Source organism: Patiria miniata, unplaced genomic scaffold (genome assembly GCF_015706575.1).
Source record: "Patiria miniata isolate m_02_andy unplaced genomic scaffold, ASM1570657v1 HiC_scaffold_3, whole genome shotgun sequence".
In the NCBI taxonomy this organism is placed as follows: Eukaryota; Metazoa; Echinodermata; class Asteroidea; order Valvatida; family Asterinidae; genus Patiria; species Patiria miniata.
In genome coordinates this window covers 12899357-12959708 of record NW_024037069.1, presented here as the reverse complement: position 1 = coordinate 12959708, position 60352 = coordinate 12899357, and the positions used below count along the sequence as shown (strand labels likewise).

The window sequence follows — 60352 nt, the reverse complement described above, 5'->3', positions numbered from 1 at the left end:
ATCGATGTCATGCGTACAACGTACCGCTGTTCCAGACACTTCAATCAGTTTTGACCGGCTGCTTCAACTCAGATCTGCACTACATGTGCATGCAAAATGTGCTCCAAAAACACATTTTTACCAATTTTTTTTCGCATGTCCACTCTTTCCTGGGTTCCTCTTGGTTGAAATCACAAGGTGAGGTGAAAATTTGGATGTTTGGCGGCAGGTAAGTGGAGTCCGGTTGGCAGAATTTTTCCCAATTGAAGTCCATGCTAGCTACGCGGATACTGAGTGGGGGTCCATTATTTGAGAACGAAGCAACACAAAAAGAATGGGAGTTGCTGAAAAAATTCTAAGTCCAAACCAACTACCCTGTTGGCGGCTACGTGGTTACGAAGTGGGAGTGCAATGGAGCATGACGCATAGTACATACAAGTAGCGCTGAGAATGTTTATTGAGGTCAACCAACCGTGACCTCGTAGCCGGCTACGAGGTGGATAGATCAAGTGGCGAGGTATTCTGCAATTGTGCCGCCCAAACATCTTTCAGGCTGATTTCGGCTTAACTACTCCACGAATTCAAGTGACATTGATTAAAAAGTTTACCTTGAGTGATGGAGAGACCACGAAATAATCTTCAAAATTTAAGCTCTTTTCATTTTGATTTTACGACGTCAAAAGTGCCGATGTCACTTTTCCTAGTTCCGGATCGGTTCAATCAGTTCCGAATCGATCAAAACTGCTTTTAGCAAAGAAAAAAAATCACACGAAAAATCCTTTTTTTCAGCCAGAACCAACCGAATCAAACATATTTTCTGATCAAGGTTTATTTCATTATCCAAAAAGTTCATGCAAGAGAATTCCAGCAAATTTTAAAAAGAGAAAAAACGTAAATGATTTGGAACTTTTGTCTGCAGCGCAACGGCTCAAACTCACGCACGGACCGAAAATCTTTGACCCAGCACAGAAATACGTCACACAAAAGCGATTAATGCGCGTGTAGTTGGGTCATAAGTGCACGCGCGATCCGGAACTAGGCAAAAGCATACCGTCATTCGTTGGCGAATTTTCAAATATTAGAGACGCTACAACTTATTTTGATTGAACATTCGATGGAAGAGTTTATACGATTGTAGTGAATGAAAAAAATATTTGAAGCCACACGGTACAAGAGATATACCGAGGAGAACATTTATCGTCGATTCGCAACTCCCTTGATTTTCTTCAAACCGTCTAAACATGTCGGAGTGCGAGTCGGAAATCTGGCCAAAATTCCTTTTCTAAAGGTTTTATCGAAAGATCTTTGGGTATCAAGAAGCTTACATTTTCCTTTTCAACATGCACTCCGTCAGATTTTTTTTATGAGAGACTAATCAAAAAGAGGTAAAGTTTTTATTTGAAGCGATCCGGAACTAGGAAAAATCCGGAACTAGGAAAACGACTAAAGAAAATTTTCAGAAAAAATTCCATACTGGCTCACCACTTAATGGTGAGTTTACCTGCTGCCAAACAAATCAATTTTCACCTCACCTTGTAATATCACCCAAGAGGAATCCAGGAAGCTCTGGAAATGCGAAAAAAAATTAGGCAAAATGTGTTTTTAGAGTAGCTTGAGTAACTCCAGCTGACATGCTCCATATTCATTCACATGTAACGCTGGAGGCATAACCTGTTCATTAGAATGTGGTAGCAAGAGACCCTAAAAAAATGGCCTCTCAAAAATTGTCCATTTTCACCTCTAATATCCCACCCCAGAGTTCATTTACATACCTCATACATTCAGCAGTCATTTACGAAGCCTAATGATCGACTTGAAACAGACCACAAAAAAAAGCTGTGAAAAATCTTGACGATTTCGGTGTCTTGTCCGTAAAAAAACGCCAGTTCCAACGGCTGTCGTCCATTTTGTTTTGCTAATTATGTAAATGTATGCATCACGTGATGACATCGAAAAAAATCTGCGCACGCAATGTATGTGGGTACCACACCACTTTCAGGTGCCGCAAGTGAGTTCAATTTTCGTCTGGTGCGTTGTCGCGGAAAGCAAGACAACGAGAATGCTCTCCGCGACAACGCACCAGACGAAAATTGAACTCACTTGCGGCGCCTGAAAGCGGTGTGGTACCCACATACATCGTGCATGCAGATTTGTTTGGATGTCATCACATGATGCATACATTTACATAATTAGCAAAACAAGACGACAGCCGTTTGAACTGGCGGTTTTTTTTACGGACAAGCCACGGAAATCGTCAAGATTTTTCACAGGTTTTTTTTGTGGTCTGTTTCAAGTCGATCATTAGGCTTCGTAAATGACTGCTGAATGTATGAGGTATGTAAATGAACTCTGGGGTGGGATATTAGAGGTGAAAATGAACAATTTTTGAGAGGCCATTTTTTAGGGTCTCTTGCTACCACATTCTAACGAACAGGTTATGCCTCCAGCGTTACATGTGAATGAATATGGAGCATGTCAGCTGGAGTTACTCAAGCTATTTTTAGAGCACATTCTGGATGCACACGGCGTGCAGAAGTAGAAGCAGCCGGTCAAAACTGATTGAAGTGTCTGGAAGACAGCAGTACGTTAGATACGCATGACATCAGCAACCATGACAACGCATGAGCCGGCCAATGATAGTGCAAATGTCATTATGAATATTTATTTTCTCATGAATATTTAGTTTATTTCAATGGATACTTCAAATACGTCCAAAGATTGATCATTGCAACAGCGATCGTGCGCGGCCTAGCGGTTAAAAGTCTCGTGTTTCAAGCAAGAGTCCAAGGTTCGAATCTCGATGAAGTAAGTGACTGATTAATAAATAGGAATAAAGGAAAGGAGAAGACGAGAGTAGAGGAGGGAAAGTGGAGGGAATAGCCATAAAGGATGCAACTTTTGGCGCTTGAAAATTAATGGAAAAAGTGGTGATCCAGTACGGAAATTTTTCCCTGTCCTTTATTGAGATGATACATGTATATGATTATGAAGAAAAAGGTGGCATCAGGTTGCAACATTTTTTTCCACCACGCATGTTCAGGGCGATCTAGTAGTGAAGTAATAAGTGTCAACACAGCGTCAACACACACAGAAGCATCAACACAGAGTCAACACAGCGTCAACACAGCATCAACACCTCCAAAACGCATTTTAATTGACAAAACCAGTGTTCAAACCGTACAGTATGGGCAAAAATAAAATTTTGGCTCAAAATCAATATGTTGAACGTCTAAAAAAAGTCTAAAGTTTACAGTTCTATATGCCTTTGTTGTCAATTTAGAATGTGTTTTGGCAGTGTTGACGGTGTGTTGACGCTTCTACCATGTGTTGATGCTGTGTTGATGCTTATTAGTACGACCCGTGTAGTGCCCCTGTTTTGTTTCGATCAAATTAGAATCAAGAGCTTTTTTTATTACTCAAAAAATGACATTTTCAATTTTCCTATGCAGTTTACAGTTGGTGCCGTGCGATTCAGCGTGCTTGCGCGTTAAGTCACGGTACATCGCGCGGTCATCTTCGTCATCGTCATTTTACCCCTACATGTCCCTCAAAAATTCAAAACCCTGCCCTTTATCTATGACATACCTGTATGTTCTTAATGTCGCCAACTAGTTTGGTACGGTAGGTCAAATAAGTGGATTTTGTTCCCTTAATACTAAGGAACCGCGCCCGGAGATACACGGTCGCCATGTTCAGTGTCGTGCCAGTATAATACTGAAAACAATCTGGGACCAGTTCACCTGTTCAATATCCACTGCTGGCTTTACAAAGTGGCGCATGGCAAAATAATGCGAAGGCTGGTTCAAAATTGTAATGTGAAAACAGCTGGTGTTGAAATATGTGTTCAACTTTTGCAGATTTGTCACACTGCCTTGATGACCGCACTAATACCTGCCTGGTATTACTGGTATAATGGTATGGTCGGCACTGCCCACTGAGGCAACATGCCTGCCGATTTCAGAGCTGCACGGAGAGGCCCATTTTCGTGAACAAAAAAAGGATGCATATTTTTTTGACATTTAACCTCCCGTTTAAAGCTATAGTTCGTCATTTGTAATTAGTGCATTTTGTTCGTTTGAAGCAACAAAAGAGTTCCAAATCTAATGAAGGATACTGAACAACTTACCTGATGAAGTTTCAGCTCAGCTTCAGCTTCATATTCCGAGAAAAACGGCATTAAAGGATCTCAATTTAAAATCAAAAGTTGCTAAATCATGTTTCGAATTGTTTTGAATTGCAGCTTTACGCGATGTCGCGCACTGATCCGACGAATTATAGCAACCGCGCGCGCCTGTGCGTCGTTCCAATGCTTGTGCGCGCTGCGCTGAATAACAAAACGAACATCTAATTTAAATTTTCCTACGGTGCTTCTTAAGAAGCGCCGTTGGAAATGCCTTCTTTCATTGATTTCTTCAAAATGAGAGCTTGCCAGAAAGAATAATTTCACAGGGAATTTAGTCCCCTTACTTTCAACCAGTATGTTTTTCAACAATAATTACGCCAGTTACTTTTTTGGATAGCTGCAAATGATGGACTATAGCTTTAAGCCAAAATCTTGTTTTGGCCCATACATGTACTTTGTGGTTTAGAACGGCATTTGTCAATTTAGAATGTAATTTGGAGGAGTGGACAGTGTGTTGACAGTATTGTGCGGTTGACAACCGAGGCATGCGCAACGAAAAAGGAAATAACCCTATTAGATTAATATCTTAACCCTAACTCCCTAGGCCTTTTTGCTAGGATGTAGCCTCAATCCTGCAAAATCCTCCAATTAGCCTTACGGAAAAATAGCATATAGCCTCAATCACTGCAAATTCCTCCGTTATTTCTTGAATATGGGCCATGGAGAGGTGACCACTGCCTGAGTCCTGCAAAATCCTCCGGCTATGACTGTCGATAGGCTGAGGCAGAGGCAATGACATTGTGGAGCAGTGCAGAGGATTTCAAGTATAATCAAGGACTAAATTTATGCACGGCTTAGCATAAACAACACAAAGTCGGGCCCAAGATCTTGACACAGTGCGTCCTCCGAAATCAGCAACACACTTTTGCCATGTAACCTCAATCCTGCAAATTCCTCCAATTTGCAAAAGGATTTTGGAGGATTTGGGATGGTTAGGGTTAAAACTTTCCAGTTTCTACAAATGTTATTTAAGTTTTTGTTATATCCCAAGTGTGTACATTAGTCCAGTATCGAAAGACAATTCCAGTAAAGAGTCTGTATTCGCTTGGTTCTATTGAGCAGTAAATCCAGCATGTGACCATGTGCGTGAACGCTTTTACCATGAAGTAGCATCTTTAACGATGCCCGCGTTATTCACGCACAACAATTATTTATTTTGTGGAAAGGCTCTTTTAACTTTTCATTTTTATTTCTTGAAAGTATTGTGAAAGATCTCATCTTTACTGCATGTTCATTTAGAGGAAAGCTGTCTGTTCAAAATTGCTGTATTTTGGCCAAATTCACGAACAACAAATTGTTTATCTCAACAGTGTTTTTGTAGCATCATAGTGGGCTGTAATGTTCTTTACTAGGAACTCTCCCCCCCCCCCCATCTCTCTTCCTCCCCCCCCCCCAAAAAAAAAAAACATGTTCAGCCTTGTCTTATGTACAGTGTGCCCCCAACCATTAGGTAGCATTCCTTAAAAAACCTACTTTTGAACTCTTTGTTATTAACAAGCAAAGTTGTTACGGAACATAGTAATAACCAGATTCTCTCACCATCAACAAAACAGGAATCGCTTCTGTCCTGTTCTGACTCGCACGTACATGTATATTTCCTGGTTGTACACTTACAAAATGTACTTGCTATTGTATTTTCCTGAAATACCAGAGCCAAGTTTCCATGCTAGTTTAGAACTGAATCTAGAGATAGTTGAATTGTACACGTACATGCATACATGTAGTATTACAGCGTTCGTTTTTCTTCAAAGATAAGAATTCTGACTTCACATACATGTAGACCTAATGAAACTTTTTACTATCTTTGTAAATTTTGCCTTTTTGCAAACTTTTATTGAAAATTATATGGTAATACATAATTGGCAACCAATACTCATTTTCACATGACAGAGGCAAATGTTTTTACATGTCTAAGTTTTGTTACCACAATAGTATTTTTGTGTGTGATTTTTGACGTGATACTAATAGGAGATGACAAAATATATGTAGTATGTATGTGATGTGATTGTATTTTTTTGCAATTTCTTTCAACCTTTTGGCTACATACATTTAGTGGTTTGTTGGATGTGGAGTTGTGGACAGTCTCTTTGCTTTGCTTGTTTCGTTTTGGAGTTCTTTTTACTGATATTTGATAACAGCTCAATTCCATACAATTATACACATGATTCAACGCTCACTGTACATGTACATGTATGCACAACTATAAATAGACCTTTATTTTATTGAACAGTTTAAAAAAAAAATCAACATGAATTTTATGTACATTGTAATGTTTAAATTAGCATTCAAGCAAACGTCTGTTAGCATATTATGCCGATGTAATCAAAGAAAATTAACAGCTGATTCGACAAAAAAATAATCACAAATGATCAAAAGCTGAAAGTAAAGGTTAAATGGAAAGTACAATGACCTTTCAAGTACCAGGCCGGCTTGCAATTACAATATGACTATGTTATGGATTGATGGTCTACAGTGCTTCAGAATACAATCTATACGCTGTTTGGGTTTACTTAAAGCATAGCATATCGATCCACACCATACATTGTTAATCACAGAAGACCTTGAATTTATAAGTTTTAGTTGTACACAGAGTATGGTAGATTATTCATAGATGCTCATGAATGTTGTGATGAGTTGCGAGATTTGACGGTTTCTGCTGGTCCCAGAGGGCCAGCTTAGTTTCCTTTTTGTACCTCATTGACTGACTGACTGATACTTGTGAGCCGGGCAGTGCTTTCATATAGGATAACTCTACACCCATTTTGTACAGCAGAAGCATGAAAAGACTTGAATAGAAGTTTATGCACTCTGGGACTAGCTTTACAGGCTTGTCATGTCTTTTTTTTTATTCTGATGAATTGGACAATATCAGTTCAATTGTTGCAAAATTGGGCTGTCTAGTTGTATTTTGTTTTGGAACAATCTTTACAATGTAGAACTTATGATTTTGTAATGAAAGACGTATTTCTAATTGTATGCTTGGCAATGAAACACTGTTTTAACCCTATCCTCCCCAACTCCATCAAAATCCATCCCCCCCCATTTTGGTGGAATTTTGGGAGACTTGGTCCTACCTTTCTGGTTTGACCAAATATTGATGGAGTGTTCACTGTATGGACTTGGGCCTGGAGGCCTAAAGCAAAGCATTCGTTGGAAGCAGTGGGATTGATGAATTTTGGCGGACTTGGTCCAGACAGTAAAAGACATTAGGGAGTTGGGGTAAAGATAAAAATTGCAATTCCTCCATGAATATACAAAGTAACAATTTACATGTCTAATTTGTATTAAAATTTGAGGTCATTGGTGCAATCCATGCATGTACATGTACAAGGATCTGAACACTGAGTTCACAATACACGCCATAACTTGCCATGTGTAGGCGGTTGTATTCATTGTAATTACTTGATGTTTGTCCGAAATTCAGTGGCCTGTGTCATTTTAGATCAATGCCATGTCTATAAACAATTATTGTTTACAGTATGGTCAATGCTGTAAACAAATACATGTGTACTTACCAGTACACAGATTTGTTTATATGTACACGTGTAACATTTTTGTACAATATGAATTAATTTTTTTGATGTGGAGGCTAACATGGGGGTATACAAATGTACGTATACTTATTACATGTACACGTACCGATATGCACTTTCCTATCAAAAGTGAAAGAAACGAAACCATGAAATTTATGAAAATTTATAAATCATTCTTAGAATAAACAACCATTACAAAATTTGTTCTAATAAAGAATTTCATTTACACATTGACTGTATTTCATGAGATATATCCATTTCAAAATCTTAAATTCTTTCCTTTTCACACTGAACTTCGTGCACATTTTTGTTTACAAATCCATTCCCCATACTTTCCTATCCTTCTTTTGCCAAATCATCTGACATGAATCCTGTAATCCCTACTTTAGACATGTACGTGTAGCTTTATATTCCTCCATGCTTATCCCAAGTACTGTCCACTGTTTACATTTCTTTGAATTAATTGCTCAGCTAGGAATTTGATCCTTGTCTCAATATTGTGTCTGCCCTTGTAATAATTACACGTACATGTGCACTGAAGGTACGGTACATGTACATTTGTACATGTACACATGTACATACATACATGTACTGTACATCACAGTAATGACATGTACAGTATACTGTATTACAATATGTACACCATGTACGAAGGGAGAAAATGTATGTTGTACACATGCTAAACATTCTTATAAAATTATAGCAGCATGTATACATATAATGTATACAAATCTTATAAAATTATGTTGGTCAAGGGGAAAAAAAACAATATGCAATTTATATTTCCCCAACACAAAAATTCTTTTCAAAATGATTTGCCAATTATTTCTTTCAAAATGTTTTACCAATTATGTTTTCCATTCTCTTATTTATTTGCATACTATGTAAATGTTCAGCAAATTTTAGAAAGCTGAGATTAAGTCAGGTTTTTTTTAAATTTGGAAAAGGAAACTCGAATACAAGTGTGTGTAATAGAGTTAACATACAGCTACATGCTTGTGCTAAATCATCAACCAGTCGATGTGTTCGAATACGCACAGAGAACAGAAATATGTTCCAGTCTGGCGGCTGAATTGTCTTATTTTAATAACCAATGTTGAAATTCAAGCTTTATCTGCCGAGAGGCATTCCACAGATTGGAGACGTTTAGTTGAAGTTTGGGTGTACCCTAATATTAATGTTCCGTCAGGATTTCACTGAAGGATGTGCTTTACAATGTATGTTGGTCGGCCACGCTAGTATATCATACATTATTACCCGCCTCAGTCGCTGCTTGGTCTTAATCGAGCGAGACACGGTATATTATAATACAGGAGTACCCTATGGAATAGGCCGGTGTCTCTCTCTCTTGACAGTATCACAAGGACGGCAAGAATTGAAAGCAGGAAAACGCTCCGAAATCTTCTTTACTTTCTCCTCTTTTTGGGGGAGAAAATGTGGGAAGAAACAGTTTGCTTGATAAGGATTTTGATTTGCGTCAGCTGTGGTTTGAATCATGCCTCATGTTCAGTCCTGTTTCGGCATGGTGCAGATTGAGCCTGGCTCTGTGTATGACTGTCATGACGGCTGTTCCCGTCCACTTTTAGAGCGGTGAGTCAGTTGACGGAATTGTACAGTGTTTGCCTCCCACATGCTATCCATAAGGCGTGAAGTAGGAATATATATTGACCACGCTTTGCATGTTTACTGGGTGATAGTTTGGAGATATACCCCGGTAGCTGGTTTCTGTTCATCATAATCCATGCATCATTTATTACCTCTGCCAAGGAGGTCATGTTTTCATTGGTTAGTTATATTGGTTTGTCTGTTAACAAGATAACTCAAAAAGTTATGGACAGATTTGCATGACATTTTTTTTAAGGGGTGGTCCTTGGTACAAGTACAAATCGATTAGATTTTGGAAGTGAACCGGATCTGGAACCATTTATGCAAGTATTTTTTTGGATGTACTGACAATATAGCGGGGAATTGTTTTGCCTTGGCGGAGGTTTGCACTCTCTGAGTGCTTTCTAGTTTGTAGTTACTGGAATCAATTGAGAAACTTGGAAGATACATAATATTCTATAATTTGCTTCTGAAGTATTTAACTTGTACACGTAATAATAATAATAATAAAAACATGTGCAATTATAGCGTTTTACATAACAAACAAATATCTCAAAGCGCCTCACAGTTATTACCCCTGTTCATCAGGCCATGAGATGCGTTCTCATGGAGCAGCTTCATATCAGTGCCCTCTGTTCTGTTACCTTCTCAGGTTTATCCACATGGATGGGGAAGGGAACTTGTAGTAAAGTGTCTTGCCCAAGAACACAAGCCCCAGAGTCTCCATCTGGAGTTCAAACTAACTGTACATTTTATGTACATTAATTTTTTATTTTTTATTTATTTTTTTTTTTTTTTGGGGGGGGGGGGGGGGGTGATATTACACCTTCAAAAATGGATACATACATGTACCATAGACCTAAATGTCAGTTCTGTTATTCAGATAATGAAATATTTATATTAAGTCATTTTTTTATGTATACTCAATTGATGGGTAAGTGGAATGCATGGTCATGCACATGTGAATTCATGTGTAAATCCATTAACCTACATAAACCTGAAATTGAAATTCTAATTCATTTATGCAATCATTCAAAGTCTGCCACATTCCTGTTAATAAGTTACTTGTTTCTGTTCAGTTTTAACTGTATTATGTACATTCCTCAGGGCCGTAGACACAGACACGTCCCGCCCTAAGCGTTTTTCATAATACATTATAATTGAATTAACGAGATCTCACGGTTAAGCAGTAACATAATATGGGCACACGTAATAAGCTCCGGGCGTTACCTATACCTGTGCTGCGTGTCAGACACTCTCGTTCAGTTAAATTCACCCAGACTACGTCAACATCGACGACATCGGGCCGGTGCATGTACTTAAAATCTGCCGAGGAGATTTTCATTTCAGACACTTCGGTGATTCATCAGCGGCGATATGTGGAATGCGACCAAAATTTGGAAATGACAGAACAAATCTGATGGTGTTTTTCAATAGTTCTAAATTTGGCTTGGCGAATGAAGAAAACTTTGATTTGTTGTTAAGCTTTTGATAATGTTCATGTTCATCAGTTTACCCCTAGGCAGAATTTGTGTGTTACTGTTTGCAATTTGTACCAGTGTCTAATTGAAATTTCAAGTATTATTATTATTAACCCTAACTCCCTAGGCATTTTTGTTAGGATGTAACCTCAATCCTGCAAAATCCTCCAACTGCCTCCATGCAAAAATAGCATACATGTACAACCTCAATCGTACAAAATCCTCATGGTCCTTGGAGGGGTGACCACTGTCTCAATCCTAAAAATCCTCCTGCAATCACTGTCAATATATTGAGGCAGAGCTAGTGACATCCTGGAGCAGTGCGGAGGATTTCAAGTATAATCTAGGCCTAAAGTTATGCACGGCTGAGCATCAACAACACCAGGTCCAGCATCAGACCTTGACACAGTGCATCTTCCCAAATCAGCCACACATTTTGTTTGCCATATATTCTCAATCTCACAAAATCCTCCATTTTGCAAAGATGATTTTGGAAGATTAGGGCTTATTACATGTATTTCACATTGGGCTGCGTTTCTCATCCAGCATTTCTCTACTAAATGTATCTTAATCAGTGAAGCCCTGATATTTAGTGAATAATTTTGATAGATAAATTCAGAGTTGTCGCCTTGGGGGGGGGGGGTGTCTGAAAATCTTTTTCAAGTATCTTAAAATATTACATTGTAATCATCCATTTTGCTTTGTTCAGAGTTTTCTAAACCCGCAATTGTCTTCAATATTATCAAAATGTACACATGAACCGGGTGCGTGGGGCAATGTCTAATTTGGGAACTACTTTTCTGGTCCCTGTATGTGACATCTATGATTTTGTAATTCTACATTCACTCCTTAAAAATATTCTTCCTCCAAAAGTGATTATGTGAAGCAAACGACCTACTCTACAAATACAAAAATATTTGAAGTCATTTTTAATTACTCTTGAATGGCAAATTCCAAAGTTCAGAGTTAACGGGCACAGGAAGACTGTCACACTTTGGATCCTACTGGTAAATGTATAGAATAACCAATGTGCATGTACATACATGTATTTGTACTTTTTTGTTAATACTACTCTGCAAATTTTTTTCAAAAGCTATTGCACATTTATGCTAATTAATTAAGCAGTGGGATAATGTTGTGTTACACAACTTACAGTGATTTGTACTTGAAGTAAAAATAATGAAGGCGTGAGATATTTCAGACTTTTGTCTGAAATCAGACTTTTGAATCGGAGAGAAAGACATTATCAGTATCTTTATAGAAAAAAATTGCATCTCTCAGACCTTTCATCAACTTTTGGACTTTTTAAAATTGACAATATAATCCGTACAACTGATCATTCTATATTCCATGTACTAACTGGTTACTCTGTAGGTTTGCATTTTGTACACATGATGTATACACATCTGTTTGCAGTGTAAGGATTGCACTACCCCCTCACTAGAATGGAATGTCAGCAATGCACAGGTACATCTGGTATTTCCCAAGGTCAACAGAATCTGGTATTTTAAATAACAGTCAGCAGCGTGATAAGTTTTTTTGTTTTTTTAAAGATCAGTCACATTAATGTGGAAAACTTTGACTAATTTTTTTTTTCAACAGTTTACATGTACAGCATCGATAATTAAGGGGAGTTTCAGCCGTAAAATTTAGTAAAAATTAAAAGTAAAAAAGCTCTGCTGAAAACCAGAAGGAAATAAAAGCCGTCGGGAGCATATATCTGCTAGTACAAGCCCATTTATGACGTCAAGGTTTGGCTCTACAATCAAACGAACTGCTTGTACATGTATGCGCATATTTAATGCATTATATCATTTTCGATTTACGATTTGCTTGTGAAACAATGTAGTAGGCTTATTGTCTGGTTTCAAAGATTTAAAAAAGGAGGCGAAAGGCACAGTTTTTACAAAGGTCTCCTTGGCAGAATTAATAAAATGTTGGGAGGCTTGAAAATCAACGACGCATCGTGTATATTTAATGCTGTGAAAAGCCAATACTGGCCAAGCAGCTTTGATTTTTGTGGGAGTGCTAGAGCCGTATGTGTACCATGACGTAAGCAAACAGGCTGTTTTGATAAAACAGAGAAATCATAATTCAATAGATCTTGTAAACTGGATTCTGTTGTCAACGGAACGGAAAACCATCGTCAATGATTGTTTTCTCTCAAGTGAGACCATTTCATGCGAAATAATATCACAGAGTGTTTGGTACGAGTCCTATCTTCACTTTGAGCAAAGATTTTCTTGTTAAAGGGAATGTACAACATTTGGTTTTGCTGCAATTTTCAGAAATAAACGGATTTGGAGGATTAGCATGTTATAGCAAAAATTGTTAAAATGACTTGTTCCACGTTTTGGGCTTGTAGATGATGGAAAAAACAAGAAAACCAATCATGTTCTTGTAGTCTGGTTCCCTGACACCACTTAAGATTAAACGGAGCAATTTATAGACGGGGGGAATTGTAAGGTCAGAGAATCAGTCTAGCAGGCTTGTACCATTTTGCAGGTGTGTAAACAATTGCAAAGTAAATGCGGAATACATGTAACTAATAACTAAATATGAAAAATTAGGAGTAGTTTTTTGAAAAAGGCCAGTTTTCTCCAACGCTGACCAGCGTTGGAAAAATACAAGTTTTCTTGAAAATGTCAGTTCACAAGGAGCCACGATTTTAATGGATGCTTTGGACTGTCATTCCCTAACAATATAGTGAGATATTTCATGATAATTTGATAATTTCGTTTTTTGATGTTTGCAAATGTTGTATTTTCCCTTTAAATCGGTAGGTACATGTACATATACATGTACATTTCTTGGTCATTGCAAGTGTTCCTAAATGACTTCAATTTGAGTCCTAAACAAAGGCAGGACTGCGGCTTGTGCAATCATTTATGTGCATGATGTTACTGCAGGTAAAGTTTTCTGAAATGTTTATAAACATGTTCCCTAATATTTGCGCAATATAAATTTCTGCTGTTCTGAGAGGGCCAGCCTAGTGTTCATGTACTTTGTGTACCTACATGTATCTCAATTAATTCACTACATCAAGCTTTCAAATATGCCTTCTGTTCCTACTTTTTCCTAGTTTTATTTACCTTGCTCCTACTTTTTCTTATTTGTTCTTAAAATTCCTAATTTCTTTCTGCTTTTTTATCCCACAACTTCGAAAAATGAAATCTCATGCAATATTTTTTATAACAGTGTTACACACTGTCACGTGTAAATCACACAATGAAGGGCTAGCGTGCGGAGTACTGCAACTGTACTTCCATGGAGAAATAAAATTTCTCCACTTCCAAGTGCTTAGTTGAGGATGGAGCACAAGTGTTGTGAGTACACAACATGCCAAATGAGGCTTATGATGCTGTGGACATGGATGAGTATCAATGAAAACTACTCCTAAAAGCCTGCAAAAGTCCTACTTTTATCTAGATTTTGTCCTCCAAAGTCCTACATTTATCCTGTTTTTTTAATTATTTTTTAAATTTAGATCCTACTGTTCTCCTGGGTCTGCGTGTAACTTTAATGTAAGCGCACTTCACTATGACTGACTGTCACTAGAGACTTATTAGAGACTGATCTTGGGCCTGCTCTACAAGGCCTGCCGTGTCTTATTAACCACTGGAACTGAAGAAGAAGACAGGGATGTCTTGTACACATACATGTACCCATTATGGTCAAGATGAATAACTTCCCTAGCATTTCCTGTCCCAGGGAAGTGGCAGGTGCAATCACATTACAGCAAATAATCTCCAATCTCTACTTGTGGACAGTACCGGTAGGTGGCGCTTCTCAGAACTGTAGTGGGAGGATCACAACCGTGTACAATGTATACGTACATGTACATGCGTACTGATTCAGGTACGTGTATTGGGCGAAGTACGCACAACTAATTTTAAACGGAATTTGTAGAAAAGCATCTCCTTTACAATTTGATTGAGTCCTCAAGCTTGGCGGGTGAATTATTAAAAAACCTTCTTTGCTAACTAGAGGTTGGTAAGTGGTAAAATAGTGTGTAAAAGTTGGCCTGATTTTGTACCATGGTACATATGTATGTGAGTAGTTGGGTATTTTTCCATGAGTAAGAGTACGAGTACTCTACCATGAGTACGAGTGTAGTACCTTGACATGAATACGAGTACGAGTACCGGTTCTTTACCATGAGTACGAGTACAAGTACCTTGACATGAATATGAGTACGAGTACTTTACCATGAGTATGAGTACAAGTACCTTGACATAAATATGAGTACAAGTACCGGTACTTTACCATGAGTACGAGTACAAGTACCTTGACACGAGTACGAGTACTTTACCATGAGTACGAGTACTTTACCATGAGTACGAGTATAAGTACCTTGGCATGAATACGAGTACGAGTACTAATACCATGAGTATGAGTACAAGTACCTTGACATGAATACGAGTACGAGTACTTTACCATGAGTATGAGTACAAGTACCTTGACATGAGTACGAGTACGAGTACTTTACCATGAGTACGAGTACTTTACCATGAGTACGAGTATAAGTACCTTGGCATGAATACGAGTACGAGTACTAATACCATGAGTATGAGTACAAGTACCTTGACATGAATATGAGTACGAGTACTGGTACTTTACCATGAGTACGAGTACAAGTACCTTGACATGAGTACGAGTACGAGTACTTTACCACGAGTACGCATACAAGTACACATATTTTCTTGCGAGTATGAGTATGAGTGCATTCTCATGAGAATGAGTACAAAACGTTTATTCTTGTAAGAGTGCATGTACACTGCATCATGCTACGTGTACCTTTTGGCTGGTAACCTATTTTGCTTCGAAATTATTCAAATAAGAGACACATGTGGAAGGAAAGACTTTGACTTTCCAGAACCCACCCCCTTTAAAAATGCAAAGTAAATATCAGGAAGTATTCCAATGTGCATTTATTTGTACTTTGGACATTTATAAATCCATTGTATTGATACACGTTTGTGGAAAACACCTTTGTTATCTCTTTTCCATTATAGGAATGTCCCCTTGTCAGAGTAGGCCTAAAAATACTTCAGAAGTTGACCTGTTTGAATTTTGTGTCTCAAATAATCAAACTGAAATAGTCAGTCGGGAATTTTGTATTTGTTAGGAAAGAACATGGATGTAACTTCCATTGTGTCACTTCTCTCTGAAGTTCACACAAAGTGTAACTGTATTCATTTTTTGACAATATATAATCCTGTTGATAAAGAAAAAGGCTTGTTTTGGTTGTGTTTAACAATTTTGGGTATGTACGTGCAAGTTTTTATTGTTGAGATGGTATTGATAGCCTTCAATAGGCTTCAAAAGCTCAATCTTTTGATGGCAACAAAACTGTCAAGCTACACACACACTGCAGGCAATGAAGCGAAGGTTTTAGCCTTGCGATAGCCTTATAATGAGATTATTAACAGTAGCAATCGATCCTAAACCAATTACCAGGCTAGCAAATTATTTGGAGCTTTTTTGTAACCAGTCCTTGACTTGTAAAACTTTTTTCACTATAAAAAAAGAGAGTTCGGGTCAGATCTGGTTTTTCTCTTTTTTTTGTCACAAACTTGTCTGGAGGGGGAAATTTATTACAATGGAGAGAAAGGGCATGCTGAGTTCGTGCACCGTGCAATTGGAATTCCTGAATGACACTGTTTGTAAACTTAAATGGTTTTTTTCTTTCTGTTGCTTGGTAAGGTCTCTTGTGATTGGTCCATTGCCAGACAAGAGTGTCAAGTTCTTCAGACTTGACTATGAATATTCATGTTTGGTTGCTAGATCAAGAGTTGAAATTGTCACGCTCAGGTTGAGGGCACCGACGAAACCTATTCATCAAGTTCGGGAGTCATTATGGCATATCGTTGTGTTTTCTGTTAACACCGTCCATCTGTGACTAGGATCCAGTTTTCATTGTCTGGAGAGTTTTCAAAACTCTTTGAGGTTTTGGAGTGGTTTTAGGGTTTGGAATACCCTGTTCTTGTTAAAGAGAATTCAGACATTGTGTTGGGCACCAGTGGACCGGTACTTCACAATGCCCTACATACTGACTGAGGATGGGCCGTACTACTGGCTTACCTCCACAGAAATCATGTAAGTTTGGCTTATTTTTGTGTATGCGATCAAATGATTACTGTTTGAGATGTCTGCTCTTTGGCCTATATGTGTACAAAATACAGTGGGACTGGGGTGTTTGCTTTAAAGGGAATATACATCATTTGCTTTTGCTGTAATTTTCAGAAATGGATGGAATTGGGGGGTTGGAAATATATAGCAAATATAGTTACACTGACTTTTTTGAGGTTTTGGGTTCGAAAATGCTATAAAAACCAAGAAAACCGATCGTTTTCTTGTAGTCTGGTTCCCTGACTCCATATAAGAAGAAACAGAGCAGTTTACATACATTGGGGAATTGTAAGGTCAGGGAACCAGTCTAGCTGGCTCGTACCCGTTCATAGGTTTGTAATCGATTGCAAACAAGTGCGATGGTCAACTGGGGCCAGTATTTGAAAAAAAGGCCAGTTGTTTCCAACGCTGATCGGCCGATCAGCGTTGGAAATTGATACAAAAATACCACTTTTCTTGAAAATGACAGTATACCAGGTGCCATGATTTTACAGGATGCTTTACACTGTCATTCACTAACAGTCCAGCAAGGTATTTCCAAATGATTTGGTAGTTTTATTTTTTGATGTTTGCAAATGTTGTATTTTCCCTTTAAGCTGAGGATTCGCCAAGGGTATGGCTGAGGTTTCAACATTAACACATGCCTTTTTCTGACCTTTTTTTTTCAAATACAGCCCCCAATTTACCAAATTTAGTTAGTCCACATTTTGTTTGCAGTCAGTTCATACTTCATGCGAAAGCAAGTGCGAAGTGAAAGCCATGTCGTCAACAATGATGGACGTGCTTCGAATGTATTGCTGACGTCACAAATTTCTCTTTCGCGTGAAGTATGAACCAGTCTTTACACATGGTGTTGGACCTGGGCAATTCTTTAATTTTGTTGTTGTTGATCAAGAAGAATCATTGCCCAGCAGTTTAAAACAACAGTTACACTTACAGAATCAAGAAGTATAGAACACACAAAGATATTTATAAGTACCCTGTGGGTGTTTTTCCCCTACAAGTTGAAGTTGTTGCAGTGACCCAACAAGATAAACAGTGTAGTTTATTCAGTGGTTTCTCAGTTGCAAATATTTAGCTTTGCTTGCAACATTACAAAATCAAACAGTGAATTCAGATCTGGACAAGACAAGTGAGTGGCCCATGTCAATTACCATAGTGTTGACACTTAACTTGCCTGGGTAGTTCACGAGAGGTCACAGGGTTTATGGCTGGACCTCCCCTGTACAAGGGCCAGATATTTACATCATGTCATCTTAGTTATTGGGAAAAAAAAATTTGGATTGGATTTGAAGGTTAACAAACTTTTTTTTTCTGAGTTATTGAGATTCTGAAATGAACCGTTCTTTGGAAATTCTGATGCATTTAGTACTTGTAGCGTGCATAACTGGACACAGTGACTTTGCTTTTCTGAGTCTTGGTTTTTTTATCATATGGAAACCCATTTGGGCCATTTATTTAGTGGAATTTCACAGTAGAAATATCTGGTTTATTAAATACATTTTGTAACTGTACTGGAATCTGAAAATTAAGAGATATCATTATAACGTTGGGAACATTTGATTCACATTTGTACCAAAAAATTTATCATTGCAGGGCTAAGAAATATGGCCTATTTTGTTTGGAGGGCAGGGACATATTGAGGGTGGGGTCTTATTCTGGAGGGGGTACTCTGTGGGGTTTACATGTAAGTAGATAGTTTGGCCTTCTCCAAATCCTGAGGGGGGGGGGGGGGGAGTGGAATCAAGGGGGCATACATGTAGGCCTTGAGCATGAGTAATTGTGGTTTAGTTAGTCTTTTTTGAGCTCCTCATTGTAGCTTAAGCTGTTTCAGGCCCTTCACATAATCGAAAAATATTGAAAAATGTACCCAGGTCCAACACGCAGATTTCGGTAACCCTTTCACACTTGCATAAGTAATGTCCATCCCTGTTTGGGACCCTGCCAGGTTGTGAGGCTCTACCTCGGGTAAAAAATCCGAAATCCACAGCCGACCCGTGTACACAATGATGCTAGTGTGAACGGTACACCTTGCCTGACTGTACGTGTTCAATGGAACCCGGTTCCACGTTACGGTGAGCCCTGTGTTGATATCAACACGGGTAGGCGAGATGCTAGTGTAAAAAGGTCTTCGGATGCAAAGGTACTGAACATGTATGTACATGTCATGTGAGCCAGTCTACACCAAGTGGCAGTGTATGGGATACTGACTGAGGACCCACTGGGATCTGATAATTAGGAAACATGAGAACATCACCGGTCCAAGGGTTCAGTTCATAACCTGTAAGGGAGAACTCAGTTCATTCATTGGTACAGGTAAAGGTACACTTCATGTTGCTCCTTCAGCTGTGATCATCAGGAAACATTTCGGCAGACTTTTCATAGTAAGATTCTTTTTAGAGAGATGGACTCCGTGCACAAGTACCCCCTCAACGGTTACAAAGGGAGAGTTGGGGGGGACCACTGGAAGGGACATTCAAAAAGGCATCGCCAACGACACCTGATGCTCATGCAAAGAGGTATATGGCTCTTTGCACATTCAGAATAAAATTATAATGTGGTTGTACATGTACGTACTTTGCGACATCCTCACGCAAGCTACATGTAGTACGTGCACGCAGTGTGTCCCATGTACTGAGCTCTCGAAGTGGTCAATAAGCGTTATCTACTATTCATGCACGAAGTCCATGTACATGTACATGAACAATATTTGCACATGTACATGTACAATATTTGCACATGTACATGTACAAGGTTGAGAATTGTACACACACTGGTATGTACAAGCATGGGTACCGGTACAGTGTATGTACACAACCAGAGTGACATGCTAGAGGAAAGAAAACAATCTCATTCTAGCCACAACTCACTTCCAACCCGTTAAATGAAAAAATCTTAAATTTTTATAAACAGACTTGCAATGTTTCCTCACGGATCAACTGATTTCTTCCACTTTTACTTCCCTAGAATGCCATTGCCAAGAGTCTTGTAAATTGTGGAATTTATCACATTTTGTGACCTCTCAGTTGCAGGCCTGGATAAAATTATAACTCTGGATGCTGATAAATAGCATTTTCAGGGTATCTGTGTCATGTGACCACTGCCAATAGCCAATCAGAGGTTGTCGCTTCATTACGTATTACGCCTAGTGGGGACGTCTGGTGACCGCATGCACTTCAGAAACCAAGTCAAAACCTGCTTTGAAAACCAAGCAAACGGGCTTGATGACAGACACCACTGCTAAGGGGTGCATGGAGGGGGTCTTATAGTCCCCCTTGGGTTAACCCTATTGTTCAACTGACATATTTCTCTTAAGAGTAATACCTTTCAGCATCGTTCCCGAGCCTGAACTTTCTCGACCCGCTTTCTGGGAAGAAGTGGGGTGACCCCGACTTAGTTCGAACAACTGGAGAGGATTATGGTTAAATTCTACTCGGGGATCGTTTTCAAAAAATAGGCTGCAGGTCGAGAGTGGCATGGGACTGCCTGCTTACTGGAATTCATGCATCCTTTGATCATACAGCTTGGGAAACTTTTTGCAAACTCTGCGGCAAAAAATGCCCGTAAGGAGGTTGTGCCTTTTCAAGACTTGCAGGTTTTGATATTGTCTCCTTTGTGTTTTTATTTCTTGCCAATATCTTTAATCTTGGATGTGTGATTTCCAGATTTCGATGATTGTTTAAAAATGTTTACATGGAGACTGGAGTTACATTCTTTCTTACATTGTGCTTTCTTATATCTTGTTTTCCACCTCAAATTGTGAGGCACGCGTGGTGGAGCACAGGATTCATGATCATGAGGTTGTGGGTTCAAGCCCCGCCGTGGCCATGCGTGTTGTGCCCTTGAGTAAGGCGCTTTATCTCAATTACTCCTCTCAACCCAGGTGTTAAATGGGTACCGGCATTATTCAATGCTGGGAAGGTAACAAACGCGCTGTGGAGGAGGTGTGGCGATCCCCCCACAGCAGCATAAGTCTGGCCCAATCGCTAACGAAAGAGAGATGGGCACTCCGTTCCTGTTAACAGGTTCGTCCCCTTTTAAATTGTGAGTTGTTGGAATAAATATGCATTAGTGTATAGTGATTTCTTGCAGGTGGTTTTGAATGCAAATCTAACCCCCTCTCCCCAAAAGCCCCAAACCAAAAATGTTTAAAATCAGAATATCCAGTAATACATATTGTAGCCAACCTCGTCTGGTGAGACATCTGCACTAGTACACAAGAGGTCGTGGGTTCGAGTTTCTCCCAAGCCCTTAGACAGCGCTGACAATAGGGTAAAACAAAATATTGAATATATTGTATTTGAGAGATGGACGGATTTTAGAATTTTTGCAAACTGACGTTTCTTTTTTTTCTTTTTCAAAAAATGCCTCCGTCCTATTGAGCAAAGATGTTTGTTCCTTTTATTCAAAATGCCTATCCATTTCATTCCTTGTGTGAAGTCATTAAGTTTTCATGGCTGGTTGGGTGTGAAAGGGTTTAAGGAAAAGGTCGTGGTCGTGACGCCCACTCTTAACATGTGAGAAAACTGCCTAGAGAAACCAATACGCAGCGAATGAATTTCTTCCTAATTGGTATTTAGTCTACGATTTCAAACCTCTCCCTCTTAAAGAAAGGAAAGCCTTCCTTATTCCAAATTATGCCACATGCAGTTGTTTTTAAAGTACAAACGTATACATGTTTTTATACATGAATGTTTGCCACCTGTACTGGGAAGTGTTTATTGTGCTTAATCGCAAACCCAGAGAAATTGTGGAATAACTAATGTTGAGCTTACTAATATCCCAGTAATAATATAATACCTCCACTTATGCTCCAACCTGTCAAATAAAGTGAGTTGCACTGTACATTCCTTCCTCCATGGTTACCGGGAAAATCTGTGCATTTACATACAGTAGTTTAGAAACTGTAAAACTCACTACACACGTCACCGTGTATTAGGCCCAAAAAAATAATAAGTCGGTCTCTGGTCAGCGCGCGCGTTGATTTTAATCATGCGCGTCGATCTTTTTTTTTTCCAAAATGTTCCGCGGTAGTTCCAACAGCGCCCTCTATTTCCGCACCTCAATTTTTTTTACCAAAGAGCACCAAGGAATGGGAAATTGCACCAAGGCAAATGATCGAAGCACCAAGGCAAATTATGCAGGACACCAATGTGTATGAGGACACCAAAAAAGCAAAATAGTACCCCACCTTGTCTGTACAATCCAAACTTGAAGAAAAAAAACTTTGGTCTGACCAGAGACCGAATATTTTTTTTTTTTTGGCCTTACTGGTAGTACATTTGTACAAAATTGTGTACGTACTATGTACATATGTATACATGCAAACATGTACTTTTACATACTGTAAGTATGCATATCCGTACTATGTTCTTTGCTCTATGCATACACATGCACATGTACTTGTACATGTGCACCGTACAAAACTAAAAATGTGGGTGAGTGACACTTCAGTCCTACATTTTCGGAGGTATCATATTTGCACATTTATTAAGAACAATTACACATGTACATGTACTGGTACATGTACTATGCACTGGTTTGAAATTGGAGCAGTACATGTAACTGTAATGTTATTGGACATTGACCTCTTCGACCTTCAAACACAACAGGTCTACACACCTGCAGACATGATTTTTGTGTTTGTGCAAATTGAGAGAGATTCCCCTACATGAGAGCACTCAGTCTCTGTTTGCTCAAGATTAAACTCTGCTGTGACTGGCCAACCCAACGAATCTGTATTGTTTGGTGTGAGTTGTGGCCCGCAACAGCTCCAACAATAGGAGAGGCGATTTTGATGATACGGGTTCCCAGCGTGTGTCATGCATTGTTACTCATCCTCAGTTCATAAAGACACACATGTGTGTTTATCTGTGTGGTCTGTGCATAAATTCATTCAACACATGGTGCAAGGGTTAGACTGGGAAGTTGTTATCTTGATTCGTGATAGGGCAGTTTGGTGGATACTGTGTACATGTACATGTTTTTGAAAAACTTATCATTTGGCATTATGAGTCAGTTTGGAGGCTGGGTTGAAAACGGAGACCTTTGTGTACATGATTTGGGTTTTGTCATCAGCAAGAACATGTAATGGTTTCAGCGCAGGAGTCTGGAACGGGACATGAATGATGTATGCGTTTTGTGTTATAGGGTGAGTAAAACACGTAGGCATACCATAATTTTAAACAGAATTTCTGATAGACAAGTCCTAGTGACCACACATAAAAGACATTATTACGGAGGTGACAACCCCCATGTTGCGTGCACGTTGCACATGCTCTTGAATTTGGTAAGTTGTAAACACTACAGTGTAAAATTGGTCAAAAGTGCATTGGCAATGATTGAGCATGTGCATAAGACATAAAACCTCATTAGTGACTTCTTCATGTTATTATGGCTTCCGGACAAGTCTACATATTTTGATGGTTTCTGCAGATATTGATGATCGGTATCCTCAACACATGTAAAAATGCTTGCAACTGCTTGGACAAAAATAAGCGTCCAAATAAATTTTGAGTTACCAAATGCAGTCTTTCAAATTCCTTTAAATTTTAATACTAGTCTTGGTTCAAAGACATCCTTGTGGTTTGGTGTTTTAGCGAGCACGGGTTAAATGGACTGTGCAGTGATTCACTGAAGCTGGCGCGCTTTATACAAAGGCCAACAAGCCACGTGCGGTTCGTCGATCGCGAGTCCGGTTCACGGATGGAAACATAGCGCCCTCTATCAGGCCAATATGCAACATGCATTCTGCTGCGTAGCGCAAAGGCTTTAACGTCTTCATGTATACATCGTAAATTACCCCACTAAGAACGTCTTGCAGTTAGATGGATAGAAAATTTCCGTCAGACTTTTGTTTTTCCCTGTGCATTTTCACAAAACCTACAAGTAGCGGTAAATGTCGCTGAAATGACAAATGCAATTTTCACAAACATCTGAAAATACTTAAAGGGAAAATACAACATTTGCAAACATCAAAAAATAAAACTACCAAATCATTTTGAAATACCTTGCTGGAAATTTTCAAGAAAAGTGGTATTTTTGTATCAATTTCCAATGCTGATCGGCCGATCAGCGTTGGAAAAAACTGGCTTTTTTTCAAATACTGGCCCCAGTTGACCATCGCACTTGTTTGCAATCGATTACACACCTATGAACGGGTACAAGCCAGCTAGACTGGTTCCCTGACCTTACAATTCCCAATATATGTAAACTGCTCTGTTTCTTCTTAAATGGAGTCAGGGAACCAGACTACAGGAAAATGATTGTTTTTCTTGGTTTTTATAGCATTTTCGAACCCAAAACCTCAAAAAAGTCGGTGTAACTATATTTGCTATACATATTTCCAAGCCCCCAATTCCATCCTTTTCTGAAAATTACAGCAAAAGCAAATGATGTACATGTATTTCCTTTAATTAATACTCATTCTTCAAATTTATTTCTTCATTTTGTATGATTTGTTTTTTTGTGTTGTTTTTTTAATTGGAAAGCACGATGATCATTTGTGTTCGGAATCATACTTAAAAAAGTAGTTGTCCATATTGGACGCACTATTGTTGGACCATAGAGAAAGGACTCTCTAAAATATATGGTTGGACATACCCATACATTGTACACGTGCAGGGCCTTACAGTTATGCAAGTGAACAATAGTGCTAGTGGGTTAGGCCAGTAACAAAAGAATATATCAATATGTGTGGGATGATTAAATGGAGTGGAATCAGGCATTATCTGATCTCAAAAGGGAACAGAAAGTACACAGGTAGATGCACAGGTACCGGTACAGGAAGTGGTTTTTCATTGAAATTCCCAAAATAAGGACTTAGGTAGACACATTTGGGCCAAGTCTGCCTGCCTTGGGTTTCTATTCTTGTAAATGTTTGAGTCATCAAGTTTACAATATGTAAGGCAACCATTATCTGAGGAAACCATATTTTGTCATGGATTTTTTTCGACATTTTTAACTTCATAAAAAATACCTGATGTCATTGTCAGTGTGATTTAATTTGGCCAGTGTGGTACATGAAGTCCAGTGGATCAGACTTTTTCAGTTTTTTTTTAGTTAAAAAGTTGTTCCTTAATGATAAATATTATAGATCTACAACATTCTGAACTGATGTTTTTATTAGATGGAATTTATGTCAGGTACATGTAGTTATAAATATTATATTGGGTTTTGTCCTTCACGGACATATTTTATAAACACTCTAACAGTCATGTTGTCCGACGCCAAGGGCTTGCCAGGAAAAAAAATCACAAGCTCATCCGAAATTCTCATCATATTCACGCATATAATTGGAGTTTAAAAAAAAGCTGAATCTTATCAGGATGATAGCTTCTAGCAGTGATTCCCCCCCCCCCCCCCTGTCAGCTGTGAGGTCTTGATGTTAATCTCCTGATTTTCCCTGAATAAAATTTCTCCCGTTCGCCCGGGGTAAATTTGTTGTAATGTAGGTTTCTCATCTAGAGTAAAGCTCCATTGGTCTTCAAAGCAGACCACTTGGAAAGAACTGGGCCAATAAGACATGTGCAGAGTCTAGGGTTTCAATCATGAATTGAACTCTATTTACATAGAAGAGGAGGATTTTTTTTTTCTCCTTTATATTTCATACACAATGTAGTTTGTCATTCGAGAACTGCCATATTCATGACAGTTGTTCTAATTTTAGAACGTTTAGGACTATCGCTCAACTTTCAGTGAATCAATGTTTGGCTTGTGCTAGAAGCAGCAATATTAGAAAAGAGCTCATTTTGCTGGTGTACATATTATTATTGTAATATAATAAGCCTTCTCTTTATCTGTGAAAAGCATGCATAGTTTGCATACATGTGTATTTGTATACGTGATGTGCCCATATTAAAAAAAGAAATTGGTGAAACTTTGACTGCCATGTTTATTTGCCTATAGATGTTATTAAAGTGACAAAATAGAGGCCTAATTAAACTATGTACTCTGCATAAATTTGTACCGGTAGATGCGTAAATAAATTATAAAAAAGACACCCTTCCCCCCCCCCCCCCCCCAACCAAAAATAGATGTTTGCAGCCTCATTGTTTGTACAATTGGAAGGTCTAATTTCCTGAATCTGTTTTCCGTACCTAGCTACTTCAAATATAAGTTCAGTGTTACTTTCGCTTGATCATTTCCTGGTTTTGTCTCTGTAGATTGCTTCACAAAGTACGTACATGTACATGTACTTTACCCATTTCTACATGCCCGTATCGGTAAAACTCACTTGTCATTTGTCAGAAAAGGTTTTGTAGGTGACACTTGTATACAGAGCTGGAGGCTTATGCGCTTAGCACAAAAAATGGGCTAAAGCACACAAAAAACAGGTCACCAGCTAAAACGGCATGTAAAGTATATTGCCTTTGACTGGCACTTGGCTGCTTTTTCGCTTAGCAAGATTTTCCACTTTATAGCTCCATGATTTTGTGTCAAGGGCCCATTTTATGATGCTGATGAACCCCTCCTTGCTGGCTGACGGCTATAGCAGCTGCCTGGACGCTGTGGATTGGTGTCTGTAGGCAGCTGCTACTGTGCAGTGCTGCTACTGTGCAGTGCTGCTACTGTGCAGTGCTGCTACTGTGCAGTGCTGCTACTGTGCAGTGCTGCTACTGCTGCTACTGCTCCGAGGCTATGTGCATTGATGTGTATACGCCTGTGCAGTGAGGCGTGAAAACCCGGGGGAAAGGGGTTAACAGTTAGCAGAAAAGTTGTACTTACTATGGGTTCTGTTCACAAGTACCCCCGCACCGGCAAGAAAGGAAGAGTTGGGGAGACCATATTCTGGTTCCCCGCCCAAAAGATTCCGACTTGCATTTCTGACTCTTACAAAATAGATCTTTTGGTCTGGGAACCAGACTAGGGAGCCCATCGGGAGAGACATTCGAATGCACCACCGACCCCTGATGCTCACGCGAAGACGCTATGGCTTTGTGCGCATTTAGAATAAAATTAGTAGTACTTCAAGATATATGGGTGTGAACACATGCGGTGTGTCCTGTCCAAGGGATTCTCAAAAGTGGTAAAAGCACCCTCTTTTGTTAGCGCATGGAGCCTACAGCAGAAAATTGTGCTAACCTCAAGCACTATTTCATGGCGTGGATGTGTATGGTTGGAGATTTCTATTGTTACGTCACTGATTTAAGCAACTTGTTTTTCACTGGAGAGGTACATGTACGGTAAGCGTATCTTTTGTGTGCTACTTGTTTATTGTTCTTCGTTTTGTAGACAGACGTTGTTTATAGCAGAAAATCATATGCTTAGCAGCGCTATGAAATTGGGCCCAAGTCTGTGGATGCACCTAGTACATGTACCTGTACACATCCTCCAGTATCCTGCCATGCCAACTGTCTTCCGCTATTTATGGCTGGCCAAGGTGTGAAGAACATTCCAATCCAATTAGTCGGTGTGCTGCACTCTCTCTGAACCAGACAGGTATTACCAGACTATCCCTACATGTAGCTGTACAGGCAGCTAGAATACATTGTCAGTGATATATTCCTTTATTTACCGTAAGAATCTGATTTAAAAATATAGAATAATTTAAGCTGACCAACATTACATGCACATTTTGTACATGTACATGTACATCTACGTTTGTACACAGCTTTTTTTAGACCCATGTGCACAGGGTGAGATTACAATTGGACGACAAACCTTTTCCAACTGATTGCCGTATTTACCCCCCCCCCCCCCCAAAAAAAAAAAAAACATTGATACTGATAGACATCTGATCCCACAGGCAGAAAAAGAAAAACTGACAAATCTGTCAAAATAACAGCCGAGTCCAGTCACAAGGGACTGAAACATGCCTCAAGTGTAGCATTCTCACCACCGGATATCCAGACTTGACTAACCATTATGACTATAGTTTCCATTTCTAAAAAAAACATAATTGAAATCCAAGACAGAAATGAAACCATTTCCTCCCAAAAGGGCCAACAACTCATAAAGAAAAAAAAATTCCATTGAAAGTAGCCATCTGCAATTTGTGCCTCCAAGTCCAACACGTTTCCTTGCTCAATATATCTGTGATATATTTTCCCTTCTGTTGTCTCGCACTTACAATATTTCACGATCAAAATTCACATAGAATCAGTGCCTCCATTAGTCTCTTACAAAGGCTTAAAATTGCTGGGACAGAGAGTAGGGAAAACAGGAGCGGCTGGTCCAAGGAAGGAGATGGACTAGACGCGTGAGATTTTCCACCAGCAGGGGAGGGTTTAACACGTTTCAGTGAAATATGAAGCTGTCTGTAGATGCGTACGTGCCAGAAGGTTTGACCTATTGTATTTGTGTGGTGCATGCTAAATGCACGGTGATACATGTAAATTATGTAAATGACAACAGTAGATTCAAAGGTTTTTGTTCGTTTTATGGACATAATTTATTGTTAAATGAACCCAGAGTGTATTTTGTCTCAGATTGACAACCCATTTTCCGATGCATTATTTGAAAAGGTACAAAGTAAAGACTGCTGAACACAAGTGTCTCACACATGTATACATGTATATGTAAAACATGTACCGGTACGTACGTGTACATACATACAAATGTATGTAGTTTGACATCAGCTTAATATTTATCTGGTTAAGGAAATGAGGAAATATACCTACATACCGTAAGCTTTAAATCGTGTGTGAAAGATCAAGATCAGTATGTTTCAATAGTGAAAATTGAGATTCTTCTTAATCTTTCTTCCAACTAAAAAATAATATTGGAATAGAATTGTAACAAAGAATGATCAAGGAATTTGTACATGGACCAAAAGTGTCCGGCAAAAGTGAGAGTAAACTTTCTATATTTATTGGGAAATTTGTTCAGTAGGATATGATGACATTAACATTATCCTATGATCTCACTAACCCTAACGTACCTGAATCCATCAAAATCCTGTTTCAGAGTATTTCGGGGATTTTGATGGATTCAGGATTGTAAGCCTAGCGGTACTGCAGGATTTTGATGGATTCAGGATACCTCCATACTGAGCAGTCACCAACACCGACATTTTTGTGCATGACACAATAGGTGGATTTTGGCCGATTCAGGATACTTTCTTGTAAAAGTGCTCAAGGGGTTAGGGGGAGCCATGATTGAGATGGCACCACGCTCGCGAGGCAGTCATATACGCGCATTTAATGCTCCTCTGACCAATAGGGTCACGTTAATACACGCAGCACGCACACCTCAAATTTACGACCTGCACGCGTCTCTGCTGCGCTTGTGTGCTACCACCACCTTTGCAACACCTTCTGTGTGTGTTCGACGGATAAGTCCACACAGGTACCAACTGTTTGCATTCCACTTAGCATTGGGCCCTGAAATGACTAATAACAGTTTCTAATTTCTTCCTGGGTACATCCAATCGGTTGAGGCCGATCATTAACGCTGGCGGTTCCAGGCTTCGATGGCAGAGCATTCCGACTAATGTACAAATATCACAAGTGTCACTTCGGCTATATTTGGACTCGGCGCGGCAAGGCAGAAACGAATTATGGTTGCACTAGTGTTTCGGCTTAATGAGTGAAAAATATGCAATTAGTTATTGAACAAGTGCTTTTGAAATCGCTCATTGCAGTATTACGGTCGTAAAATTTTGGGTGGAGACTGTTTAAAATTTTATCTGGTGTACATTTTATAAGTAATGATAATTTTGTTTGTTTCAATTGTTTTGAGTGATATGCTATACCAATACTTGTTAATGATAATTATCTTTTAAGGGATTGAAAGATGCAAATTTAGAAACTCGTGTCTCATTAAAACAAGAAGAGGCAAGCTAGTAAAGCTGGAGTGCTCAGAATTTTGTTAGAGTAATTCTGAATGGCTATTGACTGGAAGTCTTTTCATGCATCTTGTCTGGGCCGAGTGTAGTCCATTCATTGGCATTATGAGGTAATCCTATACAATAGCACTGCCCGGCTCAGTCAGATAGGTACAAAGAGGACACTAAGCTATACATGTAGCCCTCTGAGATCAGCAAAAACCATGCATATTTGTGAAGTTATAATTATTTTCTGTTGGTTTTTTTTGGGGGGGGGGGGGGGGGTTTGTCATTTGCCGTTACTTTTCCACGTGGTGGTTTGGCATTTCACCCGTTGCGGCCTGTCCAATTGAATAATGGCTGAATTTACCCGACACCTGGGCCCAAGCACGCTGCGGTAAACCACAAGAAATTAAGGGGGACCCTTGAAATTGACGGGATACCAGTTTATTGATTTGATTTGTGTAAATTCAAAACATGATACTTGGGCTGGCTTTCAGTGTGTACATGTAGAGTGCATGGTCATGGACTCTTGACACGTACATGGGATCAAACCCTAATGGGGAAAATGGTGTTGTGTCCTTGGGCATCACACCATCACCACTCTCTACCAAATTCCAAAAATTATACTTTCAGTAAAGAAACATTTATTTCCTATTCATCCCCCAAAATGAAAAATGTATGCAACAATAAACAGCATAATAGAGGCCAGTAGAGCATAGCTTGTATGAGGCATGCCTTTTCTGTCCAAAATTTGTATTATATTCAGGTACAAGCATTAACAATTGCAAGCACTCACAAAAATGTGAATAAGGGGCTATGAACACAGTCATAAAGTTGGATGGGCTATAGATACAGTGTACATGTAGTTAAATAATGAAAGGTTTGCGAAAACACCATGTGCTAATAATTTCTCAACTAAGAGAATGGTTGTGAAAAGAACCAGAGGTATAAACTCGACGTTCCGATCAGTATGCCCTGACCGTCTTCATTATACCTCTGGTTCTTTTCAGAACCATTCTCTTAGTTGAGAAATTATTCGCACATGGTGTTTCCCCAAACCTTTCATTATTTAGTATCTCCACCATGCAAAACCTCAAATCTTACGTACATGTAGTTGTAATGCACCAACTGTGCAATACTGAAGATACGGAACATACTCTTGCATTTTAAAATGTTATGACCTTGAGTTGTTATGATAGAATGTTAAATCTGTCCATAGTGATTTAAAATATATATAAATCCAGTACATGTACATTGCCTGAAAGTAGCGCAGCCAGCTCTGAGCAATTTTAACAGTAATTGAGTTTTTTTCTATGTACTGGTTCATCACTCCATTGCTGTTTCATCAATGTAGTAGACCAGCGACCACTTATGTTACTCCATACCCGACCACTTCAAATGTGTAGCGTCTTGGGTACTTAGTTTCCATGGAAACCTGCTGGGGTTACCTACTGTAGCTTCCTTCGAGTGCACTTCGGGAAATGGAAGAAATCCAAAGAGATTTACAAAATGTAATTGCGCTCTTTGTTTTAGGAATAGATGCTCACAAAGTAGATTTTTCCAAGCTACCCGTACACAATTTTTGTTTTCTGAGTGACATAATGTATATTCTGACTGAGGTACAAATGGGATTGAATTTTGCATGTCCTCCTCCATCGTCCCCTATCCCCCCCCCCCCCCCCCCCCCCCCCCCCCCCCCCCTTGTCTCCCATTCAACCCCCCCCCCTTCAGTCATTTCCACTCAATTTCCCCTCCCCTAACCCCTCCCCTAACCCATACCCTCAATCCTCACCCCTCCCCCTCATCCCCCTACCCCTCATTCCCCTACCCCACCCCACCCCCTTATCCTCACCCCCTCCCCTTACCCCCACCCCCTCCATCCCCTTCTCCCATCCCAACCCAATTGCTTGTGGGAATTCTCATGTGCATAGTAGTTGGCTGGCTCATTTTATGGAAATTACTCTTGCGCAAGTAATGACGTCTGGGAAAACAGAATGGAGGTCTTGTGATTGGCTTGAGAGGTGTCAATAAAGTCTGGCGGCCTGTGCATTAGAAACCAAACCAGCTCCATGAGAGACCCTCTTTAATTAAAGGAGTCTTGTATGGCAGAAGCAGGCCGTTCAGGTTTACAAACGCGACTCTTCCAAGCTGCTGAAGTTTGCTTTTGTTTTTGATGCTTGCTGAAAATATGCATCAGAAACATGTACATGTAATGTCCCCCACAATAGTACAGTAGGCCTACTGGTACCTGTAATGCAAAAATCATGTAGATTATGTACATGTTTCTCATTTGAGAAAGAACTGTGTTCATTGTTTTGACACATAAATAGATTCTTTAGCCAATAAATTCTTTAAAGGGAAAATACAACATTTGCAAACATCAAAAAATAAAACTACCAAATCATTTTGAAATACCTTGCTGGACTGTTAGTGAATGACAGTGTAAAGCATCCTGTAAAATCATGGCACCTGGTATACTGTCATTTTCAAGAAAAGTGGTACTTTTGTATCAATTTCCAACGCTGATCGGCCGATCAGCGTTGGAAAAAACTGGCTTTTTTTCAAATACTGTCCCGAATTGACCATCACACTTGTTTGCAATCGATTACAAACCTATGAATGGGTACGAGCCAGCTAGACTGGTTTCCTGACCTTACAATTCCCCAATGTATGTAAACTGGTCTGTTTCTTCTTATATGGAGTCAGGGAACCAGACTACAGGAAAATGATTGTTTTTCTTGGTTTTTATAGCATTTTCGAACCCAAAACCTCAAAAAAGTCAGTGTAACTATATTTGCTATATATTTCCAACCCCCCAATTCCATCCATTTCTGAAAATTACAGCAAAAGCAAATGATGTATATTCCCTTTAACCAAGCATCCACATTTCCATGTATTGTACATTACATGTATACATGTACATGTACATGTACATGTGAATTAACATACATGTACATACATGTGTTCATTCAGAATTGTATTAAATAATATGCAGATACTGTACATGTACAATTTTTTTGGCAAATAACATACTTACAAGTAAACAATAAATGTACAGTGTTCATGTTATGCACACTACAAAAATACACAGTACATGTGTCTGTCACGTTTCAATTATGTTCCAATTCATTTAATTTCATCTCAAACAATTTTTTGAAGAGGACATTTTTAAAACTTTGTATATGTACATGTATGTTTAGCTATTTGAACATTAGATATTGTAAATGTAAACAAAAGACAGTGGTAATATTCCATAGTATATACATGTACCTAGGCCCCGTGGTATAACAAATTGTTTCCTGGTATGCATATTCTTGCCAAGCTGTAAAGCAAAACCTGTCTCCTCTGTCATTTTGTGAAATACTTGTCATTTCATTCTGACAGCTAGATCTCCAACATGGCTTGCAGAATTTCCGATATAGGCTTGGAGCGATCTTACATAAAGCGTGTTTCATGCTACGCACGTTGATTGGATTTTTTTTTATCTCCGATACTACACTGGAGATTTAAGAATCATGTGGACAATTTACTTTGTGAATGAAATGACCTTGCACTTGGGGTGGGGATGGGGGTGGGGGTAGGGGGTGGGGGGGGGGGTAGGGGTAGTAACCCAAGTATGCTACTAGCCGCAAACAGATTCAGTAGCTGGCTTGATTTGTATGTGCAAATTCAGATATTGTTGCAGCTCAATTATACATTGTATCTAGCTGTGGGCTGCACTGTTTTGCAATAAGTACATTGTACAGTATGTATAATGCATAACCCACAGAGTATTTGAAATATGACAGTGCAGCATGTAGAGCTCAGTCATTTTAAAGGGTCCAATGACATTACTTTTTGTCTCACAAACCAGTGAGTTGATCGTGCATTTCTAGCACACATGCATGTACTGGCACATACCCATTTGTACCATGACATTGTTAATTAATTAATTAATTAAATTAATTAATGGTGACACATTCGTGGGATTTTAAACTTAGAACTTTGCTGATAGGAACATGGACATACCCGTGCCAAAATATGAAATGAACGAAGAGATATGAAGAGAACGAAAGAGTGGACATTAAAAATTGTTGTTCTCTTTTTAACCAATACGCGTGCCAACCCTTACAAGCTCACACTGTATCCTGCAGACCAATAACTCATGAACAGTGAGACACTGTCATCACTGTCCATAGTTTACCTTAAACAAGAGCCATGAAATGGACCATTTCAGTTTTAGCCATAAGCCCCGCCTACCAAGTGACCTCATTTGACCAAGTGAGTGTGGTCACCTGACCAAAAGTCATGATCTAATTGATCAATTTTTGGAAGGAACCATTGGGCCCTGATGCTATAGCTTTCTTTAAACACTCCATTTTCTTTATTATTTCAAAAGGTCTCACCCCAGCAAACAATCCCAGAAGCCCCTGGACTCTTCAGAGGAGGAAGAGCAACAAGACAACAGTTACTACCGGGAGGACGAGATTGACCGCGACGACAAGGCGGACAGAGACAAACGAGAGGAGAGATACCGAGAGGATGATGAAGAAGAAGAACAACTGGGATCTGATGATGATGAACAGGAGGATCCTAAGGATTACTGTAAAGGTGGGTTGTAGTGGAATCCATCACAAGTCCTGACAAGTCCATCACTAGAAGTCCTCATATTTTCATCACTAGAAGTCCTCATAAGTTCATCACTAGAAGTCCTCGTAAGTTCATCCCTAGAAGTCCTCATAAGTTCATCACTAGTCCTCACAAGTCCATAACAAGCCCACACAAGTCCTCACAAGGTCATCACAAGTCCATCTTAAGTCCATCTCAGTTCTTCACAAGTCCATCACAAGTCTTCACAAGTCCATTACAGATCTCACAAGTCCCTCACAAGTCCCTCCCAAGTCCTCACAAGTCATCACAAGTTTATTACAAGTCATCACAAGTCCTTACAAGTCCATACAAGTCCTCACAAGTCCTTACAAGTCCTTACAAGTCCTTACAAGTCCTCACAAGTCCTTACAAGTCCTTACAAGTCCTCACAAGTCCTTACAAGTCCATCACAAGTCCTTACAAGTCCTTACAAGTCCTCACAAGTCCTTACAAGTCCTTACAAGTCCTCACAAGTCCTTACAAGTCCTCACAAGTCCCTCCCAAGTCCTCACAAGTCATCACAAGTTTATTACAAGTCCTTACAAGTCCTCACAAGTCCTTACAAGTCCTTACAAGTCCTTACAAGTCCTCACAAGTCCTCACAAGTCCTCACAAGTCCTCACAAGTCCTCACAAGTCCTTACAAGTCATCACAAGTCCTTACAAGTCCATCACAAGTCCTTACAAGTCCTTACAAGTCCTCACAAGTCCTCACAAGTCCTCACAAGTCCTCACAAGTCCTCACAAGTCCTCACAAGTCCTTACAAGTCCATCACAAGTCCTTACAAGTCCTCACAAGTCCTCACAAGTCCTTACAAGTCTTTACAAGTCCTCACAAGTCCTTACAAGTCCTTACAAGTCCTTACAAGTCCTCACAAGTCCTCACAAGTCCTCACAAGTCCTTACAAGTCCTCACAAGTCCTCACAAGTCCTTACAAGTCCATCACAAGTCCTCACAAGTCCTCACAAGTCCTCACAAGTCCTCACAAGTCCTCACAAGTCCTCACAAGTCCTCACAAGTCCTCAAGTCCTCACAAGTCCTCACAAGTCCTCACAAGTCCTCACAAGTCCATCACAAGTCCTCACAAGTCCTCACAAGTCCTCACAAGTCCTCACAAGTCCTCACAGGTCCTCACAGGTCCTCACAAGTCCTTACAAGTCCTCACAAGTCCTTACAAGTCCTTACAAGTCCATACAAGTCCTTACAAGTCCTCACAAGTCCTTACAAGTCCTTACAAGTCCTTACAAGTCCTTACAAGTCCCTACAAGTCCTCACAAGTCCTTACAAGTCCTCACAAGTCCTTACAAGTCCTCACAAGTCCTCACAAGTCCTCACAAGTCCTCACAAGTCCTTACAAGTCCTCACAAGTCCTTACAAGTCCATCACAAGTCATCCAGTCACAGGCTATTCAAAAGAACTGTCACAAAGGGCCTTGTTATGGTTCATCCTTTGTTACTTGTGACAGGACTTGGGCCTATGACTCACTTGTGATGGAAATGCTGTGAAGGAAATGCTGAAGTAGCAAAGCATCATGGGTAGCTTACTGTCATGTTCGGTACACATAAGTTTCGTGCGCAAATCTGCAATCACGTGAAAAAAGGCTTTATTTTAGGTTTCTTTTACACCTCTTATGCACAGAAAGATCCACCTGAATTAGTGTTAGCTGCAAATAGTTCAAAATGTTGAAGTATTTATTCCATAACTATGGGCTCTGCACAAGTACCCCCCCAACGGTAAGAAAGGGAGAGTTGGGGGAGACACTGGGGGAGACATTAGAACGCATTGCTGACAACGCCAGATGCTCACGCAAATACCGTACACCATGGGCTTCTGCACATTGAGAATTAAATAAACCGTGCATACTTCGTGCTTTTACCCGCATGTGTTCCGTCCATGGGGCTCTCGAAAGTGGTAAAAAAAAGCGCCCTCTGTCGCTGGCGCACGTAGCCCATTGTGCAAACCTAAAGTTTGCACAGGTTCATTCACTGATGGCTTATAACTGTTACTGCCTCAATTGGTCCCCCCCCCCCTTTTCAGTATACATCAGGTCAAGCACCCATTGGGTCAGATCTAAGTGCTTGCTTGAGGAGCAGAGCAGTCTTCCGACCAGCTGTCGGGCAAACAACAGCCGTGAGATTCCAAGAGTGAATGGAATGATTCGCTCGCTGGGTTGGGATCCCCAAAATAGCCGCACGTGAGGGGTTGGTCATTTGGGTCACGCATCTCTCCCGTCCTGGACATGTTAGCAGAGAATCTGAGGTTGCTGCCGGTATGCTTAGTGGATGGTGCTGAAACTTGGTGTTTTATAATGGGTTTTTTGGGGGGAGGGGGTGCCGAGTGGTACATGTATCTGTTTTGTAGGCATTAGGCCAAAATAAAACAAATGCTGCGTTTCTCGTAACCGGACTGACCCCAAACATTTAGGTGTACACAGGGCCCCCAGCAGAATTTTCCAAAGTACACAATATAGCACTTTCTTAAAGTATACATGTACCTACTTAAATTATACAGCATAATGAGATTGTGCAGTTCACATTTATTTAGAATCATTTATAAATGCGTTCATGAAATTTTCATTTGGTACATTAAAATTTGAAAATGCACTATACGTGACATTTTGATATATGTGACATACCGGGGTACAAGTAACTTCCCTGACACATTTAATTATTATTATTAAAGGAAGATTATCTGAAAGCTAGGCGTGACAACTTCATTGACTACCCAGCTTGCTTTATTAAATCTTTTCCATCATTTACAGTTTTGTACATGTGACAAATCTATTCTTACAGATACATGTACCGGTACATGCACAGTTTACATGTACATGTATTGGTACATGTACGTACATGTACATGTACATGTACATGTATGTTCTTCTTTGGAGAGTATGAATTCTTGGTCTAAAAATTGGACCCAAGATGGATGCATCTGGCTACCAGCTGGCGTGAATCATGCATTGATACATACACCTACGCATGAATGGACCCAGTCACATTCCCTGGAACATTAAGCCTACCAGTGTGGGATATTTCATAATCATTAGACATGATTGATGGGTTGTTTAACCGTCATGCTGTGGCATAAACCATAATAATGCTTGTCTTGCCTTTTCATTCATGTACATCTCAAAAAATTATGGAAAGCCTGTCTGATGGACAGTGAGGGAAAAGTGGAATACAAAATGAAGTTTAAAAAGATCTGCTAATCTCCAGCTGGCATTTTCTGCCACCCTTGTACTGGTATTGCATCCTCAGTGGCATTACACTCACACCCCGACCTTCCATATTGCTCTTCTTGGAAATTCCTGGAAGCTTTCCACGTTAATGATTTACCATCTCCTTAGTTTCATAACCGGTGCGTTGACAGACAGCATACCACGCATTGCACAGGGCCCATTGCTCGGCACAGGTGCGTGTAGTTAGTGGTAAATACACTAGTCCATTGCTGTCAACAAGTTTGTTATGATTATCAACCCATAGCTTCAATACAAGAAATACATGCATATGTATTTGTTGATGTTTTGGCTCCCCGTTTTACCACAGAAGCAGAGAAAAAGACAATTTTGTTTGCTGGTTACAGATGGCCAGCCTAGAGTTCTCTTTGTACCTACCTAACTGACTGACCGACCGATTGACAGCCCATAGCATTGTTATGATTAACAGCCCATAGCATTAGCAGACATATTGGTTGATTTTTTGGCTCCTGGTTCTCCACACAAGGAGAAACAAATATGGATTTTTCAATGATTTCTTGTTCTTTTCCAACTTTGGAACTCTTGCGGGTGATTGACTAAATTGATGGTCAAGGCTGTCGTGGGAAGATGACCTGAATAATTTAATGGAACTGTAAATATTTTAGTCGTGAACCAGACTACGAAGGTCACAGGCACCATTGTATGCACATTGTGTTTGTTTAATTCAAAAATAAACATTTTCTGTACAACATGGGTTGAGAGGAATATTATTTTTCCAGGAGGTTGCCCTCACAGGCAGATGTTTTACTGCTACATGTACATGTACATGTACATGTATTGTTTTTTTTTTTTGGCCAAATACAAAAGAAGAATTTGATGACCTCCTAAATGTACGAATGCACTTTATTGTGTAAATTCATCAGTGAAAATCATCAAAGGTTCACGGTTTGAACAGTGTATACAATGTATGTTAAAGTCTTGTCTTGTCAAAAAATTTGTGTGGCGATATTGCTAAGAAAATACGTACATGTTTGGTACAAAATAATAAAACCAAAAACAATTTTAAAACGCTCCTACTGATCCTGTCCCACAGTTTTTGTACAGGGTACCAACTACCAGATCCCTTATGGATTAAACCGCATAATTGTGAGTGGGTGACCATGACTACTGCCACAGCTTGTGTAGCAGCCATTTTAAAGGGCGATGCCTTTGTTTGGCTGGAATGCATGAGTGAACCTTTTGTGCCTTCATTGTTACTGAGCTACATCCATCATTGACAGGCACTCACCAGCGCTGACCCACCACATCTATCATTGTCAGTCAAGGCATTGTACCCTCAGTTAACAAAACTACCACAGCCTGTCAATTGTATACTCCCTTGTGGAAGTCCTTAGGAGAAGAACCAACCAAGTATAAGTACCAATATGAGGCCAGTTGACAGATTTGTTGAAACCTGTCACCTGATAGATTTTGACGTAAAGGGTAATTCTCTCTCGATTGTCACTGAGAGAGGGAGGGTTAATAAAAAAAAGAAAGGAGTAACGCGATTTATCATCATGTTTTGGCTTATAAATAGAATGCCTCTTGCACAATAAGACAACCATTGTACACCACTACATGTACAATATACACATGTATAGTTTATAGTTTATGTACATGTACCGGTATATAACACGTTTAATGATCATGTACATGTACATGTTCATCGGTAGCTTTACTGCAACACAAACTTTATTAATTTCTGCCTGAAAATTCAGACAGGAAATTGGTCACAGCCGACTGAAGATTCCTCCATGCTGAGATTAACCTGCAAGCACCATGTACCGTTATGCAATCAATTTCTTGCCTTTCCTCTGAATGTAGAACCCCATTTGACAAGGTCTTTAGTTTAATAAGTAGGTCACTGCATCCAAGTATAGAATGCAAACTTTTGAACTCAGGATACAGACAAGTACTTTGCCGTTACTTGTATTTGTGGGCTACAAGCTTGCCTGGTCTGCCGTTGAAAAAATCAATTGAGCTAGTGGCCGATTTGGAATGTCAAATAGATTGTGCAGAAATGAGGGATTTTGTTTAGAACTTGGTGTGTTTGGAGGTTTAAATCTTAAAATGTTGTTGCTTTTCACAGTCCGTGCCCATGCACATGTCTGTGAAATTGTGCATTTATGAGTCCTGAGAAACTGGGCCATGGAGCATTTGATATCTAACATATGATAGTATCATGGGAACGCGTCTCATCTTGTACAGCATATCATCATCCTCCTACACTGTATCTCAAATATCAAGGACAAGTTTCAAGTTGCAGGATGCGAGTTTGATTTGTGACAAATATTAGCCGGTTTGTATTCCAACTGCGCATGTGTACCTCAAGATTTGATGATTTTCCTTTCGGGATGAACAATTCGTCCTATGCGTACAAAATCATAGCAGATACTATCAGAATTCAAGAAATTGTCTTGTTCTGAAGCAAGCACAGAAATTTCACAAAGTTTGGACAGTGACGTGATTTGAGGTGGTTTGGATACGCCAACTTTTTGGGCGAATGAAAGTTCTCATCGTCGTTCTGATTGTATGAAAAACTGCAGAATTTGCAGTTCCCAAGTACCCATCGCCTTGTGTGCATTTATCTGCCACATTTATACCGAAGTAAAATTCGTCAGATCTTGTGATGCATACAGGTATGCGCAGTTGAAATACTGATTGGACTTATATTTACATGCACCCTTGGCTGTGTTTACTAAATAAAACTCCAAATGAACTGTAGTTGAACTGTGATCAAATGTTAATCACATTCACGATACTGGCTTCGTGATTTACAAAATCACCAAAACTCACCACAAGAGGGCTCACATCCAAGTTGTAATCCCATTGTTCCTGCAGTCAAGGACCCCCTCACATCCACAGACTCCCTAAAGGTCACATTTCATTCTTTCATCAATTGATTGAATCACATTATTGCATCTGTATAACATGTAAATTCCTCCTCGATAATTTTTGGCTTTTTTTCTCTTCGCTGCAGGCGGCTATCACTTAGTGAAGATTGGTGACCTTTTCAATAACCGGTATCACGTCGTCCGTAAGCTAGGGTGGGGACACTTCTCCACCGTTTGGCTGGCGTGGGACCTCAAGTAAGTTAGTGTAGCTGTTTATAGTCCAAGTCAACAAATTACCATTTCTAACAGCTTTTACACACTGTTCATTTGCTCATTTCTTTTCTTCACAAGTTTAATAAATCCGCCACAAATTATCAGGCATGCAACTTTTCCTCGGATCAGCTGATATCCTTTCTTTCTTTTTTTAATTCTCATGTCTGCCATTAACAGTCCCGAATCCTCCAATTTGAATATTTTTTTCTTACCCTCTAGGGGGTTAGGGTTAAAGATTGAAAAACACTGTACAAAACCTTCTGAAGTCTTGGACATTTGGGGGTGGGGGGGGGGGGGGGAGGTGGCAGCTTTACAGTTGCATGCCTGATTTATGAAGGCACAGTTCTCAAAAAATGGTGATGAGATAACATGAAAGGAAGAGTGACTATCCTAAAGTTTCCTGTTTTTTTGGATATCAATTACCATGGTATGAGGAAATTAAATTTAATTCCAAACTCATGTTTGCTTTTCACCCTAACTGCATCAGTTATGTTGCCCTAACTTTTTCTTCCGTGTGAAAAAGAAACAACCTTTTTGTTTATATACTGTTTGAAACTCTTCAATTCAGCAGGCTAAATGAAAGCTAAATAAAGATGTCAGTATACCTGCATTGTACTGGTACTTGCAATATCGCAAGAAAGATTAGACTAACTGATAAGAAATGGATTTCCTTTCATAAGTTGGACGGCCTCAAGCACTCTGTAATTCTTATTCCATCACCAGTCTCCTTTCCTACTCACCGTTGTATCGATAAAAGTGAGGAAATATTTGTTTGTTAACAACTGAGTAGATACTGTCACATGAACCCAGACAGATTGGTTACAGTGAACAAAAAGGTGCAAGATATGAAAAGTGCAGCCACAGTTACAGGGCACCGTTCAACTGAATGAAGGCTTTTGCTACACTGACGCACTGGCTTGACTTAACAGAAAAAAAAGTGTTCTGTACTTCTGTGCTTCTGAAAGCAAATTGCTTAAAATAGGAGTACGTACCCTGAGGCAGTAACACGGTAACAGATCGTGTGGGTGGGAAAGTCTTAGAATTCTTTCTTGATGCTAACGTTTTGTTACCCTTACCCAAGCCCATGAAAGGCAGAATCAACGTCTTCTTTAGTAAATGTACACTGATATGCAATACTTTCATTATCGGAAAGTCTGGTAAATTCTGCTGAAAAGGTATTCAAACTGCATGCTTTTAAAAATGATATTGAGTATCATGGAAGTTGATTCTCATAAATACTGCTACACTTTTCACGTTTTAGACAATTTACCCTAGCTTATTGAACTAGTGTTAAAAAATATGTGTTTTTAAAATAGAATCCTAACGTTTTCATTGTCTTTACAGGGGCCGTAAATATGTTGCACTGAAGGTTGTTAAAAGTGCACAACACTACACAGAAACTGCAGTGGATGAAATCAAATTACTTAAAGCAGTAAGTGTGCATTGAGAATACCTCTGGAGGTGGTGTGTTCAAAGCCTATTAAAATATGCTTCTATTTTGCCTGTTAAATTTTTATTCTGTTATTTTCCTGCAAAATTCTGTGATAACAAGACGGATTTTACTGTGATGTAAAAAGATTTCAGTAGGATTGATCTCAAAGCAAACCTAATTTTTTTTCATCCAAAGCACCAAAAATGTCACATTTCTTCTATGAACATTTTGTAACTTACAAAAATGTTTTTGTTTTCCCAAAGCATGTGTTCATAACAGTCTGACTTTGTTTGATAGGTTCGAGAGAGTGACACCTCCGATGCCAACCGAGAGAGAGTTGTACAACTACTAGATGACTTCAAGGTTTCTGGCGTCAACGGAACCCGTATCCTTTTACCCGTTTCCCAGATTACGGGCCATCGTACAGAGCTGGCGAGCGCTGAAAATTCGGACCGATCTGACCGTGTACCGGGCCGCCGCATCCGAGTTCACTGGATGCAATATTTATGTTAACCAATCAGATTCACGAAGGAAGTTACATGGTTGTCATCATGTGACTGGTCATCATGTGACTAATCATCATGTGACCAATTAAAGGACGGAATCAGGCATGTATGCGGGTAACGTTTCAGTCTAACCGAAATGGTGAAAAGTCGATATTGGTGATGGGGTGATGGGGAAGGTGTAATCGAGAAGGTGTGCGCCTGGCTTTAGACTACATGTTTTTAGAGCAACAGCTATGTCTTTTGTCTGCATGTTCCCACATAGTTTTTATGGATGAAGACCTAGACATTTACTTTAGACAAGAGCTGCATTTATTGTTAGAATGTCCCCACGTAGTGTTAATGGATGTAAACCAAGATAATAGCTTGAGGTTCAGATGCTGCCAAAGTTTTTTTTTCTTTCTGGCACACTCTGTTTCTTGAGTCATGGGATAGGAATGAGTTTTTTATGCTCACAAGTTGCTCTCATCATCATCATCATCATGTCGGGATCGCCTGGGTTGTGACGACATCACGAGCCAGTCCCTGAGTCCTCTTCCTCCAGCTGTCTCGATCTACCATGCAGGTGTGCAGCTCCTCTGCAGATGTGAGATCAGTGTCCCTCTTGAGCTGGTCCACAAAGGTCAGACTTCTTCTCCCTCTTAAGGCAGTGCCCTGGGTGGGCTCCCACAGTATGGTTGGGTGGGCAGCAAGCTCCGGGTGGCGGACGCAGTGGCCAGCAAGATTAAGACGACGCTGTCTGATCTTGTGAGTCACTCTCTGCATGCCGTTGTAGAGGTCATCATTCCTCATACGATCCTGCCACGATACGTTGAGGGCTATACATAGCATGCGAGTGTAGCATCCATCCAGTGACTTCTCCTCCTTGGTTGTGAGGGTCCACGTCTCTGCACCATAGAGTAGGACGGACTCAATCGTGGAGATGAAGAGCGATCTTTTGAGCTTTGTACTGATGGCTGACGTCCATACCTTTTTCATGCTGTGAAGTGCTGACCACGCCAATCCTCGTCTGGTCTTGATGTCTTTTCCGCTTGAGTCGACATACGCTCCAAGATATGTGAAATCGGACACGATCTTCAGCAGCGTGCCGTCTCTGGTGTGGACGGTAGCGTCAGTCGTGTTGTATGCCAGCACTTTGGTCTTCCCAGTGTTGCTCTAGAAGTATGTGGTACAAGCACAATTTTGGATATGAAACTACATTTTTGTTCATGCCTTGAAATTTCATTTAATGTTCGAATTTTGGTTAATTAAGTTTTCATGTCTTTGTTGATTCACTTTGAACTGTATATAGTTGTGAAAATGCCTGGAAATGTCCTTTTTTTATATTTTGGAAGCATTTTGCTTCGGAAGACGTTTCCTTGACTCCTATTTTACCTTCAGATGTGTGCATGGTCTTTGAGGTGCTTGGTAATAACCTGCTAAAACCTATCATTAAGTCCAAGTACATGGGTCTGCAGCTACAGCAGGTCAAAAGCATCATAAGACAGGTAGGTCCGCATTAATATTAATGACATTTTCTGCAGGTTTTGTGGATTTTTGTAGCCGAGATACTTAAAACTTTACACCATTTCCCCTCCATGTATGGACCAGCCTTTAATGTGCACCTTCATCTGGACTTTATGAAGAAAAATTTTGCTGAGTGTCGTTTACAGGCCATATTTGAAAGGTCTGGGTCACAGACATACACATCTTACTTTTGCAATGAAATTATTGGAAAACCTGTGTGTTTACATCTGATGAGGCAGCTTTTTTGGCTTTCTCCTATTTGTATTTCCGGCAATTTATAATTAAGACTGGCACTGCAAACATGAACAGGTGACATTTCAGGTCCCATTGTTGGAAAAAAATCATTGTTGGAAAAATCACTCGGGTGGGACTCGAACCCACGACCTCCTGCTGTCTAGTGCAGATGTCTAACCTTTATCGTGTTGATAGAACTGTATTTTAGAGCCTCAAAGGGCATATTTTAGACGAACTTACCCCTTTAGTGGTGCGGCAGAATCAAGGATAACATCGAATAGAAGATGAACATTTAAAAAAAACCTGGAAATTCATTGACTTTACAAGTTTGTCTTTTCTCCATCTCTTGAAGGTCTTGGAAGGCTTGGACTACTTACACACCAAATGTCACATCATCCACACAGACATCAAACCAGAGAATATTCTCATGTGCGTCAACGATGAGTACATCAAGAAACTGGCCCACGAGGCCAAGGACTGGGTGCAGGGTAACGCCAAACCACCAGTATCGTCAGGTGAGTAGATATTCTTTCAGACACAGTATCATTACAGTGCTTGTCGATAACCTTCGAACTTGGGAGAAAAAAATTGATGATTTTGACAAGTTTTAGTGTCTAATCCAGGGTTCGCCCTTAACTCTTTTTTTTTTAACATCCAGCTGGAGTTGTGAAACAGACTTTTATCTAGGCCTCGGGCTTTTCATTAGTCCGCAATAGAATTTTGAAATTTTTGCACCAGATTATACAACAGTTTTATTTACAATAATTTTGACTCGCCAGGCAGGCTACTTAGGGAATGGCTTTGACTAGTCCGCCGCTGTTTTTACTTGCAATTGGCGAGCGGACTACTGCTAAGGTCGAACCCTGTAATCAATCAGGCACCTTGTAGAACATTGGTTTTGACATTATTTTCATGTACGTCCATTCTCGCATCTTTGCAACTTCCTCTCGGAAAAGTGCCATGTAGAACAGAAGGTCATTAAAGAAATGTCTCTTCAGTTGTTTGAACTCTTCATTTCAATGTATCCTGTCTTTTTCAGTGAGCACAGCTCCTATTGAGAAGAAACCAGAGAAACTGTCCAAAAACAAGAAGAGACGATTGAAGGCGAAGCAGAAGAAACAAATCGCCCTCCTGGAAAAACAAGAGCAACAGCTGATTGAACTGGAGAAAGAGAGACACTCAAGGGTATCAGGTACAGAGGGCTGTTCTATTTCCAGTGGGTATCTTTTTATCGAACAAACTGTTCTTGACAATAACACAAGGTTCAGACCTTCAGATATTTATGATTTTCTTGGTATTTTCTTTTCTAGAAGTCACAGCACATTAACCACATAGTAATAAACATGTACATGTATGCATTTTATGTACAGACATGGTCGAGATGCAGCTAAAAATGTGACGTCACAAATTTAGGTTTATATCGCTGTTACGTGTGATTATCTGGACAATGTCTAGCTCCTTGTAAAGTCTTTGGATATTCAAAATTGCTGAATTATTAAAAAGAAACACCAAGTACATGTACATAGTGTTACGGCATTCCGGACGAACTCTTTAATATTTGGCTTCCAGCAAAAGAAATGAGAATTAAAAAACCAGTTTCGAAATTTGGGTTGTGTTTTTAATTTCTTTTATGTGATTTGAGTATTTCTGAAGGGTTCATTTTCAATTTTCATCCCACCTGTCTAAAAAAATTAAATCTTGAAAATTGTTATATACAGTCACACCAGACAAGGACCAACCCAACTGTATGGAGACAGAGCGACAGCACGCTGGCAGCAGCGGCAGCAGCAACGGTAACCAGACACCACTCAGTGAGACAGCGACAACGCCAGGCAGTGAGTATCCCACCACCCCGAGCAGCGAGTATGCCACCACGCCAGGGAGCGAGGTCGCACCGGTGAACGGGATTGGCAGCGAGACGGCCATGCAGGGGGTGCAGGAGGAGGTGGAGTCTGAGGAGAGGAACGACAGACCGGATTCAGAGGGAACAGAATGCCAAACAGGTGAGTTTGGATCTCTTATGCCTTGCATCTCGCATGTTCTAAGCCATACCTGAAGATGAGTTTTCCAAAACCTGCGATGTGTTGAAATTTTTGTGTAGAGTTTTGCTAGAGAGGAACATACACATCACCCTGACACCTTTCCAAATTGTAATTCATATTCCTATTAATTTAACAAGATATCCAAGGGCATTTGCTCAAACTGGATTTAACATGTTGCCTATAGTTTCTGTGCTGGAATTTTCATGGTGTCTGAACTGGAACTCTATGGTTTCTTTATATGAATTTGCATGGTGCCATGGTTTCTGTATTGGAATTGCATGGTGCCCATGGTTTCTGTACTGGAATTTGCATGGTGCCATGGTTTCTGTACTGAAATTTACATCACGGTCTTAGGTTTCTCCAAAAGAAGTTACATTTTTTACCACTTCTATGTGCAATTTCAACTTTCTGTGTTTACAGGCGCCACTGTGTAATCAGTCTGCATTCATTACCATACTGTCTGCATTCTTTACCATATTTTCCATATCGTAGACGTCACAGAGCCAACGACAAACGGTAACGGGAACCCAAAAGAGACCAACATTCTGATCACCGACACCCAGGAACCAGAGGACGAAACATCAGAGACACCGAACAGCCCACAGCGATTAAAACCACAACCGCTGCCCATGGTGGACCCCATGACAGACCCCATGACAGAGTCCATGGGGGACGGCCCCTGGGTGGAGCCCCAGGGGACAGGGGAACTCTGCAACGGGTACGGAGGGGAGGGTGGGGATATGGAGGGGGAGGAGAAAGTGGAAAAGGAGGGAGGAGAGAAGAATGTGGGATTGCAGAACGGCGAGACTGAGCACAGCAAGATGAACGGGGATAGGGACGACCATCAAGGTAACTATAGACTCATCCGACTACCATAATCAGAAGCCATTAGTGAGGTGGCACCATGCTCACGCGCCGGTGGTGCACTCGCACTTGGTGCTCCTTTGACCAACAAGGTTTCCAAGTTGCACGTGTGCCTCAAATAAAGGCAATCGTGTTGTGTCGGGCCCCTGTTTTGTTTTGATGAAATGAGAGTCAAAAATGTTTTTTATTGCTCAAAAATGCTCACGGTACATCGTGCGGTGATCACCATCTTTATTTTCGGGTTGCGTGTTGTCGACGCACTGTCATCATCATTTTATTCCAAATTTCTCTCAACAAATCAAAACCCTGCCCTCTATCTATGACATACCTATTTATTGAGAATGTCGCCATCTAGTTTGGTCGGTCTAATAATTTTAAAGTGGATTTTGTTCCCTGATAGGAACCGGCCCTACACTACACAATCGCCGAAATAAAGGATAAGTTTGACATGCGCATGAGAGTGGTGCTGCCTCAGTAATCATAATGGCGATTGCCAGATTTGTTAGTATGTTGAGCAAATCCAACACGAGTCTTAATGACATTCTGTTCATTAGTAATTTTTCATATGCATCAGAAATCAAATATGTTTGAAAGCTCTTCATTTCAATATTTTACTCAGTTTGACATCCTGATGAATGTGGATATTTTGTGGGTGAGAATGAGGGGGATTTTGCATTACATAAACTGGGCCCAATAGAGTACCGAAGTCTGAGGTCAGCTGTCTTTGGTCTGGCTCACGCGCTGGTTTCATGTGCTGATGTCTTTACACTTACACTATAATAATAATAATAATAATAAACCATTCTTATAAAGCGCATTTTACACGGGGTCCCAATGCGCTGAACAATTAACAGAGGAAAAAAATACTAACATTATATTTCATTTGCAGTGAACAGATGGGTTTTAAGATTAGCTTTGAAAACGTCCAGGGTTGGGGCTTCCTTGATGTGATTGGGTAGTTTGTTCCAGAGGGTTGGGGCTGCAGATGAAAACGCTCGCTGACCGTATGACCTTGTCGATGTTGAGGAGCAGGCGAGCAGGGATTGTGAGCTTGATCGAAGATTTCTACGGGGTTCATATTTCTGGATTAATTGCTGGAGGTAAGTAGGGGCGAGACGATGGAGACATTGGTATGTTAGGAGAAGGGTTTTGTAGATTATCCTCCTCTTGACTGGGAGCCAGTGCAGATTACGGAGAATAGGTGATATGGGTTGATGGGGCTTCGAGAGGGTGACTAGTCTTGCAGCTGAGTTTTGGATGCGTTGGAGTTTGGCGATTTGTGAGTCTGGTAGCCCTTGAAGTAAACTGTTGCAAAAATCTAGGCGACTAGTAATAAATGCATGAGCAAGCTTTTCTGTTGTGTGCGGGTCGAGGAATTTGCGGATCTGTCCGATTTTATGAAGGGCAAATGATGCAGACCGACAGATGCTATTGATGTGCGTGTCCATTTGTAGATTAGGTTGCATTGTAACACCCAGGTTTCGTACCTTAGAAACGGGCTGGAGGGAAGAGTTGCCGATATGAACAGGGGGGAGTTGAGTATGGCTTCTATGGCAGGATGTTATATGAAGGACCTCCGTTTTGTCTGCATTTAATTTCAGTTTATTTGCTGTGGACCATGATTTGATGTCGTTAAGGCAGAGTTCTAACTGGGGAATGGCTGTAGGTCGATCCCGCTCTTTCAAAATGATGTAAACTTGAGTGTCGTCAGCATAGATCATTTGTCCGACACCGTGGGCCTCAATTATGTCCTCAAGGGGGGATGTGTACATTATGAAACACAAGGGTCCCAGCACAGATCCTTGAGGGACACCGACTTCAGGGACATAAGCGTCAGATAGGTCATCATTAATTGAAATGTACTGAGTACGGTGTTTGAAGTAAGATTCGAACCAGTTGATAGCATGGCCGGATATGCCATACCTGTGACAAAGACGATGAAGCATGATCTCGTGGTTGATGGTGTCAAAGGCTGCGGAGTAGTCCAGTAGAACAAGAACCGCCTCTTTGCCCTTGTCAGCAGCTAGTAACAAGTCGTTGTTCACTCGGAGAAGAGCCGTCTCCACACTATGACGACGCTTGTATGCAGACTGCATGTTGCTGTGAAGACTGTTCTCGAGAAGATAATCTTGGACCTGAGACGAAGCTGCGCGTTCAGTTATCTTAGCGAGAAATTTCAAATTGGCGATAGGTCTGTAGTTTTTTAGTGGTTCCGGATCCATGTTGGGTTTCTTGAGCAGGGGGGTGACGTGGGCAGATTTGAAAGCATCAGGAAAATGGCCGTTCTCAAGGGAGAGATTGATGATTGTTGTGATGATGGGAGTGAGTTCATTTAGACACTTCTTCAGTAACGATGTTGGAATTGGATCAAGCCTGCATGTTGTTGAAGGTGACCCGGTGATCAACTTTCTGACAGAACTATCAGAAAGGATGTCAAATCCAGTGAAAGATGTCTCGCACGAGTCGGCCACTGGTACTGTTGTCTCAACTGTTGAAGCGTTATCAAGTTCGGCAATGATGGTCTGGGTCTTATTGGAAAAGAATTGTGAGAAACGATCCACTAGTGACTCTGGTTCATTCTCTGGCGGAAGGGTTCTTGAAGATTTCGGGGTGCATAATTTGTCGACTTTGCGAAACAGTTGTTGAGAATCGCAGTCGGCAAGTTGTGTCCTGTGATATTCGGTTTTGGCTTGAGTTATCATACGATTGTACCGGTAGATCTGTTCATTCAGAAGTTGTTTGTGAACTGCCAGTTTAGAGGATTTCCACTTGCGTTCACGTTTACGTAGTTCTTGTTTTGCTTTGTGGATGTGTTCATTGTACCACGGGGCGTGTGGGCGACATGATATGTTACGAGAGATGAGGGGGGCGTGTTGATTTAGGAGATCTTTCAAAGTACTCTCGTACTGATGAACCAACTGGTTCAAATCAGAGGCTGGGGCAGTATACAGTGGTGAAGCCAGGATATCCTTGCGGAAGGCATCTATGTCAATCTTACGAATTTCTCGAAGTTTGATGTCTCTTTTGACCGGATCGGGCCGACTGACGTTCAGTAAACATTTGACAGCGGCATGATCGGAGGGCAGGTAATTAGTGGTGACAACACGTGAAACTGTGTCATCTGCTGAACGTGACAAGATGAGGTCCAGTGTGTGGCCCTCGCGGTGAGTGGGGCCAGTCACATGCTGCTCGAGATTAGCAGAGTCAATGAGATCACAGAAGATTGCCGCTTCACGATTAGATGGATCATCGACGTGGAAGTTAAAGTCACCAGCAACCACGATGTGTCCTGGCTCAGACACAACAGATTCCAGGAGTGTGGAGAATTCACGAAAAAATATAGGGGAAGTCATGCGTCCATCGATTAGTCTCTGAGGTCTATAGATTACGATGAGCCGAAGGGGGGTCTGGGATCGAGCGTTAATTGATAAATCAATATGTTCAAATGAATCAAATGTTCTACCTTCGTTCATATGGGCATTGAAGCTGCTTCGAAGATACACACAGACGCCACCACCATTTCTGTTTTTCCAAGGTATGTGGTGAATTTGGTAGTCAGGAAGTGTTGCCATAAGATCTGCAATAGCACGATGATCCCGATGATCACCAGTCAGCCATGTTTCAGTTATGGCGATAATATCGATGTGGTTGGATATAATTAAATCACATAAGATAGGGATCTTGGGTTTCATCGATCGAGCATTCCACAGACCGAATGTAGTGGGAACAAGTTGTTTTGTGGGTGGTAAGCATGGTGAAATGTTGGTGAGGTTGGTGGGATTTGCACCTTTTTGTCCCGCTTGAAAATCAGGGTGAATCTCGTAGGGTATGTCTTGGTGGCTCAGTACAGGGATGGGTTTCTGTTGTTTAGCCCATGATCTGCGGCCCCTTTTGGTTGGTCTTGGCACACCGATTCCAAGCTCTTTTAGTCTGGTGTGAACGTGAAGGGGCACAGTGGTTTTACCTGTAGGTTTGAGCGACAGCAACTCATCATGGCTGTAGGAGTTTGTTGTAGTGGCAACCATGACTACTGCTGACAATAGGATGAGCACAATGGCCAACAATGCCGATCCAGCCATGCGTCAATCAATTTCTGAAGCACAATGACGAGCCAAAAACACACTGCTGAATGCTATAGGCGTACGTAGTCCTTGTACAGTACTTGTACTCGGAGTAATGAGCAGAATCTGTTCAAAATTCCAGGTTTTTGGCGATCTGGTAACTTGGATTTCCGATCCAGGAGCTAGGAGGATCCTTACGTCTGTGTGATCCGACTGTGTGGTTTTTGGAGTTGATGTCGGTGATCAAAAGGCAAAAACCGAGACAATTTTGCCAGGAAAATGAGCATGTAGGTGCAACCGGAAGCGCTACCATGGATTTGTTATGCACGTGAACCAGAATACACGGCACACTTTGGTGCTCTATTTCATGGAGACCCATGTACTTAGACATGGAGCTGATTTCCTCTTTTTTTTTTATTCCCCGTGTGTGCCAATACATTTTTTTTTTTAAAACACTGTACAAAGTCTTGAAAAGAGTTGAATTTCCTCTTGTTTTGTGACTTCCCAGTTGCATGCCTGGGAGCTGCAATAATGCTCAGCAAATTTATACGCTAAGCAGAAATCATCTGGTTACCAGTCACTAGTAATCAACATCACATAGCATTTTGGCTGGTAACCTGTTTTTGCTAAGCCAAAAATGTTCTATGCTTAGCAAATTTCTGTTCTCAGAATTTCCTTTGGCCCCCGTACCATACAGTGGTACATTTTAACCTTGCTGCAGCCATGTATTATTTAAAGATACATCTTTTCTTCCTTTTCTTTAAAGATGATCTCGTCAAAGACAGAAGTCCTGCAGATTCGACGCTGGAGGAGAACAGACTCCAAGATGACACCTCACCGAGCAAAGAGGTCGAACTGAGGAGCGTTGATGAGGAGACGAGACAAGACACGACCGAGGCGGAGGAGAGACAGGAGGAGGAAGCAGGGAGGGGAGGCGGAGACGAGCGAAAAGAGAAGAGGGAGTTGGAGAAGGATACCGAGGAGCAAGATGCAATACTAGATGCAGAGACTGCCAGTAAGGAGGATGCAATCAAGATGGAGAATCAGAACGATGGTAGGTTATGTCTGCTACAGATATATTAATAAGCCATATTTTTGAGGATATGTGACACCACCATTATTCCAAGAGTATTGATGCAAGTTTTTAGAATTTTGGTAGAACTAAATTTGTTGTGCTGTTTTAATAATTAAGAGACTCTGTCGTTTTTACTGAGTCAATGATGTTGTCACTGTTCTTTCAATCACTGAAATGTATGTGTTACCTCCCCCAATTCTTCATTACAATAGCCAAGTCAGTCCCATTTTTATGTTTAATAATAATTACCTTCTTAACAATATTTTTCGGCAACCGTATTATTTTAAACTTTTCAATATTGTGTGGTTTCCCCCCCCCCCCATGTCCATCACCCTTTCCTCTATTTAATTTCCTGATTCTCCTTTTAAAGTTATTGTACCATGAGTGATATGTACATGTATTGTAATTGTTTCGGATTTTAACTGTTGCGTGTTTAATTCTAAGTCGTCTTGTTAGATGTTTTGTGAAAAAATCTGAAATTTAGCCTGTGATGCATATTTTTGAAATAAACCATTATCAATTCAGTTCAATTTAAAACATGGTTATAAAATGTGACTTATACCTGCTAGTGCTGAAGTGACCGCTAATTAAACAGATGAATTAATTAGTATAATTGTTTCAATGACTTGCTAACAGGTGCTGAGAGTCAGTCAGCCAATGACGACAACGAACTGAAAGTCAAGCTTGCCGATTTGGGAAACGCCTGCTGGACGGTAAGCCAATTTTGAATGAGTTTGGAAGTGAAAAAAAATTGGATTGAATAGAGACAGCGATACATGGAGTGCCTTCTGTAGATGTGGCTGTTGTGCTAGGATCTCACTAGGCATTCCTAAGAGTGGCACTGTCTACAGAAAAACAGTGAAAATCTGGCGACATTACAAATTTTGGTCTCTGTAATTGGCACAAGTAGTCCACTTTTTCCTTGCAATAATCAACGACAGTGAACATATATTGCAATATCAAACTTTCAACAAGACGTTCGAGGATTCAGGATCTGATTTTTCTTTTCTTCCACACAGCATCATCACTTCACGGAAGACATTCAAACGAGGCAATACCGGGCCCTTGAGGTCATCATAGGGGCAGGGTACGACACCCCTAGTGATATCTGGAGTACAGCTTGCATGGTAAGTCAGAGAACCGTAAACAGACAGAGGTGCGACAGCTATCAATTTGGACGCCATTATAAATCCAACTCAGCTCGCGTAGTCACCTCACAAAAACTCAACCCGGGGCAGCACTGGGTTTGCCCAGGGTTGAGTTCAACCTGGGATAAGAGGCTCTGGTGTGAAAAGGGTGGTTGTCAGTCATCCATGACAGCAGGGACGCAAGTAAGATAATGGAAAACTTATAAAACACGATAAACCACCCTGTTAGTTTTCACGTTGACAAGTTTAACAAACCCAGCCTTTTTTTACTTACTGTTTATTGCTACATCCTGTTTTTCCACTGTTTTCTTTCCAGGCATTTGAGTTGGCCTGTGGTGACTACTTGTTTGAGCCGCACTCGGGTGAAAACTATAGCAGGGATGAAGGTGAGTGGGTCTCATGAAACCACATGATGTTAGCTTGCTGCTCTTGACCTATCAGAGTTTGGACTAGTATTTTTTGGTCTTTTTTAGTTTTCTTGTGTAAATAAAGATTTTTAAACAAAAGGTTTCTGCATTTAGCATATTGGTGGTTTTTTTAAAGAATTGTTTTAAAAGTGGAACTAACAATTTGACTGGAGCAGAGTTTAAACCTGCCACCTCTAGATTGCTGTTCCGGTGCTCTACCAACTGAGCTATCCTGCCCTATGTTGGGGGTTGCCCATTTTGTCAATGTCCTTGTTCAAGGGATGCTAGTCAGACGCCATAAACCCGTTTATGCCATGAAGCCAGGGATCACACCCAAAGTCACGATGCTAGCAATGCTGCAAACCTAGGAAATAATTTTTAAGTTCAATTATTTTTGTTAAAGAGGTTGTGGAATGCTCAAAGACATTTCCGTCATTTTTCGGGTATATGTAGCCTAAGGTGTGATGAAATAAAAACGACTATTGTTTCTGTCATGAAATGAGTACAAAAGGTACTTTTGAGAGCTGTTTTTCAGGTCCAGTTTCGACCCGAACGTGCAACTGTGTAAAAGTCGTCGTTGCGGGCAGCAAACAAAACACAGTAAATCGTGACGTAATAAACAGGACTCGTGTATATCGGGAGTCCTGTTTATTACGTCACGATTTACTGTGTTTTGTTTGCTGCCCGCAACGACGACTTTTACACAGTTGCACGTTCGGGTCGAAACTGGACCTGAAAAACAGCTCTCAAAAGTACCTTTTGTACTCATTTCATGACAGAAACAATAGTCGTTTTTATTTCATCACACCTTAAGCTACATACATGTATACCCGAAAAATGACGGAAATGTCTTCGAGCATTCCACAACCTCTTTAAAGCCATCTTCGATAACCTTGTCTTTGTTTTGGTCGGCAGATCACATTGCCCACATTTCAGAGCTGTTGGGTACGATACCCAAACACATTGCCCTCGGAGGAAAGTTTTCCAGAGAATTTTTCAACAGGAAAGGTAAGAACAATAGGAAGCTTGCCTAGTTGAGCCTAACATTGGATCAAAGATGTGATAATTTGCTCTTGGTTTCCCAAAATTGTTTTGTACTTTGTGTATGGCCAGAGAAATGAGACTTAAATCATTTGTCACAAATAAGTCCCAGCCACTCATCAGAATTTAAACGTGATTGTACCTTCATATTCATGTAAGCATAAAATTGAAGCAAATGTTATGGTAGTTCACATGCTTGTATTGAGCATTACTGTGGGAGCAGTGGTGCATGGAAAAACTCATCTTGGTCATTAAAAAAAAAAGTAAGATACATTTGCAGGGTACTTCCATTCTTCCAAACCAACAAGCACATCCCCCCCCCCAAGTGCACCCTTCCTGTCTTTGGACAGTGCTCATTGACCAATTAGATTACAAGTTTTGGTCAGGTGACCACAGTATCCCAGTCAAACTCGGTCACATGCACTGTGAGAAAGTGGGCGGGGCTTATGACAAAGTCCGGAACAACCCATTCTTAACCAATGATCTCACGTCTTCAGGTGAGCTGCGTCACATCACCAAACTCAAGCCCTGGGGCCTCTTCTACGTCCTGACAGAGAAGTACGACTGGGTGGAGCGTGCGGCCATCGAGTTCGCCTCCTTCCTAGAACCCATGTTGGAGTTTGATCCTACCAAGCGAGCCACGGCAGCCATGTGCCTCAAACACCCGTGGCTCTACTCATGACGATAAGTGCAACTGCACGTAGGAATAAAGCTAAAAAAAACTCTCTGTTGATTTGTACAGTACACACAAAAATAGGATTTGTTCTTCCGTAACCGTCACGTGTTTAAACTGACGTTGTATGGCGTCGTATATGACAAATAAGTACTATAGGGCAAGAAGATGGGCAGTTTGTGGCACTCTGTCGGAATTTGACCAAGGTTTGTGTATTTTTTCCCATTTTCATATTTGTTATTTTTGTTTCTTTCTAAGGTTTTTTTTAGGCTCTTGTTAGACATCTGAACCAGGGTACAGGTATTACCGATTTGTAACTTGAAACGGACTTTGTTTTTTGTTTCCATACAAAAGTATGATACGGATGATGTATTTAATAGTTAACGGCAACAAAAGTTGCAGTTGAGCATTCAGGTAATTAGTGCTGCTCCCTGGAAATAATTTCTCGACCGATTTGTATTTTGGCCAGCCGTATGAAAAAGAGGTTACAAGGAAATGTGTGGCCTAGTGGTTAGGGTTTGTGACTCGTGATCAGAGGGTCAGCGGTTTGAATCCAAAAGCTGGTCATATGTTGTGTCCTTGGGCAAGCCACTTCACCCCACTTGCCTCTCTCCACCCAGAAGTATAAATTGGTACCGGCATTAGCTGGGGAGTAACCTGCGATGGACTGGCATCCCATCCAGGGGAAAAGAAATATTCTCAGTCGTTTCATGCCACTGAAACAGGAGATAAACGCTGGGCCACATTGGCTTGTAACAGACTTGACTTTACTTACATATCATGCAATACATACATGTTGGCGGAAGATGAGTTTTGTTGAATCTTCACAATTTGGAGCTCTTACAGGTTTATCTAGCTTTTTAATACTTTACTATGACTCGGGAGTGGGGGGGGGGGGGGGAGAGGAGGCATTTCTGTCCATACATTTCATCTATTGACAGACCTGTTACAGTGTAGTAGTCAAGTCTATCACAAATCCATCACAAATCCATCACAAATCCATCACAAATCCATCACAAATCCATCACAAATCCATCACAAATCCATCACAAATCCATCACAGGTCCTTCAGTCTCAAGTCAAGTCTCTAGCTAGTCAAATAAACTGTGACAAGGACATCCTTGTCATAGTTCATCCGGGTTCTTGTGACTGGACTTGTGAAAGGACTTGTGATGGACCCGACTACAACACCGTTTCAAGAAAAGATGATACACTGTTAAGGAAATAATTTAAGAATCTTTCAAAATATTGCACTTCATGATTTTGGATTGGAAATGCAGCACAGCTTCTTGAGATTGCCGTTGACTTCTGTTGGTACTCAAAATTATCCTTTTTGCTTTTAACAAGAAAGCAGCCTCACCCTGAAATGTGGGCAAGACACAAGCGTTTGGCCTGTTACGCTATCATTTATGCACACACTATCTGGAGGACGAGCTGACTTTTTTGGCTGTTTGATCCACATTTGTTTTCTTCATAGAAAAATTAAGAAATCTGGCAAATTTAGGTGATAATTTATTCGAATGGCAACGGATTTATAACTGTATTCAACATTGTTTTTTGTAAAAATGTGTTGCATTTTAGTTCGCACTAGCACTCACGTACAACCAAGATGTTTGAAATTTAGTGGTTTCCCTTTGAAATGTACGACCCAGTTTTCCATGCTTGTAATTCGCCATCCTTTTATTGTCAATCTTCAAAGCAATAACTACGAGTATAGCCATACAAAAAGACTGTGAACTTCATTAGACACATTAGACACAAGGTTAAAAAAAACATGCAATGGCATCCAAAATATGCACACCTTTAGTGTATTGTAAATAGGTATATTTATTCACGGCCAGTTTAGCGAGAGCCGTGTTGTAAATTTTTCAACAATATTCCACATTGGTTGGTGTTGTACATCAATTATAAGTGTATATGTACATTTTCTCTCCTTTTTTTTGATATTGGTAGCGTTTTGTAGTTAGTTGTATGTTGAAATGTGTGGTACACAATATGGGGTAAGAATTATTTGAATTGAGGGAGTTAAAGTCATACACGTGTAAATTATTCCGAAGAATTTTACATGTTTCATGTCATTTTGGTGAAAAAAACTAAAGCACTGTTTTTAAGAGTATCATTAGAATTGACAAACCCAACGAAATTAATCTACTTTTTTATAATTGGTTATTTTTCATATTTTGTTAGCATATGACAAATGAGAACTGAAGTGTCTGTGGTATGCTAACGTTCCTTTTTTTAGCAGAGGTGAAAAATTAGGAAATCCAACCACCCCATCTGGTGTTGACTGTCAAGTTGCTAAATTTACATAAGTATATCACCACTTTTCGTTGAACAATGATTGCTGCTGCAGTTTAACGCATACACAGACTTGTCACGTGCCAATCTGCATGCAATGGACTCCAGGCATGAACACTAGAGGGCGCTGTGTGACCACTCACAATACATCCATGTGAAGGGCACACTGTATGTGTGCTGTGAGTCATACATGGACTACTCTACATGTAAACATGACCAAATTTAATCTGAATGTACACAGACCCATAGCATTTCTGTGGAGCGCAAGTCAAGCAATGCCGGGGGGGGGGGGGGGGGGGGGGGGCCACACACACACATAATGGTCAGTGCTTTGAATGTACTTTCTGCACACATGCTGACATGGTTGAAACTATCAACACCGTCGCCCGGCATTTTGAAATTTTGGGGAACATTTTTTGGTAATGATAACCCCCCCCCCCCCCCCCCCCGAAAAATGTCTCGCTACGCTACTTCTTTCACATGAAACCAACAGGATTTAACATTCAACAACATTATGTGCATTCGTTTCCGCCTGAGGATTTCCACAGATCAAATTGTGTAATCAAATTGTGTAATCACAGCATGTACAGTCTTGCCATGGACAGCGTGCAGTTACTACTTGACGTGTAAGTGCAAATACAAATGAACAAGTTTGGTCATTTTCTATTTTTAAAAAGATTTTTAGCGAGAGTCAACCTCCAACAGCAGGCCCTATTTAACGGCCACTCAAAACGAGAGCTACACAAAGAAGAGATAGACAAAGGAAACCAAGAAGAGGAAAAAATTAGTTCAAGAAGAAAGTTGAGTATTGATGTCACGTCAATTTACTAGTCACTATCAGGGTCCCTTGCTGACCACAAATACACGTATAACCTAAACATGACATCATTTTGTATTTGCTGGGCTTGCAAAATAATCTTGCTTAACGTACGTAAGCGCAGAATTACTGCTTAAGCAAAATTAGCATGTGCTTATAATAAATTCCTTGCAAGATATGACAATAATGTGTTCAAATGATGTGTGTCAAAATCCAGTGTGTAATACTCGTAATATTTATGTAACATCATTTTAATCAATCAATGTAAAGATTTTCATCATTTGATCAACATGAAATATTGTCAGATAGAATACTGAATCTTCCATTAGCATCGGTTCATGAATAATGAATAATTCATTAGCAGAAATATGTACATTTGATTATGCATTGTGATTGGCCAATATGCAGTAGATATCATGCAGTTGGAAGCAACTTTTTGAATAACACATTTACATGAAAATTCATGAATTATTCATAGGGAGTTTAACTGTTGGACTTTGGAGAAGCACCAATCCAGTTCTAGATTTTTGTAAAGTTGGAAACAGTTTTTAATTATTCAGATATGGATATGAATTATTCATGCTAGTTTCCTTTGGTCACAGGATAAGACAATTTGCAGATGTCGTAAGTGCATATTCTAGTAATTCCACATTAATTTTTCATTAGTAAATTACATGAATATGTATGCATAAACATGTGAACAAGAACATGACATATGGGGACTTCATGAATTATTCATGATTAACATTTTGTTTCAGATTGTCCATAACCTTCCAGAAATGTGATATCTATTCTCGTCTGTATACTGTATTGACTCCCAAATTCCTAACATGACCAAAACCAAACATTTCGTTGAACGATTCTGTATAAATCCCTGGAGGAAGTAATATAAATGTATATGGTGCACAAATCTTAGCTCTGTGGGTTTATTGGAAGATGGCAGAGGTAAAAGATGTTTGTATTCAGAAGGAACAAAAGTGGAATTCAAATCCAATATTACGGAACTCTTAAGCATAGAAGGTTTTTCAGAACACAAATATAGGACACCAGGGGAAACATGTTGTGAATAATGCTTTTGGTGGGCTCTCAGCAAATTTAGCTTTTAAAAAAAAATGATCGGGAACGTTTTGTGCTGAGGAGTTCTGCGATGTTGGTCATTTAGTCAGCTGTGTAGAGCAAAGTCTCTGTAAATTTGATATGCAAAATAAAACGAAAAACACTGTAGTGGTGAGCACTACTTGATTTTATATGCAGGAAAGAAGTGATGGAAATTAGCCGTACCGTAACAGTACTTTTAATAAAATTGTAATATTACAAAAAAAACCATGAGTTAACGATATGCAGTGGTCATCTTTGGGTTTGTGTAAAGGAGACTGTGGCATTTTAAACGAGAATCAGAATTGAAACAGGCTGGTACCAAGCTATATCATAGTGGTTTTCACTGTGTATACCTTGGGAGACAAGACCAATATGGCCGCAAGAATGACAGTAAAATAGGCTGGTACCAATAACTTAGAAATTGCTTCATCGTTGTTTGCACCATGTATACCTTGGGAGACAAGACCAATATGGCCGCAAAGTTGAAGGTAAAATAGGCT

The 60352-nt window shown here is 40.2% G+C and overlaps 1 protein-coding gene across 2 annotated transcripts; it reads left to right on the top strand.

Moving 5' to 3' along the window:
- Positions 1-16806: 16806 nt before the first annotated feature.
- Positions 16807-55800, top strand: LOC119737153 (SRSF protein kinase 3-like). 2 transcript variants are annotated; one of them, XM_038211273.1, is made up of 16 exons: positions 16807-16880; positions 34061-34272; positions 40527-40635; positions 41998-42085; positions 42383-42470; positions 43969-44075; positions 44681-44843; positions 45368-45520; positions 46047-46331; positions 46863-47219; positions 52062-52349; positions 53007-53083; positions 53390-53497; positions 53835-53904; positions 54841-54933; positions 55464-55800. In XM_038211273.1, the coding sequence occupies exons 1-16, from the start codon at positions 16822-16824 to the stop codon at positions 55646-55648; spliced, it is 2442 nt and encodes an 813-aa protein (XP_038067201.1). In that variant the 5' UTR covers positions 16807-16821; the 3' UTR covers positions 55649-55800. The 2 variants fall into 2 exon arrangements, with proteins under 2 accessions (XP_038067201.1, XP_038067202.1); XM_038211274.1 differs by lacking the exon at positions 16807-16880 and adding an exon at positions 22770-23064.
- The last annotated feature ends 4552 nt before the right edge of the window (positions 55801-60352 follow it).

Bases quoted from the DNA above. Each gene is read 5' to 3' on its own strand.
- LOC119737153 (XM_038211273.1), top strand. From the start codon at position 16,822: ATGCCCTACATACTGACTGAGGATGGGCCGTACTACTGGCTTACCTCC. The intron at 42,471-43,968 runs GTATCCTTTTAC...TTTTACCTTCAG, and splicing joins TTCTGGCGTCAACGGAACCC to ATGTGTGCATGGTCTTTGAG. The intron at 44,076-44,680 runs GTAGGTCCGCAT...CATCTCTTGAAG, and splicing joins TCAAAAGCATCATAAGACAG to GTCTTGGAAGGCTTGGACTA.